We start from the raw sequence: 71239 nt of genomic DNA, 5'->3' as shown, positions 1-71239 counted from the left end.
CACAGAACCTGGCTCCAGGAGCCACGACACACAACCCGGCTCCAGGAGCCATGACACAGAACCTGGCTCCAGGAGCCACGACACTGAACCCGGCTCCAGGAGCCACGACACAGAACCTGGCTCCAGGAGCCACGACACAGAACCTGGCTCCAGGAGCCACGACACAGAACCGGGCTCCAGGAGCCACGACACTGAACCCGGCTCCAGGAGCCACGACACAGAACCCGGATCCAGGAGCCACGACACAGAACCTGGCTTCAAGAGCTACGACACAGAACCTGGCTCCACGAGCCACGACACAGAACCTGGCTCCAGGAGCCACGACACAGAACCCGGCTCCAGGAGCCACGACACAGAACCCGGCTCCAGGAGCCATGACTCAGAACCTGGCTCCAGGAGCCAAGACACAGAACCCGGCTCCAGGAGCCACGACACAGAACCCGGCTCCAGGAGCCACGACACAGAACCTGGCTCCAGGAGCCACAACACAGAACCTGGCTCCAGGAGCCACGACACAGAACCTGGCTCCAGGAGCCACGACACAGAACCCGGCTCCAGGAGCCACGACACAGAACCTGGCTCCAGGAGCCACGACACAGAACCCGGCTCCAGGAGCCACGACTCAGAACCCGGCTCCAGGAGCCACGACACAGAACCTGGCTCCAGGAGCCACGACACAGAACCTGGCTCCAGGAGCCACGACACAGAACCTGGCTCCAAGAGCTACGACACAGAACCTGGCTCCACGAGCCACGACACAGAACCTGGCTCCAGGAGCCACGACACAGAACCCGGCTCCAGGAGCCACGACACAGAACCCGGCTCCAGGAGCCATGACTCAGAACCTGGCTCCAGGAGCCAAGACACAGAACCCGGCTCCAGGAGCCACGACACAGAACCCGGCTCCAGGAGCCACGACACAGAACCTGGCTCCAGGAGCCACAAAACAGAACCTGGCTCCAGGAGCCACGACACAGAACCTGGCTCCAGGAGCCACGACACAGAACCTGGCTCCAGGAGCCATGACACTGAACCCGGCTCCAGGAGCCATGACACAGAACCTCGCTCCAGGAGCCACGACACAGAACCCGGCTCCAGGAGCCACGACACAGAACCTGGCTCCAGGAGCCACGCCACAGAACCTGGCTCCAGGAGCCACGACACAGAACCTGGCTCCAGGAGCCACGACACAGAACCTGGCTCCAGGAGCCACGACACTGAACCTGGCTCCAGGAGCCATGACACAGAACCCGGCTCCAGGAGCCACGACTCAGAACCTGGCTCCAGGAGCCACGACACAGAACCTGGCTCCAGGAGCCACAACACAGAACCTGGCTCCAGGAGCCACGACACAGATCCTGGCTCCAGGAGCCATGACACAGAACCCGGCTCCAGAAGCCACGACTCAGAACCTGGCTCCAGGAGCCACGACACAGAACCTGGCTCCAGGAGCCACGACACAGAACCTGGCTCCAGGAGCCACGACACAGAACCTGGCTCCAGGAGCCACGACTCAGAACCTGGCTCCAGGAGCCACGACACAGAACCTGGCTCCAGGAGCCACGACACAGAACCTGGCTCCAGGAGCCACGACACAGAACCTGGCTCCAGGAGCCACGACTCAGAACCTGGCTCCAGGAGCCACGACACAGAACCTGGCTCCAGGAGCCACGACACAGAACCTGGCTCCAGGAGCCACGACACAGAACCTGGCTCCAGGAGCCACGACACAGAACCTGGCTCCAGGAGCCACGACACAGAACCTGGCTCCAGGAGCCACGACACAGAACCTGGCTCCAGGAGCCATGACACTGAACCCGGCTCCAGGAGCCATGACACAAAACCTGGCTCCAGGAGCCACGACACTGAACCCGGCTCCAGGAGCCACGACACAGAACCTGGCTCCAGGAGCCACGACACAGAACCTGGCTCCAGGAGCCACGACACAGAACCTGGCTCCAGGAGCCACGACACAGAACCCGGCTCCAGGAGCCACGACACATAACCTGGCTCCAGGAGCCACGACACAGAACCCGGCTCTAGGAGCCACGACACAGAACCTGGCTCCAGGAGCCACGACACTGAATCTGGCTCCAGGAGCCACGACACAGAACCTGGCTCCAGGTGCATTGTCTTTGTGTAGTGGTGATACGCGCTGGGGTAGCGATCAGGTGCCAGCGCGTCGTGATTGGATGTGTGTGTTTTGACGCGAGCTGACGGTGAGGGATCAGGGGTCAGCGCGGGATCGTGGGTTGTGTGGTGCTGATTGGCTGGGTGCCGGTGACGCGCTGGTGTGGGAGTGATCGGGTGGCAGCGCGGCGTGATTGGTTGGTGAGTGGAAACACGCGCTGGGGGAAAGAGGATCGTAGAGATAGCGCGTTGTGATTGGTTCACTAAGGAGCGATGCTCACATCGAGGTCCGCATCCGCTCTGTCTCCCGGGAGGAGGGACTATATAAGGTGATGCGCACAGGCGCACGAGGAGGGTGTAACCAGCGAAGACTGAAGACGGAGAAGAAGAGATAGGGCCCTGCGGTACCTAGTCCCGCAGTCCTGTGAGGACCGGGACTCTGTGTAACCCAGAGGCGGAGTGTAGGGTGAGCATGCAGTGTCAGCATGCAGAGTGTGTAGCCAGAGGCATAGGGTCTACACGAGACGAGTCTACACGAGACGAGTGATGTGTGTGTAGCCGGAGGCATAGGGTCTACACGAGACGAGTCTACACGAGACGAGTGATGTGTGTGTAGCCGGAGGCATAGGGTCTACACGAGACGAGTCTACACGAGACGAGTGATGTGTGTGTAGCCGGAGGCATAGGGTCTACACGAGACGAGTCTACACGAGACGAGTGATGTGTGTGTAGCCAGAGGCCTAGAGTCTACACGAGACGAGTGAAGAGTGTAGACGGAGGCAGAGGGTCTACACGAGTCAAGTACAGTGTGCTATAAGAAGAATAGAGGTTACGAGTTGTACCGGTGTATGGTGACCATACTCGGAAGAATAGAGACCACACGTTGTATCGAGATAAGTGAAGATTTAATAAAAGAAGTGTGTTACCCGTCAAGGAGTTTCCTGCCGTCATTTCCAATACTTCAACTGGCGTCAGAAGTGAAACTGTCTTCCAAGCATGGATACAAGGAAGACCAATCGGACCCACGGGATTGACCGCGAGGACAACCTTGACGACCCGGGCCAGCTGCCGTCGGGGGGTGAGGACGAAGAATGGCCCACGCTGCAGGATCCGCCGGCGGCGCCGGAGGAGCGACGGGGTACCGAGGCCGTGCTCCGTGAGGCGCACTCTCGTCTGGCGGAGCTGCTGCTCGCCGCCGCGTCCATCCTGGCGGAAATCAGCTCGTCGGCTGGAGCGGAGACGGCGGCGGACATTCTGCAGGGTCGCCCCGCAGATTCCCGCCAAAATGACTTGGCGATTCCCGCCATTTCATCGGCGTCGACTTTTGGCGGGAACGGCGACCGCCACGTGGCGGCGGTTCTCCAAGCGCGCCCTCTTACGTCATCAACGCGCGCTGCGGACCGCCATCAGTCATCCGCCATTGGGGCCGCCATCTTACACACCGACGGGGCGGCGGGAAGGAACCACGATGCGGAGGACGACTTCATTTTTCAACAGCGCCTCCCCGCATTGTCAGCCTTCAAGGCGGAAGGCGGGGACTGGGGCCAATTTCAGCGCAGGTTTTTGGCGCATCAGGAGATGTCTGCCTGGTCCGATGCTACGGCGCTGCGGGCACTGCCTGCCATGTTGGACGACAACGCGCTCGCGGCCTTCATGTCAGCTCGGAGGTCGGACCGCTCCACGCTTAAGGCAGCGCTGGGTCTCATGGCCAAGGTCTACGGACCTCCCTCGGCGTGCCGCCATCATTTTTATGCAAGGCGGAAGGCGGACACGGAGACCGCGCTCGCCTATCGCACGGCGTTGCTGGCTCTCGCCGATGCTGCATTCCCTCGGATGGACGAGGAGGGCCAGGATGCGATGGTTTTGGAGCAGCTGCTTAAGTTGGCGCAGGACCTGGGGGTCCCCATCAACACGGCCGACGAGATCGACATTTCTTCCTTACGGGTCGCTACGAGTATACAAGCGCACGAGGCCCTTCAACGCAAACAGGGGATCGTCTGCAACGCTGCCGTGGCCTCAGCTCCGGGTCCGGTGATCACCGAACCCCAAGTCGTCAGTCCGCGAGAGGAGGCGTTCACCGCGGGACGACCAGGGGACTGGAGGTCGGGGGGTCGGTCGCCTCTGCGATCGGCTCGCAAGCTGGAGCAACCGAGATCACCGACGACCCTCATCACGTGCTATAACTGCGGCCTCCGGGGCCACGTGGCGTCCGGTTGCCGCGCTCCCCGTCAGCGCGCCATGGGATCTCGGCTGGACGACGACCAAGGCCCCAAGGCATCCCTACAAACCCCGGCAAGTCGCGGCACCTCACATGCTCGGCCCACACACTCGACACGCATGGGCCGTCGCGGGGCGACGGAAGAGGGCCGGTTAGGGTTCGGGGATTCGGTTCGGCGAGGGGGTTTCGGCCGGGACCGGAGAGACATTGAATGGTCGGAGTTGGGGCATAGAATTGTGGCTGCTTCAGCGGGTTCATCCGTCGTTGCGGGTTCTATTGATGGGGTCGAGGTCAGGGTATTTGTGGACACGGGGGCGTCGGCGACTATTTTATATCGGACCTCATTTATAACATTCTCCCCGTCCAATGCCGTCCGCTGCTCCCAGTGGATGTGCCATTTTTCGCCGCAAATGGGGGATCGTTAGGCATTATCGGTCAGATTAGGGCGTCCATTTGCATTGGGGATATCAAATTGTCGGGACCCGTTTTCGTTTCGTCTTCTTTGGCGGTTCCTTGTCTATTGGGCACTGATTTTTTGGCTAAGATGCCCATTACATTTCTAATCGATCAGCGTTGCATTGAACTACCTTCGGGTCGCCGTATTTCATTTTTGACGAGCCCTACTGAGATTCGGACGGCGTGCGCCACGATACAAGCATTGGCGACGCAGACCGTGCACGTGCCCCCGGGTTCACAGATGTTAATTCCCCTCCGGTTGCGGAAACCATGGGTGGAGGGGACTTCGGAACAAGGCATGCTTTTGGGTCCTTCTAACAGGGCTGTCGGGGGGGTCGATTTGTCGGTGGCTCACACTTTGGTTCGGGCGGACAAGGATCCGTTTGTGATGGTTTTAAACGCTGGGTCGCGGCCAGCCGTCATTCAGCAGGGTACCGTGCTGGCTCACGCGGCGCGGGTTCCTGCGGAGGAGCGGCTGGTTGCGCACGTTGATCCGAGCCCCACGCAGAACATTGAACCGAGGGACGACCTTGAATGGGTCCATTCGCTGTGCGCGGGCTCGGACGATTTGTCAGGGGTGCAGTTGGATGCGCTGCGCGAGTTACTAATGGAATTTTCTGATGTGTTCAGTAAACATAAATATGACATTGGGTGTACGGATTTGTTACGCCACCACATTGACACGGGCGATGCGGCACCGGTCAGGCTAAATCCCTTCCGACTGAGTCCTGCTGAAAAGGAACATGTTCAGTCGGCCGTTAACGATATGCTTGAAGCCGACATTATTTCGCCTTCCTCCAGTCCTTGGGGAGCACCTATTGTGCTGGTTAAGAAGCAAGACGGGTCCTTGCGATTTTGCGTAGATTTCCGTCGCCTGAATAAGATCTCTGTGGCTGACGCGTATCCGCTCCCCAGGATGGACGAGTCGCTCGATGCATTGTCTGGTGCGCGATATTTTTCGACTCTTGATTTGTTATCGGGGTTCTGGCAGTTGCCACTCGACGAAGAGTCTAAACCTAAGACAGCATTTCGGACTCCAGGGGGCCTGTTCCAGTTTAACCGGTTACCCATGGGACTTCACTCCTCTCCAGCGACGTTTCAGCGCCTTATGGAGTTGGTTTTGTCGGGCTTGCAATGGGAGACGTGCTTGATTTACCTTGACGATGTCATTGTTTTCAGTAAAACATTTGAGGAACACCTCCAGCGATTGAGAGGGGTGTTCTTGCGAATGCGATCGGCTAAATTGAAATTTAAACCGGCCAAATGCCACCTTTTTTGTAAGTCCGTTAGATACTTGGGTCACATTGTCGACTCTTCGGGGATCTCTACCGATCCCGCGAAGACGGACTGTGTCAGTTCATGGCCGACACCCACGTCAGTTGCAGACGTGCGCAGTTTCATCGGTTTTGCTTCGTATTACCGCCGATTCGTTGAGCACTTCGCCACTATTGCAAAACCCTTGCACGCTCTGACGGCGAAGGGTGTGAAGTTCCAATGGGGACCGGAAGAGGAGGCCGCGTTCTGCGCCCTCCGGGACGCCTTGGTGGGTGCCCCACCCTTGCGTTATCCGGATTTTGCGAGTCCCTTCTTGCTAGATACGGATGCTAGCAACACGGGCATTGGGGGGGTACTGTCCCAGGTCGTTGGGGGAGTCAAAAGGGTGGTCGCTTATGGTAGCAGGGTGTTGTCTCCGGCGGAGCAGCGCTACTGCGTCACCCGTCGTGAACTGCTCGCCATTGTTTTTTTTGTACAACAGTTCAGACCGTATCTCTATGGTCGTCACTTTACGGTCCGGACGGACCATGCGGCGCTACAGTATTCATTGAGGGTCGCCCAACCCTCGGGCCAATTGTCACGGTGGTTGGAAGTCCTCCAAGACTATCAGTTCACGACCACATACCGTAAGGGGTTGCGACACACAAATGCCGATGCCCTGTCGCGATTGTTGCCTTGTCAGAAATGTGCGTGTCTATCGGGATCGGCGCGCTGTAAACCGCCGGTTGTGGAAGATAAAGGGGCATTGGCTGCGACCGCGTGCGCGCCAATCGGGGATGTCCCCGCTACCTGTCAGGATCGGGACTCGCTGCTCTCACTGTCGCTGAGTGAGTGGGGCCGCCTCCAAATGGCGGACAGCTCCCTGCTAGCATTGCGCCGCAGGGTGGGAGGTCCTAAAGAGGACCAGGAGCGAACTGGCTCCTATGTACTTAAACAGGGCATGTTGATGAGATGGGACAGTTTGTCCCGGCGGCATGCACTGGTGGTGCCTTCTGCTGTAAGGGGGAAAGTTGTTTTGGCCGCACACGAACGCCTCTTGCATTTGGGAGTAAACAAAACGCTTGCCCTGCTTCAGCGTGACTATTATTGGCCGGGAATGGGGAGTGACGTGGTAAATATTCTGAAGGGGTGCGTTGAGTGCGCCAGACGGAAACCACCGCCCGTGCCAGCTAATCCACCGCTGCAATCTATTCAGGTCTCGCGCACTAACGAGCTCGTTGCACTCGATATTTTGGGGCCTTTTCCAGTCACGCCTAGAGGGAATAAATACCTGTTGGTGGGGGTCGAATAATTCACCTGGTGGCCTATGGCGTGGCCTCTCGCCAACCAGTCGGCAGCGGCTGTGACGGACGCCTTTGTCCAGGGCCTGGACAAGGGGGCTCCCGAACGCTTGCTGACCGACCAAGGGAAAAATTTTTCGAGTAAATTGTTGCAAGAGGTGTGCGATCTGTTGGGTACCAAGAAGGTGCGTACCTCCCCGTACCACCCGCAGACGGACGGGATGGTGGAGAGACTTCACAAGACTTTGACTTCTATGCTGTGCCACCAGGTGTGTGAGGCACATGTAGATTGGGACCTGCAGGTCCCGGGGGTCCTTGCCGCGTATAGGATGGCCCCCCATGCAGCGACGGGTTTTTCCCCATTCTATTTGATGTACGGTCGGGAAGCCGACCCGCCCATGGAAACGCAGCTTGGCCTGTCCGCTCCACGAACTAATTCGAAATTGGCAGAACACATTAAATTCAATATTCACAAGCTGACAGAGGCAAGGGAGGCTGCACGGCTTAATTCGCGGGCTCGCCAAATTGCTAATGAACGGTTGCGGGCACGGAAGGTGTCCGTGCACGAATGGAAACCTGGTGACAGGGCCTGGCTGCATTGCCCTCAAGCACCCTTGGCTACGTCGCCTAAATTGTTGAGGCCATGGCGGGGGCCCGTGGAGGTCGTGCGCGTTGCACGGCCCCAGTGCGTTCAGATAAAATGGGGAAAACGACGGTGGTACGTCCACCCCTCCCGACTGAAACCGTTCTCGCCTCCATATGGCCTCCCATTGTGTCGTGAGGGCCGAGCATGTGACGTGACCGACGACCCAAAGGGGGAAATGTCTCTGCCTGATCCTCACATGTCTCCGCCTGATCTGCTCCCAGGTGTCTCGGAACTGACAGCTGCCGACCACCGGCGGCCGGATCTTCGCGGCGGGGAAGAGATAGGGCCCTGCGGTACCTAGTCCCGCAGTCCTGTGAGGACCGGGACTCTGTGTAACCCAGAGGCGGAGTGTAGGGTGAGCATGCAGTGTCAGCATGCAGAGTGTGTAGCCAGAGGCATAGGGTCTACACGAGACGAGTCTACACGAGACGAGTGATGTGTGTGTAGCCAGAGGCATAGGGTCTACACGAGACAAGTCTACACGAGACGAGTGATGTGTGTGTAGCCAGAGGCATAGGGTCTACACGAGACGAGTCTACAAAAGACGAGTGATGTGTGTGTAGCCGGAGGCATAGGGTCTACACGAGACGAGTCTACACGAGACGAGTGATGTGTGTGTAGCCAGAGGCCTAGAGTCTACACGAGACGAGTGAAGAGTGTAGACGGAGGCAGAGGGTCTACACGAGTCAAGTACAGTGTGCTATAAGAAGAATAGAGGTTACGAGTTGTACCGGTGTATGGTGACCGTACTCGGAAGAATAGAGACCACACGTTGTATCGAGATAAGTGAAGATTTAATAAAAGAAGTGTGTTACCCGTCAAGGAGTTTCCTGCCGTCATTTCCAATACTTCATTTGTACTGGTCGCCTTTTGGCATTCTATGGTCTGACACTGATGAGACGAGGCCACAAAGAAGGCCCTCGAATATCGCACTCCGCCCCCCACTTCCCGTGCCCCCCTCCACTTCCCTGTGCCCCCCCTCCACTTTCCCGTGCCCCCCTCCACTTTCCCGTGCCCCCCCCCCACTTCCCTGTGCCCCCCCTCCACTTCCCGTGCCCCTCCTCCACTTCCCCGTGCCCCCCCTCCACTTCCCTGTGCCCCCCCTCCACTTCCCCGTGCCCCCCTCCACTTCCCCGTGCCCCCCCTCCACTTCCTCGTGCTCCCCCTCCACTTCCCCGTGCCCCCCCCACTTCCCGTGCCCCCCCCACTTCCCGTGCCCCCCCTCCACTTCCTCGTGCTCCCCCTCCACTTCCCTGTTCCCCCCTCCACTTCCCGTGCCCCCCCTCCACTTCCCGTGCCCCCCTCCACTTCCCCGTGCCCCCCCTCCACTTCCCCGTGCCCCCCTCCACTTCCCCGTGCCCCCCCCCACTTCCCCGTGCCCCCCTCCACTTCCCTGTGCCCCCCCTCCACTTCCCCGTGCCCCCCTCCACTTCCCTGTGCCCCCCCTCCACTTCCCCGTGCCCCCCTCCACTTCCCTGTGCCCCCCCTCCACTTCCCTGTGCCCCCCCTCCACTTCCCCGTGCCCCCCCTCCACTTCCCCGTGCCCCCCCTCCACTTCCCTGTGCCCCCCTCCACTTCCCCGTGCCCCCCCTCCACTTCACCGTGCCCCCCTCCACTTCCCCGTGCCCCCCCCCCCACTTCCCCGTGCCCCCCTCCACTTCCCCGTGCCCCCCTCCACTTCCCTGTGCCCCCCCTCCACTTCCCCGTGCCCCCCTCCACTTCCCCGTGCCCCCCCTCCACTTCCCTGTGCCCCCCCTCCACTTCCCCGTGCCATCACTACCACCATCACTACCATCACTACCACCATTACTACCACCATCACCACCATCACTACCACCATCACTACCACCATCGCTACCATCACTACCACCACCATCGCTACCACCATCACTACCACCATCACTACCATCACTACCACCATCACTACCACCATCACCACCATCACTACCACCATCGCTACCACCATCACTACCACCATCATCACTACCACCACCATCACTACCATCACTACCACCATCACTACCATCACTACCATCACTACCACCATTACTACCACCATCACTACCATCACTACCACCACCATCACTACTCTCCCCTACTCACCCCTATATCCTCTTCACCCGCCGTCTTTCCCCTCCTGATCTCCGTCTCTCTTCTTCTGACCTCCCGTCTCTCACCCCCGTGACCCCTGCGACCCAGTGCCCCCCCACCCCCCCGCCCCCAGCCTGGCTTAACGGCTCGGTGTCGGGCCACGTGCGGGAGCGGCCCGACTCGTGCGTGCTGTGGGTGGACGCTCACGCGGACGTCAACGTGCCGCTCACCACCCCCACGGGGAACCTGCACGGGCAGCCCGTGGCCTTCCTGCTGCGCGAGCTGCATGACAAGCGAAGTGCCGGTGCCCACCCCCCCACGTCCCCGCGGCCCACGGTGTGGGCGAGGTGCCCGCGTCCCCCCACCCGCGCCCCACCACCCTCCCCAACACCACCGCTGCCCTCTCTGTGCTGCCCCCCGCAGGTGCCGGCGCTGCCCGGGTTCTCGTGGCTGTCGCCCTGCCTGCTGGCGAAGGACATCGCCTACATTGGGCTCAGGGACGTGGACCCTGCTGAGAGGTGACCCCCTGTCCGCTACGTGCACCCCGCAGGGGCGGGAGGACGGTGGGGGATGGGGAGGAGAGGGGGAGACGGGGGGACCAGTTGTGCGGAAAGGGCAGCACCCCGCTCCAGCTGACCCCGGACCACGCACGTGTGAGCAAGGTTCATGAGGGGTTCAGGGGCGTCCATGAGGTTAAAGGGAGCTCAGCGGAGATCAGGGAGTCCCACGGGGGGTAGCGGCCTCGCCTTGCACCTGCTCCGTGTCCGCGTCGAGCCGAGGTCGCGTGTCGCGCAGCTTCATCCTCAAGTCGGGCGGGATGAGACACTTCTCCATGCGCGACGTGGACCTGCTGGTCATCCAGAAGGTGGTGGAGATGGCGCTGGATCATCTCATGCCCAGGCGCTTCCATCTCTAACCCAATCCCAGTCCTAACCTTAACCCAGTTCTAAGCCTGACCTACTTCTAACCCTAACTCAGTTCTAACCCTGACCCAGTTTTAACTCTAATCATAATAATAGCACCAATCTTAACCCTAGCTATAACTAGCCACATAGCCCTAAAAACTGCCTTCAACATAACCCACGACCTAACTTTAAACCCAACTGCTAACCCCTAATTAAATATCAAAAGATACATTTAGCCAATGCATTAACCCGAGCCTAACCCGAACACAATCGGGAGCAATTAAGTCCTCAACTGTTACCCTATCCATAACTGTAACATGACCCCGATTTTTTACCTTTTCCCTGACCCTGTGGATGGGACCCCGCGTGACCCCGCGTGACCCCGCGTGACCCCAGATGCCGCAGGCCGCTCCACCTCAGCTTTGACATGGACGCACTCGACCCGAGCGTGGCCCCCGCCGCCACGGGGACCCCGGTGAGGGGAGGGGGCTCACGCACAGGGAGGGGTGTTCATCGCCGAGGAGGTGCACGCCACGGGTGAGCGGGGAGAGCGTCCACCTCGACCACCCTCCATCACCTCCATCACCTCCACCACCTCCACCACCTCGATCACCCTCCATCACCTCCACCACCTCCACCATCTCGACGACCTCCACCATCTCGACCACCTTCACCACCTCCATCACCTCCACCACCTCCATCACCTCCACCACCTCGACCACCCTCTACCACCTCCACCACCCCCACCACCTCGACCATATCGATCACCCTCTATCGCCTCCACCACCTCTACTACCTCCACCATCTCGACCACCCTCCATCACCTCCATCACCTCCACCACCTCGACCACCTCCACCACCCTCCATCACCTCCACCACCTCCACCACCTCGACCACCTCCACCACCTCCACCACCTCGACCACCTCCACCATCTCCACCATCTCGACCACCTCCACCACCTCCATCACCTCCACCACCTCCACCACCTCGACCACCCTCTACCACCTCCACCACCTCCACCACCTCGACCATTTCGACCACCCTCCATCACCTCCACCACCTCCACCACCTCGACCATTTAGACCACCTCCACCACCTCCACCACCTCCACCACCTCGACCACCTCCACCACCTCGACCACCTCCACCACCTCCATCACCTCCACCACCTTGACCACCTCCACCACATCCATCACCTCCACCACCTCCACCACCTCGACCACCTCCACCACATCCACCACATCCACCATCTCGACCACCTCGACCACCTCGACCATCTTCACCATCTCGACCACCTCCACCACCTCGACCACCTCCATCACCTCCACCACCTCCATCACCTCCACCACCACCTCCACCACCCTCTACCACCTGCACCACCTCAACCACCTCCACCACCTCCATCACCTCCACCACCTCCACCACCTCCATCACCTCCACCACCTGCACCATCTCGACCACCTCCACCACCTCGACCACCTCCACCACCTCCACCACCTCGACCACCTCCACCACCTCCACCACCTCGACCACCTCCACCACCTCCACCACCCTCTACCACCTCCACCACCTCGACCATCTCGACCACCCTCCATCACCTCCACCACCTCGACCACCTCCATCACCTCCACCACCTCTACCACCTCCACCACCTCGACCACCTCCACCACCTCCACCACCTCCACCACCTGCATCACCTCCACCACCTCCACCACCCTCTACCACCTCCACCACCTTGACCACCTCCACCACCTCGACCACCCTCCTCCACCACCTCGACCACCCTCCTCCACCACCTCCACCACCTCCACCACCTCGACCACCTCCACCACCCTCCAACACCTCCACCACCTCCACCACCTCGACCACCTCCACCACCTCCACCACCTCGACCACCTCCACCATCTCCACCATCTCGACTACCTCCACCACCTCCATCACCTCCACCACCTCCACCACCTCCACCACCTCGACCACCCTCTACCACCTCCACCACCTCCACCACCTCGACCATTTCGACCACCCTCCATCACCTCCACCACCTCCACCACCTCGACCATTTCGACCACCTCTACCACCTCCATCACCTCCACCACCTCCACCACCTCGACCACCTCCACCACCTCGACCACCCTCCTCCACCACCTCCACCACTTCCATCACCTCCACCACCTTGACCACCTCCACCACCTCCACCACCTCTACCACCTCCACCATCTCGACCACCCTCCATCACCTCCATCACCTCCACCACCTTGACCACCTCCACCACCTCCACCACCTCTACCACCTCCACCACCTCGACCACCTCCACCATCTCCACCATCTCGACTACCTCCACCACCTCCATCACCTCCACCACCTCCACCACCTCCACCACCTCGACCACCCTCTACCACCTCCACCACCTCCACCACCTCGACCATTTCGACCACCCTCCATCACCTCCACCACCTCCACCACCTCGACCATTTCGACCACCTCTACCACCTCCATCACCTCCACCACCTCCACCACCTCGACCACCTCCACCACCTCGACCACCCTCCTCCACCACCTCCACCACTTCCATCACCTCCACCACCTTGACCACCTCCACCACCTCCACCACCTCTACCACCTCCACCATCTCGACCACCCTCCATCACCTCCATCACCTCCACCACCTCGACCACCTCGACCACCCTCCTCCACCACCTCCACCATCTCCACCACCTCGACCACCTCCACCACCCTCCATCACCTCCACCACCTCCACCACCTCGACCACCTCCACCACCTCCACCATCTCGACCACCTCGACCACCTCGACCACCTCGACCATCTCCACCATCTCGACGACCTTCACCACCTCGACCACCTCCATCACCTCCATCACCTCCACTACCTCCACCACCTCCACCACCCTCTACCATCTCCATCACCTCCACCACCTGCATCACCTCGACCACCTCCACCACCTCGACCACCTCGACCACCTCGACCACCTCCACCACCTCCTCCACCACCTCCACCACCTCCTCCACCACCTCCACGACCTCGACCACCTCCACCACCTCCACCACCACCTTCACCACCTCCTCCATCACCTCCACCACCTCCATCACCTCCATCACCTCGACCACCTCCACCACCTCCACCACCTCGACCCCCTCCACCACCACCTTCACCACCTCCTCCATCACCTCCACCACCTCCATCACCTCCATCACCTCCACCACCTCGACCACCTCCACCACCTCCACCACCTCGACCACCTCCACCACCTCCACCACCTCGACCACCTCCACCACCTCGACCACTCTCTACCACCTCCACCACTCTCCACCACCTCCACCACTCTCCACCACCTCCACCACCTCCACCTCCTCCACCACCTCCACCACCTCAACCACCTCAACCACCTCCACCACCTCGACCACCTCCACCACCTCGACCACCTTCCATTACCTCCACCACTCTTCACCACCTCCACCACCTCCTTCACCACCTCTACCACCTCCACCACCTCCACCACCTCCATCACCTCCACCACCTCCATCACCTCCACCACCTCCACCACCTCCATCACCTCGACCATCTCGACCACCCTCCATCACCTCCACCACCTCGACCACCTCCACCTCCACCACCTCGACCACCTCACCACCTCCACCACTTCCTCCATCACCTCCACCACCTCCATTACCTCGACCACCTCTATCACCTCGACCACCTCGACTATCCTCCATCACCTCCTCCTGCAAAACTTCCACTCCTCCCTCGACAAAGTCCTCCCTCCACCCTCGTGCTCCTCAATCTCCACCCTCCACCCCTCCCACGACCTCCGCTCCTGCATCCCCCTCCCTCCTCTTCCTCCACCGCCACTCTCCGCACCACCTTCTCACTTCTCCATCCCTCCGCTATCCCCACTCCGCCGCCGCCGCCGCCACTTCATCGCTCTCCCCTCCCCATCCGTCACCTCCACCTTGCCATGGTCTCCCCGCGTGTCCCACCCCAGGCTCGCTGAGTGCCCTCGACCTGGTGGAGGTGAACCCGCGCGTGACAGGCGGCGAGGGGGGCGACGCGGTGGTGGCCACGGTGGACCTGGGAGTCGAGGTGGTGCTCTCCTGCCTGGGCCGCGCGCGCGGGTGGGGGGTCCCACGCCCCCTCGTACTCCCTGCCGGTCCCGGCGGGGCCCCCCCACTCGGAGGAAGAGAAGCGTGGGCACCAGGCGCACGCATGACCCCCCCCCCCACCGCTAGAAATCCCTGCGACCCAAGCTGCACGTGGCCCAGGCGTGGGAGCCTGGTCCGTACCGCCCGCACCAGGCCCGGCAACCTGCGGCTCTTTGGCTGCCGCTTTGTGGGCAGCCGTTTTATGAAAACAAAATTTACTTTATTCGGTTCTTCGCACTCTGGAATGTAGCACAGGCGGTCCCCGCTTTTACGACACAATGTCTTCTTGGAAACCCCGTCGTGAATAGGAACCTATTTTCCCACAGATGCAGTGTTAGCGTCTTTGTGACAACAAAAGTCAAACTGCATTGTTAAAGAGTAACTCGGGGGGGGGGGGGGGGTACCTAGACGCAATTGACTCCATCACCTATTTAGTTCATTTTAGTCAGAATGTCTGTTGTCATCTTCTGCGTGCCTGCGGCTGTGTACAAGTGGCTCTCTCTGCGTGTGATGTGGCTCTCGAAATGTTTTGTTCAAAGACACGAACAAGGTAAATGGCTCTCCCTCTCCTCCTCCTTCTTCGAAAGGTTGCCGACCCCTGGCCAAAGCGGACAGAGCAGCCAGTCAAGTAGAGTTCGGGATGTTGTGCGTGTGGAGTGTGGAGCGGTTGTGGAGCGGTTTTTGCACTGCGCTACGAACCCGGCGACCCGAGTTCGATTCCCGCTCACGGCCAACACCAGTGACGATTATCTGAACCGGTCCTGGGCCTCCCCGCCGCACCAGGTACTCATTTGATTAAGTTTCAAACGAGTACCTGGTGCGGTGTGTAAACTTCGCCAATGGGGAGACAAAGGCGGTCGGGCGTGGTTCTGGCCACCCTATCCCCTCGTGTGCCGTGCCGGCCTTCACAGGTGCTCAATAACAAACACCACTAGCCTGAAAACGCCTGTTAAGGCTACACGGGGGAATCTATGTGTTGTCGTGTACGTGTGTGGACGTGCGGTGTCGTGGACGTGCGGTGTCGTGGTCGTGGTAATTGAAGGCGGAGGGGGTCCCCAGCCCCTCGCACCCGTCCAGAGCTCCCGGCGGCCGCTGCGAGTGGCGCCGTGTGGGAGGCAGCCGATGGGTATCGGCGGCATCGCCCCCCGGCCACCGCACCGAGCGGCAACCGCCGGGCGCCGTGTTTTCTTGTTTTGCCAACAATCAGTTGGCGCAGTAGTAGTGAGCACGCGGGTGGCGCCAGTCCGCGCTCTAACTTGGGTTGACTCAGTCTCGAATGAGTGCCCGGTGCGATGGGTAAAAACATCGCGACAGGGATAGACGAAGGCAGCCGCGTGTGGTGCTGGCCACCCACTCAAACATGTGCCGTGCCGGCACTTGTCCCAACAGTCTGTTAAAGCTATACGGGGGACCTTTATATTTGTATGTATGGGTATCGCGTCCAACGCTGGTTAAACTGAATGCGCGCTTTCAGCATCCACGTCACGCTGCCTGGCTCTTGTTTAGCAATCATCTGGTGCGCGCAGCGCGTAACGGCGATTTACAGCGATGCTGTTCCCCTCAATCCGACTTCATTTCAAGCGGGGCGTGAGCTCGAGAAAACATTCCCCGAGACCGTCTCTGGCCCACGGGGACACGGGGAGCCACTCGGGGCGCACCTGCAGCGCGCACTGCTTTCCCCTCAAGCTGTGCGGTCTCCACGACGCCCCCTCGCGCGTATGGACCCCCAGGGTAGGGGGGGGGGCAGATCCCGATCCCGCCGGGGAGGGGGCCGGGGTCCCAGGACCCTAACCCTGGTACCCCCTGAGCAGGGTTCTGCACCCACACTAGCCCCCCTACCCCACCCCCGCTCCGTGTCCTCCACACGCCGCGGTCACGAACTTCGCGTGTAGCTACAGGGAACACCACGGCTGGGAGGATGCTGTAGCATCGTTAAGGGGCCATCCATAAATTACGTCACGCACCTAGGGGGGGGGGGGTCAGACATTTGTGACGAGGGGGGGGGGGATAAATGTGACGTCACATCAAAATTCGCAATTTTAAATAAATATAGACAACACGTTCTACTTAATTAAATAGACTTTTAAATAAATGTTTTCTCTTACAACATCAGAGTACAGCGTCACATTAAATATGCACTACAATGTCAATAGTTTAAAGCGAATTGAAGCATGTTTTTTTTGGGGGGGGGCAGAGCTTTGTGACGTCATATTTGAGGGGGGGGTCTAACGTTTTGTGACGCCGTGTGACGATGGGGGAGGGGTCAAAAATCGTCCAAAATCGCGTGACGGCCCCTAACATGTTCGTGACAATCCACTGCTTGATGAGGGCGCCTCCCAACGCCTTGCGGGTCGTGAGTTGTTCGATCATACTTCACCGCGCTGGTGACCGCAGGATGGTGAAGGTGAGAGAGCATGGACGTAGAAGCATAGAAGTATGGTACAACAATGTATTTTTTTTTCTGCACCGAGTTCCACTGGCGTGAGTGGCGAGTGACAGCTCCAGGCTCCAGCATGCTTGGCTTGCGAGATCTCACGAGGCGAGGCACTCACCCATCAGCGCAGAATCCGAGGACTGTATTTATTTAGACTGGAGGAACCCGATGAGCTGCAACAAATCTTGTTCACAGATGTCCAACACGGGCAGGGGGTGAGAACGTCACAACAACAAACAGGACACAAACACGATAGGAATGCAAAGTGTAGGAAAGGTAAACACATAACTTGAACTATTTTAAATTTTCCAAGTAAGGCCCACTGAGCTATGTAGCTATTCTTCAAAATCGACCTGGCCACGAATGATAGCTCAACAAAGTGGCTTATCGTGTGGAAATTTACAGCAGCAAAAATAATCTAAGAAATAATTTCAAAGCGTGTTGGTAAATGTGGAGGGGAAAACCGGAAAAACCGAAGGACACGGAGAAAATATCCACGCGAACAGGGGGAGAAGATGCAAACTCCAAATCGACAGGCATCAGGGTCGGGATCGAACCGCCGACCTCCTGCATACCAGGCGAGGAAGATAACATCTCCTAGCCACCGCGGTGCCACTTACATAAATAAAGTGTGTAAGTTCGAACTGCATAATCAATTCCCAAGGTTGGGAAAGGCAGTAAACCAACAGTAAAACCAGTCCCAGGCCACACCAACGCAACACACAGTCCCTCAATGAAATTGTACGTAAAAATTTCACTCTCAAGTTCAAGTTTTCAAGCTTCATTTATTAGGTATAGCCCTGTGAGCCATGCGGCTCTTGAGTCGGATGCAACCGCGAATTTACAAATCACGTTGGGAAATATGGCTGTATCTCCCATCACCACTCTCCCAACACCCCACTCCACCATCATCACATTCACTCTCCGATCACCACACTCACTCTCCCATCATCACATTCACTCCCCCATTACCCCACTCACTCTCTCCCATCACACTCATTCCCCCATCACCATACTCACTATCCCATCACCACATTCTCTCCCCCATCACCACCATCACTGCCCCATCACCCCACTCCCTCTCTCCTGTCTCCCCACTCACTCCCTCCCATCACCAAACTCCCTCCCTCCCATCGCCCCACTCACTCCCTCCCATCACCACACTCCCTCCCTCCCATCACCACACTCACGTCCTCCCATCGCCCCACTCCCTCCCTCCCATCACCACCCTCACTCCCTCCCATCTCCCCACTCCCTCCCTCCCATCGCCCCACTCACTCCCTCCCTCCCATCACCCCACTCCCTCCCTCCCATCACCACACTCACGTCCTCCCATCGCCCCACTCCCTCCCTCCCATCACCACGCCCACTCCCTCCCATCACCACACCCACTCCCATCACCACACCCACTCCCTCCCTCCCATCACCACGCCCACCCACTCCCTCCCATCACCCCCCTTCCTCCCTCCCATCGCCCCACTCACTCCCTCCCTCCCATCACCCCACTCACATCACCGGCACCGCACACGCCGCAGCCCGTCACCGCCCCTCACGCCACGTGCTCCTCCCCCTCCCCCTGCGCGCGTCACTGACCACGTGGCGCGGGTCACTCCGGGCTCGCCTCTCACCCCGCTCCGTCTCCCTCCGCTCGCTCTCGCCATGGCGCCGCTCGCCGCTCCGAGCTCCCTCCTGCTCCTCCTCTTCGTGCTCGGACTCGCGGGGCTCATCGCCTTCGCCTGGATGAGGCCGCGGCTCCGGTAACGCGGGGCGACGGGCGACTCGCGTTGCCATGGGCACGTTACGTTGTACGCGGTACCGTGGGGAGCTGACTCTGCACGCGTTGTCATGAGCGTTGCCACGCGTACATCGACCTGCACGCGTTACCAAGGACACGTTACCTTGCTTGCGTTGCCATGTATACCTTCACTTGCACGCGTTACCATGGACACGTTCTCTTGCACGCGTTACCATGGGTACGTTCCCTTGCACGCGTTACCATGGGTACGTGACCTTGCACGCGTTACCATGCATACCTTCACTTGCACACGTTACCATGGGTACGTGACCTTGCACGCGTTACCATGCATACCTTCACTTGCACGCGTTACCATGGACACGTTCACTTGCATGCGTTACCATGCATACCTTCACTTGCACACGTTACCATGGGTACGTGACCTTGCACACGTTACCATGGGTACGTGACCTTGCACGCGTTACCATGCATACCGTACCTAGCGCGAGTTAACAAGGATACGTTACCTCGGAGGCGTCACTAGATATACGTCACCTTGCACGCGTTAAATGAGCGTTACCAGGGTACCGCGCCTGGTAACGCGGTACCATGATGGTTACCCCAGTAACACGCCACACTGCGCCCGTCGCCTGGCTAATCGAGTTTGAATGGACAGGGCAGTGGAGCATAGACGCCGGAGAACAGTACCGTACAACAATGGCTTTTGCTGTACTGCCCTCTGCTGACAGTATAGCCACGTGGCAGGGTGGACCCTGGATGTCTACCAGGGGGATCCAGAGCCCCCCCCCCCCCACCAGGAGGTCACACGCCGTGAGGTCACGGAGCGCGTGGGGTCACGGAGCGCGTGGGGTCACGGGGAGCGTGGGGTCACGGAGCTCGTGGGGTCACGGGGAGCGTGGGGTCACGGGAAGCGCGGGGTCACGGGGAGCGCGGGGTCACGGAGAGCGCGGGGTCACGGGGAGCGCGGGGTCACGGGGAGCGCGGGGTCACGGGGAGCGCGGGGTCACGGGGAGCGCGGGGTCACGGGGAGCGTGGGGTCACGGAGCTCGCGGGGTCACGGGGAGCGCGGCTCCGCGATGGAGGCGAGCCGGCGTCCTTGTCATTTGGCAGCAGCGCAGCACGGGCCCAGTCGTCCAAAATCGTCAAGCAGCCCAGCAGCTGTCCCCTCTGCACAGGGGGTCACAGTGGGAGGGCACAGGCGGTGCATCTGCCAGCCATGTCGCTGTACACCGCAGCGTCGTTCACGCGGAGGTGAAGATGCCTCCAGCCTATGAGCCAGTGTTTATTATGCACGCGGGAGGAAATGGGAGCACCCGGGGAAACCCTACGCATGAGAGGGGGCGACACTTGGTCGCGGACAGATAGGACAGATTATATTAGCCCTGGCTGCTCCTCGATGCCCACAGGAAGGCAGTTTCACAAACTCTGTTTGTGAAACCGCCTCCATAGCGCAGGATTGCAGGCAGCCACGTGCACAGCCACCACCACCAGGAGATCGTGGGTTTGATCCCGTCCCTGACGCTTGTGTATTTTGGGTTTGCGTGTTCTCTCCGTGGTCCAGTGGAATTTTCTCCGGGTCCACCGGTTTTTCCCTCAACATTTAGAAACGTGTGTTTGGAGTATTTGCCTGCTGTGCATTTCTGCAAGAGAAGCCACTTTGTTGAGCTATCATCTGTGGGTAGGTCGCTTCTGATAAAGAGCTACATAGCTCAGTGGGCCTTACCTGGTCAAATATATTTTTTTAAATGTTGAGTTTAACCAAAAGCACCTGGGACTGTTCCGTAACCTCCTGCCGACAAGCCTTCAACACCGCACGTGATGGCCTCGAAGTGCACCTAGCCTGGCACAAGCCGCTGTGGTTGTTGTCCTGTCCCCGTGCGGCAGGCGGTACGTGGCGGGCAGGCGGTGCCCCTCGGCGGCGCGCGTGGACGGGAAGACGGTGGTGGTGACCGGGGCGAGCAGCGGCATCGGCAAGGAGACGGCGCTGGAGCTGGCGAGGAGAGGTGAGCGTGGGCGCCGCGGGACCCCGGTCCCTCATCACCAACAGGCCGAGACCCCGAGGCACTCATCTCGGTGGCCCTGACCTGGAGCCCCCAACCGTATAGGGCAAGGTTCAACTGTGGTGCCCAGTGGGGCTCATGACGAGGTGGCGTGGTGCCGACAGTACACGTGCAGTCACATGTCGCATGCACCGATGAGATGATGGGGCGTCTGTACACGTCTCCAGAGGGCTCTCGCCGATGTCGCGCGTTTATCTCGCATTTGCTGTCATTAATCTGTTTTTCTCATCTCCGGAACCTCACCAATCTGTATCCTCATCTCCCAGTGGGATATTTTTCTCGGGGCCACTCTACGAGCCTCGTAGTGGACCCCCCCCCCCGTCCTTGCACTCCCTGTGACGGCCCCGCCGTGATGGCACGATGTTGCCGGGCCCGCAGGTGCACGAGTCATCATGGCGTGCCGGGACACGCGCAAGGCCGAGGCGGTGGCAAGCGAGTTGCGCGCGCACTCGGGGAGCCACGAGGTGCACGTGCGGCACCTCGACCTCGCCAGCTCGGCCTCCATCCGTGACTTCGCACAGAAACTCCTGCAGGGTGCGCACGGGGAAGGGGGGCTGGGGGGGGGCAGTGGGGGAGAGAGCGGCACCCCCCTGTCACCAGCTGCTGCACCTCCGCCACCGTCACCAGCTGCTACATCTCTGCCACAGTCACCACGCAGCAACGACCACTTTCTTTGAACTCCACCGCCTCCTCTGCTGTCACCTCCACCACAACATCCTCTACCACCACTACTACCTCCACAAAGATACAAATATCCCCTGTATAGCCTTAACAGACTGTTGGGACAAGAGCCGTAAGTGAGCACTATGAAGACCGGCATAGCACAAGAGGGGGTGGGTGACCAGCACCACGCCCCTGGCCGCCTTAGTCTCCGTAGTGGGGATGTTTACACACCGCACCAGGTACTCATTTGAGGCTGAGTCGACTTAGGGGAGGCCCAGGACCGGTTCAGATAATCCTCACTGAGCGGGAATTGAACTCGGGTCGCCGGGTTCGCAGCGCAGTGCGCTAACCGCTACAGTACCGCTCCGCAACCATCTCTACGGCCACCTCTGCCACTACACGATTACTCAAGTCAAACCCCCTCCCCCTGCCAGAGTGGGAATACCCGTGCCACACAATCATTGTTGTACGGTATCTATATGCTCCCACAAGACTGCCTCCGTGTCTCCACCAACCAAAACAACGTGTGGGAGGCACTCGCCCAGCAGGGGAGTGACGAGGGGCTGTCCGTGTGTGTCCGTGGAATCTTTGCAGAGGAGCCTCGGGTGGACGTCCTCATCAACAACGCCGGCGTAATGATGTGCCCCTACCAGAAGACGGCCGACGGCTTTGAGATGCAGCTGGGAGTGAACTACCTGGGTGAGGAGCGCCTAGGCAGTGCCCGTCACACCAAAAACACAAAGATCGCCCCCGTGTAGCCCACACGGGCTGTTGGGGCAAGTGCAGTGAGCGAGCACAACCTGTGAAGGCCATCGCAACGCAAGAGTGGGTGCTGTGGTCTGCACCAAGCCCAGCCACCTTTGTCTCCCCAATGCCGAGTCGACCGACCTGAGGCCTAGGACTGCTTCAGATATTCGCCACCGGAGTTGGCCATGAGCAGGAATCAAACTCGGGTATACGCCACTGCTCCCCGCATGCAAAGACAAAGATCCCCCTTATAGCCTCAACAGACTGTAGGAGCAAGTGTTATTAGCGAGCACCTATGAAGGCCGACACCACGCCCGGCCGCCTTTGTTTCTCTTGTGACGATGTTTACACACCGCACCAAGTACTCATTTGAGGCGAATTCAACTTAGGCGAGGCCTGGGACCAGTTCAGATAATCGTCACTGTTGGCCATTAACGGGGATCGATCCCGGTTCGCTGGGCTCGTAGTGCAGCGCGCTAACCGCTGCACTACAACTCCCCCCCCCCCCATGCACAAACGGAGACACAGACACACCATTCAATCGCGCACTCCCTCAGCGTGGCAGCAGGAACACTAAACAAATTAGCAGCGGCAGCTTTCAAATACAACTTGAGCCAAGTCTTTTTCTATTCAACTCTTGGTCAATCCACAGCTGGATAAAGGCCGCCCCGTGCTATGTCAGCCTTTGGAGTTGTTTTGACCATACGGTACTTGGCTTCTTCGCTCGTCAGGGCAGATCGGGCAAAGGGGGGTGTGTGGGGCAGTGCCAGTTCAGATTTAACTGCTCACCACCGATGTCAACCACGCCAATTGCTGCGCCTCCACTGACCTGCTGAAAATAAACTAAACTATTTCAAGAGCTATGTTAATTTTTCCAGGTAAGGCCCACTGGCTATCACAAATGCTAGCTCAACGAAGTGGCTTATCACGTGGAAATTTAGAGCAGTCAAATACTCCAAATGCACGTCGATTCTAAATGTGGTGGGAAAACCCAGAGGTCCCGGAGAAAAATCCACATGACCACGGGGAGAGAGACGTGCAACCTCCAAATATGCAGGCATCAGGGTCGGGATCGAACCCACGTACCTCCTGCATACCAGGTGAGGGAGTTAACATCTCGCAACCGTTGCGCGTGCGTCGCGTCATCCCGCGACAGAGGAGAATCGAGCGGGGCGATCGTTGCCTAACAGCCTCTCCCGCACGCTCCCCCCTCGCCACGCTCCCCCCCCCCCTCAGGCCACTTCCTGCTCACCCACCTCCTGCTGGACGCGCTGCGGCGCGCCGGCGGGCGCGTGGTGTGCGTGGCGTCGCTCGGGCACATCTTCGGCCGCATCTCCTTCTCGGACCTCATGTCGGCGCGCTGGTACTCGCCAGGGCTCGCCTACTGCCAGAGCAAGCTGGCCCTGGTGATGTTCGTGCGGAGCCTGGCGAGCAGGCTGCAAGGCGAGGCACCGCGCGGCACGCACCGCTCGGCACGCACCGCTCCCAACGGGGGTGGTAGCTCAGTGGCAACACTCGTGCCTCAGAGCAACAGGGGCCTGGGTTTGATTCCTGATTCGGGCGTCTGCTGTGTGGAGTTTGCACGTTCCACCCCTCTTCTGCATTGGGTTTCCTCCCGCTTCTCTGGTTTCCACCCACAGATAAAAACAACTCGCACATGTACAATGTAACTGATATTGGCCAAAACATCCCAATGCTGAAAAATTACCTTGCAAATCACTCAGTCGGGTTTAAACACAGCAGCATCGCCCCCGACTAGCGTATGGCAAAGGATGTGCATGTTATGCGTGCAGGTTTAAAGCTTGTAGATGAGGCGTGCGTAGTTGAGAGCGGTCGTCGCTCTGCGGCGATTGATGATGGGGCCACCGCAGTTGTTCTTGGCAGATCAAGGCCGTGCGGAGTGGTGGTGGGGGCCCCGCGGTGAGGCTTCCGATGCGGAACCTCGGTGCAACGCCGCGGCGTTCGCCAGCGGTCTTCAGGGCCCTCCTGAAAATAGTCACGCGAGCCTTTCCTGGGTAAACACGCGGGAGGAGGCTCCATCGCGACAATAACAACAGCGATGAAGCTTGGGAGTGCGTCAATCGCTCACCTGCCGCCTATCCCCCCCATGGCCTCCAGGGTGCATCTCGTACCCGCCAAGCAGTGCGGTTCGGAGTCGGAATCTTTATCGTGAAGGAATTCGATGAGCTGTGAAGCCCTTTTCCCACAGATGTCCGGTATTGCAGGGCCAGCGAGTTCCCTCAGAAATCAGAGCGATCGATCTCCCGCTGCTGCTGCTGTTCACATGACCATCGAGGCATTGGTGCCCATCTCTTCACCGCCCTGCAGAGCCAGTGGTGGAAATTCCACACTCCTATAACGGGGGCCGGGTCTATCCGTACAACCACTGTTGACTTCCACGCAAATTGGTGCTCATTTTACCGACCCCTGGAGGGAGGTAGGGATGATAGGCCGAGTCAACCTCCCCCGACCAAGATTTGAACTCGCAGCTTGACGATTGCGAGCCACTCGCTCTCCCGCCGAGCCACGCGGCCGGTGGTTGGATGTAAGCGGCAGGGCGGCTGCTGCTGTGTGAAGCAGTGGTTCTCAACAAATAGAATGTATCGCCACAGTAGTGGATACATCACCGAGTTCATTAGTTCTGAAACGGGGGTATGCGGACCCCTGGGGGTACGTGAGGCGATTCATAAATGCGCGAAATTATATCACACAGGAGTCATTGGTGAATAATCACGTAAGAATCTGCCAATATAAATAACTACGATAAAATTGAAATCCATATCGTAACCTAGAACCATATAAAGACCTTTCTAAACTCGTTCATAGTAAACAATGTGGTTTCCAACAGTAACCAGCGAGTGCGAACACATTACGTCATTCGTGCAAATCGTCCGTTGAAATGTTTTTATTCGCTTGCAGTTACGAGCTAGTTGGGATACTGTACCTCACAAAATGGACAATTAGTTAAAATATTGATGTTCATTATTCATCCGCTTATTTCTCAGAACCATGTTGGGTCTGGCAAGGGGTAAAACGATGGTTGAGAACCACCGATTCAAACCACCGCGCACACTCACAAAGCTGCTACGTTGTACACAGCGGCCACGCATCGCCTTTGAATAGTGGCGTGCGGTAAAAGTGGTTTATACATTTGTAGCCTAGCGCTGACATGGGGGGGGGAGGTGGGGGGCTGGTAAGTGCAGTACCTGCAGACGTGGATACAGAAACCCCCCAAGTTGCGGGGGGGGGCGGTGGCGGGGGATGATTGCGGGGGGGGGGGTGATTGCCCCCCCCCATCCCCCCCATTCCCCCCCCCCCCCATCCCCCCCATTCCCCCCATCCTACCACTGGGCATATGCGTCTGTCCTTTAGCAGCAAGCGTAAAGGTCGCACTCATTGTACACAAAGTGTTTGTCACGGATGAACCACAATCCCTTGCTGATCTCGTCAAGGAGCATAAACCGTCACGCGAACTGTGGTCATCCTCGCAGTGGAGTTTTGGCGAACCATCGAGTAAAGACGGCGGCCACCGCATCGCGAGCTTTCAGATGCGCTTCTGCGGCCGTCTGGAACGCTCTTCCGGTATTAGGAAGCCACTGGAGCCGTGCCCTTTTAAATCTCATTTGGAAACTCATTTCTTCACAACAGATTTTTGTGTTTAGTTGTCCTTCTCCCGCACCTCTGATTAGCGCTGTTGGCCATGTACGGTGCGAAAGAAGTTCAACACATGTACATAACGCGACTGGAGCATGGCACGCGCACACCCCCCCCCTCCCAGTGTCTCACAGTGGGTGCCGTTTTTTTTTTATTCCACGCTTTCTTTTAACTCACTCTGTTGTTGTCGTTGTTGTATCCTCAAATCTTGTAACTCAATTTTAACCCACTTCCCAATGTGGTATCGACTGCAAACTTGGTATACTTATGCCATACTGATAACAATACTGTATTCTATCATAAAAAAAGTATATTTTTTAACAATATTATTTATATGTTATGTTTCGGCTTGGGTCTAATTGTCCACGGTCCCTTACGTTATGGCAAGCTTCGGGGCCACTTCCTGGAGTCGTGGAGTTCTGCCATTACGAGTACATTTCATAAAAGCGTGTACATTTTTTTTTTATGACTTTTTCCCTCGCGCGTAGGCACCGGCGTGTCGGCGTTCGCGGTGCACCCCGGCACGGTGCACTCGGAGCTCCCGCGTCACTCGAAGCTCATGACGCTGGCCTGGTGGCTCTTCTCCCCGTTCATCCGCACGGCCGAGCAGGGAGCGCAGACCTCGGTGTTCTGCGCCGTGGCCCCTGAGATATCGGCGCTGTCCGGGGGATACTTCAGGTGCGTCCGTCCGTCCGGAGCGGGGGGCTCGGGGTTTCGACCGCGACGCTGGAGTCGGCACCGGCGCAGGCTCGAGCGAGCTGGCTCAGAACCGTGCTGAACTTGAGCGTGAAGTCAGAATCAGTGCCACATTGAGCCACTGGAGGTCGGCAGAGCTGCGTGTGCGACGGCCTGCCATGGCGGTGTTCACGTGGTCCGGGCCACACCACCCCCTCGTCCGTCATAGGTGCTACTCGCTAACGGCACTTGCCCCAACAGTCTGTGGAGGCGACAGACACAGTGGGATCTTTGTCTTGTCTTTAAGGTGTGAATGTAGAGAACGTGGGGAGCTGTGGTGCAATACCCGTCCACGAATAACAGTGGTGACGAGCGATATCCGAACCGGTCTAAAACTCTGCCTTAAACGAGTGGCTGTGTGGCGTGTCAACATCAGTTCATCGGAGAAGAGGGCGGCCGGGCGAGGTGCCACCCATTTTCACCGTCTCGTGCGTCGCCGACGCCTCAATCGGCACTCGCGCAGCCTGCCGGCAGCACGAGTGCGGCTAATCCTGACTGTTGTCGTCGAGCAGAGAGAGGCTCCTGCAGGGCGGGAGGGGGAGGCTGATGATGATGATGATGGAGGCGCTGCGGGACCTGACCGGGCCGGTCTCGTCTCGTTACAGCGACTGCGCCGAGGCGGCGGTGGCGTGGCAGGCGCGCCGCGACCCCACGGCGCGGAGACTCTGGGCCGAGAGCTGCCGGCTGCTGGGCGTTCGCTGGGAGTGAGCGGCGTCGCGCTTCTGGGGACCCGTCTCAAGGACCCTCCCTCCCCACAACTGGAGCACCAGCGGCGCGGCTGGAACTGCGTCGTGCGCCACGCAAACGCAGCCAGACGCACGCACGGACGTCGCGCGCGCACACACACAGGCAGACACGTACAGGCATGTACAGATGCACGCAATCACACAGGCAAACGCTCGCAGACGCTTACAGGCAGCTATTCATCACAGATGGTGGCTGCGAGCATAAATCAAACTCTGGCAGCCAGGTTCGTTACGCGGGGCGCCAAGCACTGTGCCGCCACTCCACCCAAAGACAAAGATCCCCTGTATAGTCTTTCCAGACTATTGGGGCAAGTGCTACAAGCGGCACACGAGAGAGTGGGTGGCCAGCACCACGCCCCGCCGCCTTTGTCTCCCTTAGTGGCAATGTGTACACACTGCACCAGGTACTCGTTTGAGGCCAAGTCGACCTCGAAGAAGCCCTGGACCGGTTCGCCACTGTTAATGGTCGCAAGCGGGAATCGAACTCCGGTCGCCGGGTTCGTAGCGCGGCACACTAACCGTTACACTGCCGCTGCACGCACGCACACGCACACACCCAGACAGACGCACACGCACACACCCAGACAGACGCACACGCACACACCCAGACAGACGCACACGCACATTGTTAACATGGGTGGAGGCGGTGTCCGGCAAGGGCCTCGTGTCGGCTCCACGCGGCGCGTGCTCCTCCTTTCAGAGGGCCTCCCGCAGGCCGCGTGACTCGGCGAGAAACAGTCGCGTGCCATTAAACGCCGCGTCAAGGACACGAAGCTCGCGGGTGTGATGATTACGGACAGAGGCGCGCACACCGGCCACCTCGTCGCTCGCCTCCCGTAGGCCCCGCCCCCCCCCGTCACTCATGACGAAGCCCAGGGAGCATGGGGCAGTGGAGGGCACGGGTCCCCTTGGCTACTACCCCACACAGACCGGCAATGCTACGTACAATGAGGAGGCAAGAGGCTCTACGGCCAGGGATGCCATCCCGGACCCCCGCCCCCTGCTTGAGCGCGAGGGTCGGAAGGGGGTAGAGTAGAAAGGTGAGCGGGTCCCATACACACGAACGCCTCGCCGAGTACCAGGACTCTTGTCAGGAGGGTGCTGCTGGGTCGGGATGCTTGGTCATGAATTCTGCTAGAAGTGAGAGTTTGTCCTCGGATAGATTCTACAATAATACATTGCCGTGCGTACATCTCCTGGCATACATTGCTGTGCGTACATCTGTCTGCAATGCTCTTCCCAAGTGTCTCCGAGCACAAGCACGACCCTGAAGCCTGCGGAGCATTCGACATCCGACGAGCGGGGTGAACTATAAACTAAACTATGTTTAACTTACCAGGTAAAGCGCCACTCAGCTAGACAGCTATTCTTTCAGACGCGACCTGGCCACAAGTGATAGCTCAACGAAGTGGCTTAAGCGGCAATGCATAACAGCCAAATACTCTAAATGTGGAGGGGTAAATCGGAAAATCCACGCGACCACGGGGAGAAACTCCAAATATACAGACATCGTTAGGGTCGGTATCGAACCCACGATCTTCTGTATACCATGCTAGTCGGTTAACATCTCGCCACCGTGAGGGAGGATTGCTGAGAGTAGAGGAAGAGAGAGAGAGACAGCGGGGCGAGGACCGGGGCTGGTACCCCGTTTTAATCTTCGCTCCGTCTCCTCGCCGTGGGCAAGGGGAGACCTGGGCCCGTTCACTCCCTCACTGCAGATCTAACTCGGAGTAACCCCGCGTCCCAGGTCCAACCCAACCGTTCCGGGCTGGGGCCGAGCTGAGCCCCCTCCGGGACCCCCTCTCCATATCGATATAAATCTGTTCCACTCATCGCTCCATTCACCACTTGCATCACACCAAGCGGTGTGCAGTAGCTATCGAGTGTGCAGGCGGTGCAACTGCGATTTTGTCTTCTAGTGCAAGGAGCAGGTGGTACTGCACGTGTACTGTAAACTGCATGTGCAGGGTTGAGTTTACGAGGGGGCTGGCCGGCCGAGAGCAGACCGCGTGGGACACCGCAACGCGCTGCGCTGTGGGGTTCGGGCGGCCGCAGTCCCTGCACTGTGTGGGGAGAGGCGGGGGGGGAGGTCATCTTTAATTTTCCAAATTTTCCACTGCACTTGTGCCCACCGGACTGAGGGGCGTGGGTGGGTGGGAGGCGGGAGGAGGAGAAGTGGGTAAGGGGGTGGTGGGGACGGGAAGACGTGGGCGGGCGAGCGGATGGAGGGAGTGGGGTTGGGAATTAAGTTCACGCGCGACTTTTGGACGTGACCGTGAATCGCGTAACCGGCCGCACAGTTTCCACCCGCGCGAAATAAGGGCAAGAACGACGACTCCGATTCACGTACATTCTTGATCTCCACGATACATGCAGAGGCGATGTCTGTCCATCCGTATACGATGCACGAATTCATCCCGCCCCGAGTGGGAGATGAAGAGAGAGGGAGAGAGAGGGAAAGAATACACCGCGGGGAATGAGTGACGAGAGAGGCTGTCATGCCGCACCACGTCTCGTTGGAAGTCACGAAGTCAGGGGTCAAGTTCAAGGTCAGGGGTAGTGTTTGGGATATGTCAAGGTCTGGGGTAGGGTTAGTGATTGGAATGTGACAGGGTCAGTGTCAGAGTTAGTGCTTGGAACGGGTCAGGGTGAAGGGATTAAAAGGGATTAAAAGGGATTAAAAGGGCTCCCCCCCCCCCCCCCAGCTGTCCAGTGCACGGAGCAGTTGCACCGCCTGCACACTTGACCGCCACGCCGCTGTGGTAGCCGCTACGACGCCAGGGTCGGGCCTCCGTGTCGGGCGGAGGAGTCCGGGGCACGCGGCTCCGGGGGCCACATCCTCCACCTCGCCCAACCCACGTTCAGAGTTCGTCATAAACCGGTGCACAGGAGTATGTGCATCTAGAGTAGACTCGCGTAGATTGTGGACATTCAGACAGTGGTGAAGGTGGCCCTGTATTCCACGGTGTGCCATACGTCAACACCGCTTTGTACAAGAGTCGAGTGCACACCAGGACTTGTACACATTTACATTTTGACACCTTGGATAGCCATACTCTAGTGGTAGTGCCTTATGCCAATATTCCCTATGCCAAGCCAGACTTGCAGCGTTGTGTAAAATACTGAGAAAGTGAGCGCCTTGTTGTGGTCCTGGCCAGGGCTGGGTTCTCTGTGAGACGCGCCGAGATAAACGCAGTGCGTGGACAAACGGAGACCCGGGGTCAGACTCGATGGGGTCAGGGTCACCACCTGACCTGTCTGACATCGTGGTCCTTCGCAGACCCTTCTGCGTCATCGCGAGCAGCAGTGGTTGCACGATAAATGGTTAACATAATCGTTAGCAGTGGCAAAGAGTTAACATGAGTTCTAGATTTGAAGCTTTCGTGACTGCAAGGATTCATACTCTTAGTTTTTTCGGTGAAGTCACGTAGGAAAAAAAAATGAAATTAAAATTAATAAAAGTAATAATAGAAATAAAATAATAAAAAATCACGGCGTTTCGGAGGCAACACAAGTCTCCGTCATCAGGTGGGACCGTCACAGCCAGATTTGCTGTATCAAGTGAGGCAGGGATTCGAAGATGCATCTTGGAATCCCTACCTACGTGACTTTACCGAAAAAACTAAGAGTATAGTTAACATGAGGTTTAACAGTGTCAACACAACCGTGAACTGTGGTAACACGAGTGTGAGCAGTGGTAACTTCAGCGTGAGCTGACTCCCCCCCCCCCCCCCCCCCCCCAAGTCCTTTAAGGACCCCTCCTATCCAACAAGCCATTGTTGAGCGTGGCCCCGAAGGGTCGAGTCGTCACTTTTCCACCGAAGAACAAACCCGCGCACACCTCTCAAAGTTCCGTGTAACGCCGGTATCCAGATGTCGGCGGCACACATCAACTCCTGGCACCCGGACGCGCTTCACCACCACCCCCCGGGGTCGCCCCGGACGGGGCGGCGCCATAGGCGCTCAGTAGAGGCCCATGGTGTTGCGCTCACGGCCCGCCTCGGGCACGGCGCTGGACACGCGCTTGCGCTGCCTCTTGACCTTGAGGAGGTCCTTGTCGAAGACGTCGCCGGAGCGCAGCGCCGACACGAGCTCGTCGAACTCGCCCTGGTCCCCGTCGGGGCCCGCGGCCGCCCGGCGCGCGCTCCGCTCCCGCTCGCGTTGCTCCTTCATCTGCGGTAGCCGGCGGGGGAGGCAGAATCAGAATCTTTATTTAGACTGGCGGAAAATCCGATGAGCTACGAAGCTTATTTTTGTTATCTCGCAGATGTCGCAGTTAGGGGGCACAGGGTCAGAAAGTTACAACAAAGGAGAGAAAATCACTAAAGATAAATACGTAAAATAGAGTATATAAGTTCTAGTTGTATAAGTATACCAATTCCCAAGGCAGTAAAACAACAGCAAGAACAGTCCCAGACCAGTTATTGCATCTGTCAAATATAATGGATTGGCAACCTACCCATCAACCAAAGCCTCAACAATGTACCACGTCACCGACTCAACTCCCGATCCTCCTCCTGGGATGGCACCGTCACCACCCGAGAATCTCGCCCAGAGACGCAGAGACTCGTCCACTCCCTCCGAAAACCGGCTCCCCTGATGGTCTCTCTCTATCTCTCTCCGAGAACCAGGAGCTTCGGCCCTCGTTGTCGCTCTTTGCAGTGAAGCTGTCAGATTTCTTTGTACCTTCATTCTGGCCACATTGTGGCCGATGTGCCACGAGATGGAGGTGATGCCATTGCCGTGTGGCTGCGGAGGACAACGCCTGGCTGAACCAGCGCTACTAAAATCTGGATTTCGTCCGCCCGCGGTTAAACCGGGGTGCCCCCCCGGGGTGGCCAGTTTACGGCCTCGGCCTGTAAACATCATTCGCCACGGTGGCGAGATGTTATCTCCCTCGCCCGGTATGCAGGAGGTCGTTGGTTCTATCCTGACCCTGACGCCTGCTGTATATGCAGAGTTTGCATGTTCTTCCCGCAGTTGCGTGGGTTATTCTCCAAGTCCTCCAGTTTTCCCCTGCACATTTATAAACATGAGTTTAGATTACTTGGCTGCTATAAATTTACACGTGATGAACCACTTCGTTGAGCTATGATTTGTGGCCAGGTCGCTTCTGAAGAATAGTTATATAACTCAGTGGCTTGTACCTCCAACACACCGGTGTGCTGCACTAGTGACGAATTGGCACGTTCTGTTTACGTGACAACCCTTACTAGTTGGCTGTGTCAGTGGTGGCGGGTTTTAACGACACATTTATATATTTACGCGATCTAACCCAAAAACCTCTATTATGGATAAAATTAAATATTTAACACGCTAGATTCAGGTTTTGACTCAAACTGCCTCGATTCCACCTTTCAGGTCCTCAACGTTCACAAACACCAAGCCATCCGCGGCCTCTCACTCTTGATCCGAGCCCTGAGTTGACCTCCGACCCGACCCCTTTACGCGTGTGCGACCCACCTGTGCGTCGAGGCGTGCCCTCTTCTCCTCCTCCTCCCTCTTCTTCCTCGAGTCCTCCAGCTCGTGCTGGGCCTCGGCGAAGGCCTGCAGGAACGTGTCCAGGATCCCGAAAAACTCCTCGGGCTGCGAGCGGCTCGCATCCTCCCCAAAGTGGCCCACGGCCCAGCTGAACTGAGCCCGTGGGGGTAGGGGGGGGAGGAGAGAGGGGGGGAGTAACAGGGAGGGATACGAACAGCAGAGCGATAGGGGGAGAGAGAAGGGAGAGCGAGAGAGGCGGCAGGGGGGATATAGGGGACGAAAGCAAGAGGGAGATGGGGAGAGAGGGGAAAAGGAAGTGGGCAGGGGAAGGGAGCAGGGGGGGGGGGAAGGGAGGGGGAATGGTGGGGGAGGGAGGTGGGAGTGCGAGGGGGAGAGCAAGTGACAAACGGGAAGGGGGGAGACAAAGGGGGACGAGAGAGGGGTGGCGGTTACTTGAGGAAAGACACTGTACAGGTTCCTGCATACACCTGTTGCTGCGGTAGTTGTGTGACAGTGGTAGCTCTTATAGCTGCAGTAATGTAGTTGTGGTCGTGTAGCTTTAGTAGCTCTGCGGAAGTGTAGCTGTAGCTGTGATAGCGTTAGCTGTATTTGCGAAAGCTGTATCTATGGTAGCTGCAGTCGCTGTAGCAGCTGTGGTAGCTGTGGTAGCTGCAGTAGCTGTATCAGCTGTGGTAGCTGCAGTAGCTGTAGCACCTTCTGCTTGGCGTCGCACAGTGCCTCCTCGAGCTCGGAGAAGCGGTAGCTGCCCACGTTGATGAAGCTCGTCATCACAGGGACGAACCTATCCCCCTGGCCCGACGGGTTGGCGCGCTGGTACACCAGCTCCTGGGGTGGGGCGAGGGGCACCGAGTCAGGATGGGGGGGCGGGGGGGGGCTCATCGCTGGGGGGCCCTTGCCACATCAATAAGGGCTGTTCCTGGTGGTGCCGGAGTGGGGGGGGGGTCCCCCACGGTATGGGGTCAAGGGGTCTCAGGGGTCGTGCTGGGCAGGACCAGTGCTCACGGCACCACCTGGGCTGGGTGTGGGCAGCTGTCAACTAGGTCCTGGGTGCTGTGCACTGGTGACACCAGTGGTGTCACCACTGGTGTCACCACTACTGTCACCACTACTGTCACCACTACTGTCACCACTGGTGTCACCACTGGTGTCACCACTGGTGTCACCACTGGTGTCACCACTGGTGTCACCCCTGCTGTGCACTGGTGTCACCACTGGTGTCACCACTGCTGTGCACTGGTGTCACCACTGGTGTCACCACTGCTGTGCACTGGTGTCACCACTGGTGTCACCACTGGTGTCACCACTGGTGTCACCACTGCTGTGCACTGGTGTCACCACTGGTGTCACCACTTCTGTGCACTGGTGTCACCACTGGTGTCACCACTGGTGTCACCACTGCTGTGCACTGGTGTCACCACTGGTGTCACCACTGGTGTCATCACTGCTGTGCACTGGTGTCACCACTGGTGTCACCACTGGTGTCATCACTGCTTTGCACTGGTGTCACCACTGGTGTCACCACTGGTGTCACCACTGGTGTCACCACTGGTGTCACCACTGGTGTCATCACTGCTGTGCACTGGTGTCACCACTGGTGTCACCACTGGTGTCATCACTGCTTTGCACTGGTGTCACCACTGGTGTCACCACTGGTGTCACCACTGGTGTCATCACTGCTGTGCACTGGTGTCACCACTGGTGTCACCACTGGTGTCACGACTGGTGTCACGACTGGTGTCATCACTGCTGTGCACTGGTGTCACCACTGGTGTCACCACTGGTGTCACCACTGGTGTCACCACTGGTGTCACCACTGGTGTCACCACTGGTGTCACCACTGGTGTCATCACTGGTGTCATCACTGGTGTCACCACTGGTGTCACCACTGGTGTCACCACTGGTGTCACCACTGGTGTCACCACTGGTGTCACCACTGGTGTCACCACAGGTGTCACCACTGGTGTCACCACTGCTGTGCACTGGTGTCACCACTGGTGTCACCACTGGTGTCACCACTGGTGTCACCACTGGTGTTATCGCTGCTGTGCACTGGTGTCACCACTGGTGTCACCACTGGTGTCACCACTGGTGTCACCACTGGTGTCATCACTGCTGTGCACTGGTGTCACCACTGGTGTCACCACTGGTGTCACCACTGGTGTCACCACTGGTGTGACCACTGGTGTCACGACTGGTGTCATCACTGCTGTGCACTGGTGTCACCACTGGTGTCATCACTGCTGTGCACTGGTGTCACCACTGGTGTCACCACTGGTGTCACCACTGGTGTCACCACTGGTGTTATCGCTGCTGTGCACTGGTGTCACCACTGGTGTTTTCACTGCTGTCACCACTGGTGTCATCACTGGTGTTATCACTGCTGTGCACTGGTGTCACGACTCACGTCCTCGACGCTCTTGAGCTCCTTCTTGATGTTGTTTATTTCCTTTTCCAGCTCCAGAAAACTGTGGGGGGAGGGGGGGGTGAGTGGGGAGGAGTGGGGGGGGGGGTTACGAATGCGACTGAAGATAATAGGCAAAGCAGATATCCGTCTCGAGGAGTCTGCATGTGTCCGACCACGTGACCATCCACGTGACCGTCCGTGTGGCTATCTGTGTGTCCGTCCGGGTGTCTGTCCGCTTGACCCTCCATGTGTCGGTCTCTGGTGGAGTGTGCAGGACGTACTTGACCCTGGCGGCATCCGGTATGTGCTGGAGGTCAGAACGCAGGGCCAGCACTCCGCGGAAGTGTCGCTCCAGCACTGTGATGAGGTAGTGCAGCAGGGTGATGTTCCTGCACGAGCACGAGACATGGTGAGGGGGGTGGGGGGTGCACGGTGAGGGGGAGGGAGGGGGGGGTGCCCACGTCCCCACCGATTGCGAGATCCGTGTGTGTGTAGATAGAGGCAACGCGGCACGCCGGGAGTGATGAGGATGGCATGGAGGTTTATATTGCTGCCAGTGGTGGTGGTTACTGTGGTGGTGGTGATTGCTGCTCACTCAGAGGAGGAGTTAGAGGCGCTGCTGCTGAACCTGGAGCGTGCCACGAAGAGGTGGGGTCATCAGCCCCACCAAAGCTCAGCAACCTGCCTGGGTATTTTGTGCTATAGGACATTCTACCCCCAAAACTCCCATGTGGTAATGGGGCAGTTGTGAAGAGAGTTGAAAGTTTTCCATACTTGGACAGTGTGCTCATGACCAGCTCCGATTTGACAGCAGAGGCATCACTCTGAATCAGTCGAGCGGCATATTTTTATCAGCTGCGTAACGCTGTGTGAAAGCTACCTGGGGTCTCTCGCTCCACATAAAGCTTTGGGTTTTCTCAGCCACGGTCATCCCTTCCCTTCTTTATGCTTGCGAAGCGTGGGCCCCTCTAATGGAACATCTTTGCCGGTTAGAAACATTTAGGCTGGTCTGCCTATGATCTGTCCCATCAGTGAGCTCCTCTGCCAGGCAAGGCTGCGTTGGCTGGGTCATGTAGCCTGCATGCCCAGGCACCGCATGCCTAAACAGCTTTTGTTCGGCCGGATCGAGGGGGCTAAACGGGCGCGGCACGGGCTAGAGAAGAGATGGAGTGATGTGGTACAGGAGGACGTGGAGCTGAGTGGACTTGCCGATGACTGGTACCAGCGGTGTCAAGATCGGCCTCTGGAGGAGGCTGATGAAGGACGCTACTGGGCAGTTGGAGGCAGTCGCCCTCCAGCAATAACGGAGGGCAGAGGAGCGATGCTCACAACAATGAGCAGAGCGTCGGGTGGCTAAAACACAGCAAGTTGGCACAGTAGGGGGAACAGGTGGTGCATCGGCCAGTCATCTCAGTCGACCCATGGCACCTGGGTCTGTGCCGTGACCTGCCAGCGGGCGTTCGACACTTCACGTGGCCTTGATGTGCATATAGACTGGCACAAGCCCTTTGGTGACGTCACCGTCACTTAGTGGCGATTGGCGGTGGTTGTTGTTGTTGGCGGTTGTGGTTACTGTGGTGGTGGTGGTTACTGTGGTGGTGGTGACTGTGGTGGTGGTGACTGTGGTGGTGGTGACTGTGGTGGTGGTGGTTACTGTGGTGGTGGTTACTGTGGTGGTGGTGGTTACTGTGGTGGTGGTGGTGACTGTGGTGACTGTGGTGGTGGTTACTGTGGTGGTGGTTGTGGTGGTGGTTACTGTGGTGGTGGTTACTGTGGTGGTGGTTACTGTGGTGGTGGTTGCTGTGGTGGTGGTTGCTGTGGTGGTGGTTACTGTGGTGGTGGTTACTGTGGTGGTGGTGGTTACTGTGGTGGTGGTTGCTGTGGTGGTGGTTGCTGTGGTGGTGGTTGCTGTGGTGGTGGTTACTGTGGTGGTGGTGATTACTGTGGTGGTGGTGACTGTGGTGGTGGTGACTGTAGTGGTGGTGACTGTGGTGGTGGTGGTTACTGTGGTGGTGGTTGTGGTGGTGGTTACTGTGGTGGTGGTGACTGTGGTGGTGGTGACTGTGGTGGTGGTGACTGTGGTGGTGGTGACTGTGGTGGTGGTGGTTACTGTGGTGGTGGTTACTGTGGTGGTGGTGGTTACTGTGGTGGTGGTGACTGTGGTGACTGTGGTGGTGGTTACTGTGGTGGTGGTTGTGGTGGTAGTTACTGTGGTGGTGGTTACTGTGGTGGTGGTTACTGTGGTGGTGGTTACTGTGGTGGTGGTTGCTGTGGTGGTGGTTACTGTGGTGGTGGTTACTGTGGTGGTGGTTACTGTGGTGGTGGTGGTTACTGTAGTGATGGTGGTTACTGTGGTGGTGGTGGTTACTGTGGTGGTGGTTACTGTGGTGGTGGTGGTTACTGTGGTGGTGGTTACTGTAGTGGTGGTGGTTACTGTGGTGGTGGTTACTGTGGTGGTGGTTACTGTGGTGGTGGTTACTGTAGTGGTGGTTACTGTGGTGGTGGTTACTGTGGTGGTGGTTACTGTAGTGGTGGTGGTTACTGTGGTGGTGGTTACTGTGGTGGTGGTTACTGTGGTGGTGGTTACTGTAGTGGTGGTGGTTACTGTGGTGGTGGTTACTGTGGTGGTGGTTACTGTGGTGGTGGTTACTGTAGTGGTGGTTACTGTGGTGGTGGTTACTGTGGTGGTGGTTACTGTGGTGGTGGTTACTGTAGTGGTGGTGGTTACTGTGGTGGTGGTTACTGTAGTGGTGGTGGTTACTGTGGTGGTGGTTGTGGTGGTGGTTACTGTAGTGGTGGTTGCTGTGGTGGTGTTTGCTGTGGTGGTGGTGGTTACTGTGGTGGTGGTGGTTACTGTGGTGGTGGTGGTTACTGTAGTGGTGGTGGTGGTGGCGGCACCTGTCTGTGCTGGACTTGGTGTCGGCGATCTTGTTGAGGCTGCCGATGCGGAAGCCGAACGCGTTCCCCCGCTGCCCTTTGTTCATGAAGTTGCCGAACGCGAGGACGACCTCCAGGAGCTGGCGCAGACTCTCGCAGCTCAGCGCCTCGCGCGACGCCTCCAACACCGCTACCCAGACACACAGAGACGACGACAAAGAGACCCCCCCCCTCAGTGTAGCTTTTACACGCTCCAGGGGCAAGCGCTGCTCTTAGCGCCGGGCGCCATCGAAGTCCGGCACGGCACGCGAGGGGGTGAATTGCAGGCAGCTCACGCCCCGCACAGCCAAGCACGTTCACTCACTCACTTGTTCACCCACCCACCCACCCACCTACTCACATCTTCACTCACTCACAGACTCACTCACTCGTTCACTCACCCACCCACCCACCCACGTCTTCACTCACTCAGGGTGAGGAGAGCAAGGAGGTTTGGAGGAGGGTGAGGAGAACGGTGGGCGAGGAAGGTGAGCAGGGTGGGCGAGGAGGTGGGTGAGGAAGGTGAGAAGGGTGGGTGAGTTGGGTGAAGAGGGTGGGTGAGGGAGGTAGGTGAGGGAGGTAGGTGAGGGAGGTGGGTGAGGGAGGTGAGTGAGGAAGGCGAGAAAGGTGGGTGAGGAGGGTGAAGAGCGTGGGTGAGGGTGAGGAGAGTGGGTCAGAGGGTGGGTGAGGAGGGTGAGGAGGGTGGTGAGGAAGGTGGGTGAGGAAGGTGAAGAGGGTGGGTGAGGGAGGTGAAGAGGGTGGGTGAGGGAGGTGAGGGTGAGGAGAGTGGGTCAGAGGGTGGGTGAGGAGGGTGAGGAGGGTGATGAGGAAGGTGGGCGACTACCTTCCACCTTGGGCTTGCACTCCTCCACGCGCTCCGCAAACTTCTTCTTGAAGTAGAGCGCCTGCAGCCGCTGCTGGTAGTGGGGGATTCTGGGGGGGGGGGGGGGGGGTGTCAACTCTCACCGTGCCAGTGGAGCGGTGTGATGTCCGTTGTGTGGCGTTGTGTGGCATGGTGTGAGTGGTGTGGCATGGTGTGTGTGGTGTGCATGGTTTGTGCGTTGTGGTGTGCGTGGGGTGATTTGCGTGTTGTGCGTGGTGCGAGTGGTGTAGAGCGAGTGGTATGGTGTGCTTGGTGTAGTTGACGTGGTGTGAGTGGCGTGAGTGGGGTGTGTGGTGTGGTTTCCGTGGTGTACTTGGTCTGCGTGGTGTGGTGGGACCCGCACCGGCTCATGTCGAACAGGAAGCGGTCTGCGCGCGCCATGCGCTCCGTCTCGTTCTTGTGCTCCTCCAGCAGGTCCACGTCGCTCTTCTCCGGCACGAATTTCAGCAGCTGGGGGCAGATATGGGTGACCCGGTGACCCCGTGACCCCACAACCTCATGATCCCACTACCCCAAGTGAGTCAGACTTCCACACCTGACCACGAGGTAAAGGGGTGCACATGTGTGTGTGCGTGTACGTTTAACATCCATTTTGACCGTGTAGTTTGTGAAGCTTTCGATGGCTGTACCAGAGGAATTTCCATCTGGTACAGATATAATGGGTGGCTAATCAATGCAGGGGTGCGGTCTAGGAATGGCTCCTTATTGGTCAACCATGTTATGTATGCTGATGATCTGGTGATTGCTGCTCACTTAGAGGAGGAATTGGAGGCACTGCTACCGAACCAGGAGTGTGCCACGAAGAGGTGGGGACTTACCATCATCCCCACCAGAACGAAACACCTGCCTGGGCATTTTGTACCATTGGACACTCCACCCCCACAACTCACAATTGGTGATGGGGCAATTGTGGGGCAATTGTGGAGAAAGTGGAGAGTTTTCCATACTTGGGCAGTGTGCTCATGACCGGCTCCGGTTTGACAGCAGAGGTCTCACTCCGAATCAGTCCAGTGGCATCTGTTCACCGGCTGTGTAATGCTATGTAGAAGCTACCTGGTCTGTTGCTCCACATGAAGCTTTGGGTCTTCTTGGCTATGGTAATCCCCTCCCTTTTCTATGCTAGCAAAACGTGGACTCCCTGAATGGAACATCTTCTCCGGTTAGAAACATTTAGGCTGGCCTGCCTATGATCCATCCTGGGTTTAACCAGGCTGGATTGTGTGAGGAGCTCACAAATCCTTGAAAGTTCTGGACAAAGTCCCATCGGTGAGCTCCTCCGGCAGGCAAGGCTGCGTTGGCTGGGTCATGTAGCCTGCATACCCAGCCCATGCATTCCTAAACAGTGTTTGTTTGACCAGATAGAGGGGGCTAAATGGGTGAAGCACGGGCTAGAGAAGAGATGGATCGATGTGGTACAGGAGGACGTGGAGCTGCGTGGAATTGCCGATGACTGGTACCAGCGGTGTCAAGATCGGCCTCTGTGGCCATTTGGAGGCAGTCGCCCTCCAGCAACAACGGAGGGCAGAGGAGTGACGCTCACAATAACGAGCGGAGCGCTGGGTGGCTAAAAGCAGCAAGTTGGCACAGTAGGGTGTTACAGCTGGTGGTGCATCTACCGGTCATCTCAGTCAGCCAACCCGTGGCACCTGGGTCTGTGCAGAGACCTCCTGTGAGCGAGCCTTCGACACTTCACGTGACCTCAAAGTGCACCTGACACAGACGCCGTGGCGACGTCACCGTCACCTCGTGGCGAATGGCGGTTGTATTGGTATTGGTGTGAGAGTGAGAGAGTGAGTGAGTGTGAGTGAGAGCCCCACCTGCTCCAGCATGTCTTTGGGGAGGTCTTCGTGCTCGTCCATCTGCATGACCGCGCGCTTGATCTCCTCGTTGGTCAACTTCAACCTGAGGTGTCAACAACATCAACGACATCAGCAACGTCAACAATATCACCACTACCACCAACAATCACATCAACACCACCAACACCACCAACACCACCAACACCACCAACACCACCAACACCACCAACACCACCAACACCACCGCTAACCATCAACGGTGCTGCAGTGGAGAGGGTGAGATGCACCAAGTTCCTGGGTGTGCACATCTCTGAAGACCTGTCGTGGAGTCACAACACTGCATCACTGGCCAAAAAAGCCCAACAGCGCCTGTACTTTCTCCGCAAACTGAGAAGAGCAGGAGCCCCGCCCCCCATCATGCACACCTTCTACAGAGGCACCGTTGAGAGCATCTTGACGAGCTGCATCACCGTGTGGTACGGCACCTGCACCGTGTCCTGCCGCAAGACTCTGCAGCGCATAGTGAGAGCAGCTGAGAGGATCATTGGTGTCTCTCTCCCTCCTCTTCTGGACATTTATAACACCCGCATCACCAGCAAAGCAATCAAGATTGCAGGTGATCCCACCCACCCATCTCAGCCTCTTCAGCCTGCTGCCGTCAGGGAGGAGATTGCGGAGTCTTCGGGCCAAGACCAGCAGGCTCAAAGACAATTTCTTTCACCAGGCTGTCAGGAGACTCAACTCCCTCCCTGCTCTACCATCACTCCCCCCCTCTGCCCACCCTCCCCCCTTTGCCCCCTGACCCCCACCCCCACACACACATTCACTCGTACATCCTGATCTCTGGACTGCACATTGCACTACATCGCACTACCACACCGGTTTAAATATCTTATTTCTTTAAATATTTTATTTAAATAATATTTTACATTTTATAATTCTTGACTGTTGTTTATTTTAAGTCTATTACATTTTGGATTATTTATCTTGTGTTGATCGCCGATTGTTTATTGTTTATTTATGTCTGTTAATTGTGATTCATTTTTTAATTGCTTGGTTGCACCGTGGGACCAAGAGAGAGGACTGTAATTTCATCTGTGTTGTATGTCATGCATGTAACACACTTGACAATAAAGTGACTTTTGACTTTTGACTTTGACTTGAACATTAACACCACCAACACCACCAACACCACCGGTGACATCAACACCACCATCACCACCAGTAACATCAACACCACCAACACCACCAACACCACCGGTGACATCAACACCACCATCACCACCAGTAACATCAACACCCCATCACCACCAACACCACCAACACCACCATCACCACCATCACCAACACCACCAGTAGCATCAACACCACCGCCATCGGTAGCAAGGCCCCAGGCGACCTCCCCCCCCCCCCCACGCACTTGGAAAGGAGGATGACGCAGTTCTGGGCCCTGCGCCCGTCAATGACGCTCAGCTCCTTGGCCTTCCGGCTTGCGTTCAAGATGTCCTCTGTCGAGCCCACGTTATCCCTCTGGTGGGGGGAGGGGGGGTCACTGCTCAACCTCTGCGGTGACGGAGGCGATGGTGGTGATGATGACGTTGCTTGTGGTTCAGACGATAGTGGGGATGGTAATGTCGATGATGACGCTGATGATGACAGTGGCGTTCATGTTGACGGTTGCTGATGATGATCCCGGCAGCTGATAGGATGGTCACGATGATGATGATGGTCCTGGTTGGTGACGAAGACAACAATGAAAACGATGATGGTGGTGCTCGTGCTCGAGATGCCGATCGTGGTCAAACAACGTGCGTGAGCGTCACGGGTGCAGGGAGGCTTTAATCCAGCAGCGGAGTGACGCAGAACTCTGCGTTATCGAGTACAGTCGATCATCGATTATATTATCCGGGGGATTCGGGGAGGAGGGGTCGCTGGATTTTCAAAAACGCCGGATAATCAATCATCATCATGATTTAAAATAGCTTATTTTTGCACATTGTTGCGCAACATTATGTTTGTAGGTGTTGTGTACATGTTTTTCTAGTGTTTTAAATTAGTTTACACTGAAATTGGCATAAACATACAAACTGACAAAACTAAAAATCCTACTTTAAAAAGTTACTTTATTTACTGTACCATACCTTACCACTCCAATCTCGATGGCTCTCCATGGGGCGATGTATTTCCATCCAGTATTTTGATTGTTTAAGTTGAATGTAGTGTATAATGTACCATGTATAATATGTAACACTGAAATAAAGCATTGCTACTTTTTTTGTCACGTACACTGTGCTGATCGCCGGACTGATTATAGCCTTTGGAGTGGTTTTGCCGGCTTCGCCAGATCGGCCCGGGACCTCTGTGTAATGTTGGAAGCCGGATAATCGATGATCAACTTGTATATTCATATTGATGAAAACGGCGGTGATGGTGGTGAAATGATGGTGGCGATGATGATTGTGATGACATTGGCGAGTGTGCACCTGAGGCTTCTGGTAGGCCGAGAAGGTCTTTTCCAGGTCCTCCAGATCCAGGACCTTGAAGACTTTGAGGTCGTCGATCTCGTTCCACACCGTGTCGCCGAGCTTATTCTGCGGCCCGGAGGGATTCACAACTCGGAGGCGTTCATTCACGAACTCGTCACCAATCAACCAATCACGAATCGACATCGTTTCCCTGCACCTGCAGCTGACCTCTGATGACCCCTGCGACCCCCCCACCCCGCAACCCCGCGTAACCCCGCAACCCCCTCACCTCGGGCAGCTTGGTCCAGTTGAAGGACTTGAGGGGTTGCGACGGCTGTGGGAGGTTCTTCCTCTTGGCGGTGCCCTGGGCGCTCATCCCCGGCAGGGGAGGAGCCCCGGGTGGGCCCCCCGGGGGAGGGGGAGGCGGGGGGGGGAGGGGGTGGCCCCCCGCCGGGGGGCGGTGGTGGCCCCGCGGGGCCCCCCAGGGCGGAAGAGGCGAGGGAGCCGTCCTGCCCGGGGCTGCCGGGGGCCAGGCCACCGGGCACCGCTCCCTGCGGGCACACGGGCCGCACGCACGGGTTTATCATCACGGCCTCCACGGGGGGGGGGGGGGGGGTCACAATACCTTCAATCACCCCGCCCACCCCACGCCCCACCTCCGCCCCCCTCCCCCCCACCCCCATGCATCCCTAAAGGTTAACGAGGTCAGGGTCCCAGGGATCAGATCGGGGTCACTGCGCCTGGCCAGATTCCCTAGTCCAGGTTCAGGGTATTGTGTTGTGTTACTGTCCTTGATGTCATTGCAGGATTTCTGAGGCTCGCGTCCCAGTCAGGATTGCTTATGGTCAAGGTTAGGGTTACTAGGGGTCAGGGTTGTTAAGGGTCAAGGTTAGGGTTACTAGGGGTCAGGGTTGTTAAGGGTCAAGGTTAGGGTTACTAGGGGTCAGGGTTGTTAAGGGTCAAGGTTAGGGTTACTAGGGGTCAGGGTTGTTAAGGGTCAAGGTTAGGGTTACTAGGGGTCAGGGTTGTTAAGGGTCAAGGTTAGGGTTACTAGGGGTCAGGGTTGTTAAGGGTCAAGGTTATGGTTACTAGGGGTCAGGGTTGTTAAGGGTCAAGGTTAGGGTTACTAGGGGTCAGGGTTGTTAAGGGTCAAGGTTAGGGTTTCTGGGGGTCAGGGTTTCTCAGGGTCGGCCTTACTCGGGGTCAAGGTTATGATTGTTTGGGGGGTCAGGGTTCAGGGTTGCCGGGGGGTCAGGAGGTCACCGTGCGGGCCAGCTGTGCGGCGAGCGCGGCGGCCTGCTCACGGGCGCGGCCCAGCTCCAGGCTCTCGCGCTCGAGGCGCTCCTTCATGCGGCCCAGCAGCCCCTCCAGCTCCTCCTTCTCCTGCGTCTTGGCGTCGCACTCACGCTCCTTGCGCTCCAGGCGGCCCTGCACCTCCCCGTGCTCTACCCGTGGTGGGGTCGCGGGGTCGCGGGGTCGCGGGGTCGCGGGGTCGCGGGGTCGCGGGGTCGCGGGGTCACGGGGTCACGTCGATCACGGGTCACAAGACAGCGTCATGACGCGTGGGGGTCGCGTGGGGGTCGCGTGGGGGTCGCGTGGGGGTCGCGTGGGGGTCGCGTGGGGGTTACAACGTGTGGGAGGGATCAAACGGGCCTTAGTAAATATGGGGTCACGTGGGGTCAAATACGATCAGAACTCACAGGGGTTGGATAGGGTCACAACACCCGGAGGTCACGGGCCCCTCCGCTACCCACGTCCCCCCTCCTCACCTTTCCTCATCTTCTCCGCTTGCTCTTTCCACTGCTTCACTTCACCTTCATTCACCAACCTGGGAGAACAGCGGACGTGCGGGTGAGGAGTGCGGTGAGATCGGAGAGGAGATTGGTGAGGAGAGCGGAGGTTTGCATGCGATGTATAATGCTGTTCTGGGTGTGGTGTGCGTGGCACGGTTTGCTCTGCATTGTGTTGTCTGTTGTGCTGTATGCTGCGCAGTGTGCCATGTGTTTATCTTATAATAATTTATATAATGCCTTATCGAAGGCACATTACACAGAATTAATAATAGTACATATTAATGTAATGGTGGAGATGAGGTTAATAAAATATATGAGGGGAAGCAATGGGAATTTCTGTGATTCGTGAAATCAGTGAACGTGTGCTGTGCTGCGCAATGTGCTGTGTGGTGGTGTATGCTGTGTTGCGTGGTGTACTGCGTGGTGTGCTGTGCAGTGCTGTGCACTGTACAGTATGCTGCGTGCTGTGCACCACGTGGTGTGCTGTGCACCACGTGGTGTGCTGTGCGATGTTCTGCGTTGCGAGGCAGTCCCCACATGCGCACGATGTTCTTGACGTTGAAGTTGTCGAGGGGCGCGATGTCCGGGTCCTCCCCACGTGGGCCCTGCAGCACCATCTGCTGCACCAGGCGGTCGAGCAGCTGCCAGTGCTGCACCGTAGTGCCCACCTTCTTGTCTGCACCACCACCACCATCATCATCAACATCACCGGTACCATCATCACCACCACCACCGTCGTCGTCGTCATGATCATCAATAACATCACCACCACTAGCATCAACATCACCATCACCGGCAACATCATCGACATCACGAGCCATCGTTCGTCAGCCTCGCACGATGCCTGCCCCACTCACAGGGCATCTGCAGGCAGTGGAAGAGGATGGACATGAGGTGGGGGTACGCGTCCGTGAAGCTCAGCTTCTTCCGGATCGCCTCGAACATCTGCCCCGCACTCCGCGTGTCGATGTGCGTCTGAGACACGGGGGGGCGGGGGGCAGTGGGGGGGGGGGGGGGTGTTAGATTGAAGCCCGGGCTCCACGCTGGGGCACGCTGCTCGAGGCCGGTGGGGGGAGGGGCCAGTGAGCGCCGGTCCTCACCGTCTCGAACCTCCGCGCGATCTCCGCCTCGTCCTCGTTCCGCGACATCTCAAAGAAGTCCAAGTGCCTGCGTGGGCGCACGCAGACGCACGGACACACACGCTTACAAAGATCCCCTGTGTAGCCTGCACAGACTGTTGGGGCAAGTGCTGTTCGCGAGCACCTATGAAGGCCGGCACGGCGCATGACGGGGTGGGTGGCCAGCACCATGCTCGGCCACCTTTCTCTCCCTAGAGGCAATGTTTACACACCGCACAGTACTCATTTGAGGCTGACTCGACCTAGGGGAGGCCCGTGACTGATTCAGATAATTGTCACTGGTGTTGGCCGTGAGCGGGAATCGAACTCGGATAGCCGGGTTCATAGCTCAGTGCGTTAACCACTGACTATCGCTCCCCAAGTCAAAGACAAAGATCCCCCGTATAGCCTCTTTAATAGACTGTTAGGTCAAGTGCTGTTCGCGAGCACCTATGAAGGCCGGCACGACACGCGAGGGGGTGGGTGGCCAGCACCACGCCCAGCCACCTTTCTCTCTCGAGAGGCGAAGTTTACACACTGCACCACGTACTCATTTAAGGTTGAGTCGACCTAGGAGAGGACCATGACCAATTCAGATAATCGTCACTGGTGTTGGCCGTGAACTGTTATTGAACTCGGGTCGCCGGGTTCGTAGCGCAGCGTAGCGCTAACCACTACCGCTCCCCATACACACGCATGGACACAGACAGACACAGACACACGCAAAGGGGGCTGAACGTCGATGTGCACACATCGCTCACCCGGCCAGAGACACCCGGCACCCGGCCGCCGTTTCTCTCTGGGATTCCAGTTGGAACTGGAGAGAGCCGGGAGGCGGCAGGCGACCAGCAGCCACAGCGAGAATCATACTGGATGGGATGCGGTGTGCCGTGTGTACGGTGGGCCTGGGGCTGGAGGCGGGTGGGGGAGGGGTCACCTGTCGAGAGTGGTGTTCTCGAGCTCGCGCAGCGCGTCGATGAGCGGCTGCAGGCCCAGCATGAGGAGCTCATAGCGCAGGTGCAGCCGGAACTCCAGCTTCTCCTGGCTCGCACAGCGGGGGTCGCGGTGGGGTCACGGTGGGGTCACGGAGTTATGGGGTCAAGTTCATGTGTCACAGGGTCAGGGTAGTGGGTTTAGAGTTGACGTTCTGGTTGGTGCGAGGGTTGGAGTGAGAGAGGGATGGGGGGGGGGCTCACCTTCCCGGGCCCCGCGTTGAGCACGGCGTTGAAGAAGGACATGATGGCCGTCTTGAGGCCGAGCTCCTGGCGGTAACGTCCCGTGTTGCGTGCGAGGTCACTCATCAGCGTCTGCGGGAGAGTGAGGAGAGTCGTGCACCACAAGAGCCTCGCTGATTTTGCGAAGCCTTTGGTCATCGAGTTGCAGCAGAATTATACGAAACACAAAACGCCTTCTGTAAGTAATACGATGATGACGATGACGACGATGAGAATGACGGTGAGTGGTGCCCATCACAGAGGAGCCACGAGTCGACTTAAGAGAGCCGGGGGACACGTCGCGAGACGGGAGGAGAGGCACGCGGGAAGAAGAATGGTGACGAAGGTGGAAGCACCGAGAGTGCCGGTGACGGCAGTGGCAGTCATGACGACGGTGACAATGCCGGCGAGGACCGTGGCGACGCGGAGTGCGGCGTCGAGCGTGGCGTCACCTGGAAGCGCGTGCGCTCGCTGGCGAACTGCTGGAAGTTGACCATGGCCTGCAGCACCTTGCGGTGGCCTCCCGGCACGAGGCAGAGCGCGCCCAGGATCTCGAGCGCGGCCACCTTGGTGCGCGGCGCATCCACGGCGAGGCTGCGCGCGATGGCGTCTACGGCCGTGGGGTGGGCCAGGACGTGCGCGCGGCCCTGCGCGTTGTTCATCAGCGCCTTGACGCAGCCGATGGCGGCGGCGTGCGCGGGCCCCGACGCCGTGTCCTCGTCCATGCGCTCCAGGAAGTGCAGCAGCGCCGAGAGGCCGTCCAGCTCCATGAAGCGCGTCACGAAGCTGCGCGTGTGTGCGCGTGCGTGTACGTGCGTGTGAGCCCATGCGTGTGTGTACGTGCGTGTATGTGCGTGTGAGCCCATGCGTGTGTGTACGTGTGTGTATGTGTGTGCACGTGTGCGTACGGAGCAGTGCAGGGGTGCAGAAGAGCAGTGGTTAGCCCCCTGGTGACGCAAGTTCGACCGATAATGGTGGCGAATATATTTGAACTGGTCTTGAACCTCCCCTAGGTCGACTGGGCCTTAAATTAGCACCTGGCAGGGTGTAAGGTGCCAGCGTGTGAAGTGTAAGCAAAGATGTGATGCGAGACAAAGGCGGCAGGGTGTGGTGCTGGCGACCCACCCCCTCGTGTGTCGTGCCGGCCTTAACAGGCGTTCACTTACGGCACTCGTCCCACCCAACAGCCTGTGTAGGCCGCACGGGGGAGCTTGTGTGTGTGAGACCCAAGCAGGAGATGTGAGGTGAGGTGAGGGTGAGCTGAGAGTGAGGTGAGGTGAGGGCTAGGTCAGGGTGAGGTGAGGGTGAGCTGAGGGTGAGGTGAGGGTGAGGTGAGGTTGAGGTGAGGGTGAGGTGAGGTGAGGGCGAGGTGAGGGTGAGCTGAGGGTGAGGTGAGGGCGAGGTCAGGGTGAGATATCAGGTGAGCAGAGACACGGTGAGGAGTATTCAGAACATGGGCGCAGGGTGTCACTGTGCAGGGTGCCGGGGTGTCGGGGTGCAGGGTGTCATTGCGCAGGGTGTCATTGTGCAGGGTGCCGGGGTGTCATTGTGCAGGGTGTCGGGGTGTCGGGGTGTCGGGCTGCAGGGTGTTATTGTGCAGGGCGTCATTGTGCAGGGTGTCATTGTGCAGGGTGTCGGGGTGTCGGGGTGTCATTGTGCAGGGTGTCGGGGTGTCATTGTGCAGGGTGTCATTGTGCAGGGTGTCGGGGTGTCAGGGTGTCATTGTGCAGGGTGTCGGGGTGTCGGGGTGTCATTGTGCAGGGTGTCGGGGTGTCAGGCTGCAGGGTGTTATTGTGCAGGGTGTCATTGTGCAGGGTGTCATTGTGCAGGGTGTCGGGGTGTCGGGGTGTCATTGTGCAGGGTGTCATTGTGCAGGGTGTCGGGGTGTCGGGGTGTCATTGTGCAGGGTGTCGGGGTGTCGGGGTGTCGGGGTGTCATTGTGCAGGGTGTCATTGTGCAGGGTGCCGGGGTGCAGGGTGTCATTGTGCAGCGTGTCATTGTGCAGGGTGCCGGGTGTTATTGTGCAGGGTGTCATTGTGCAGGGTGTCATTGTGCAGGGTGTCATTGTGCAGGGTGTCATTGTGCAGGGTGTCGGGCTGCAGGGTGTCATTGTGCAGGGTGTCATTGCGCAGGGTGTCGGGGTGCAGGGTGTCGGGGTGCAGGGTGTCGGGGTGTAGGGATGCACCGGATGGGCTGGGTGCGCAGCGCCGTCTTGAGTCCCTCCACCACCTGCGCGCGCTCCGCCTGCTCCTCGGGGCTGTAGCCACTCACCGAGGTCATCTGCAGCACCGGGCCAGACACTCACCACTCAGCTCACTCATCACGTCACTCACCACTCAACTCACCACTAAAATCACCACCCAACTCAGCACTCAACTTACCCTGTCACTCACTTACCCTGTCACCACTCAACTCACCATCACCATGTCACTCACCCACGCACCCATTCACTCACCCACTGACCCACCCATGCACCTGCTTGCTCGCTCACCCATTCACTCACCCACTGACCCACCCATTCACTCACCCACTGACCCACCCACTCGCTCACCCACCCATTCACTCACCCCACCGACACACCCATCACAGGTCGCTGCGTCACCTCGCCGCCACTCACCGAAGACATCTGGTTGATGCTATCGATGTAGTAGTCGGGCCAACTCGTGGCCGAGCGGTTCGGATCCTCCTCCTGAAACAACAGCACCACCAGCATCATCATCAGCACCAGCAACATCGTCAACATCACCGTCATCATCGGCAGCACCGTCATTAGCGTCATATCAGCATCATCATCAGCACCAGCAACATCGTCAGCATCACCGTCATCATCGGCAGCACCGTCATTAGCGTCATATCAGCAACATCATCAGCACCAGCAACATCGTCAGCATCAAAATTTGTATCGTGTGTGTATCTGTGTGTATGCGTGGGGAGCAGCAGCGAAATGGTTATCGCGCTGCGCTACGAACTCGGCGACCAGAGTTCGATTCCCGCTTACGGCTAACACCAGTGACGATTATCCGAGCCGTTTGTGCGTCTCCCCTCGGATGCCGACTACACACCGCCCCAGGTACTCAAATGGTTACCTGGTGCGGTGTGTCGTAAACATCATCACTGGGGATACAAAGGCGGCTGGGCACGCGTGGTGCTGGCCACCCACCCCCTCTGTGCCGCGGCGGCGGCCTTCAGAGGGTGCTTTCTCACACGTGGACTTTCTGCGACCAATGTTATCCATCAACATTTTTGTTGGTTAGATACAAACGTGTCATTACACCCACCACCCAGCATAGCGAGCCAGGGTTCTCAAGTAAACACAAACATGCCAATTAGTCACTCGTTCAGGACACTAGTATGTTGTAGACTAAACCCACGACATTTTTCAGTTTCAGTTGCATTTATTAGCTATAACCCTGTGAGCCATGCGGCTCTTGACTCGGGTGCAACCGCAACAAACAAAAACATGAACAAGAAACATCTTAAAGGTGACTACACGCAACAGGAAATCCAGGAAAAAACAGCAGAGTCTTCCAGAAAAAACACCGTATTTCAAAACACCGTACAATTCGTGTACGACGTTTCGCCGGTAATTATAAGCAGCCTCATCATAGGCGCTACTCGCTAACAGCCACTTGCCTCTGCAGTCTGTTAAATCTACACGGGGGATCTGTGCGTATGTGTGTGTGTGTTTGTGTGTGCGTGTGTGTTTGTGTGTGCGTGTGTGTTTGTGTGTGCGTGTGTGTTTGTGTTTGCGTGTGTGTTTGTGTGTCTGTGTGTCTGTGTGTGTTTGTGTGTGTGTGTTTGTGTGTGTGTGCGTGTGTGCGTTTGTGTGCGTGTGTGTTTGTATGTCTGTGTTTGTGTGTGTGTGTTTTGTGTGTGTGTATGTCTGTGTTTGTGTGTGTTTGTGTGTTTGTGTGTGTCTGTGTGTGTGTTTGTGTGTGTGTGTGTTTGTGTGTGTTTGTGTGTGTGTGTTTGTGTGTGTGTTTGTTTGTGTGTGTGTTTGTTTGTCTGTCGCTCCGCACGAAGCTTCAGGTCTTCTCGGCCACGGTCATTCCCTCCCTTCTCTACGCTTGCGAAACGTGGACCCCCCTAATGGAGCATCTTCGTCGATTGGAAACATTTAGGCTGGCCTGCCTACGATCCATCCTGGGTTTAACCAGGCTGGATTGTGTGAGGAGCTCACAAATCCTTGAAAGATCTGGGCAAAGTCCCATCGGTGAGCTCCTCCGGCAGGCAAGGCTGGGTTGGCTGGGTAATGTAGCCTGCATGCCCAGCTACCGCATGCCTAAACAGCTTTTGTTCGGCCGGATCGAGGGGGCTAAACGGGCGCGGCACGGGCTAGATAAGAGATGGAGTGATGTGGTACAGGAGGACGTGGAGCTGAGTGGACTTGCCGACGACTGGTACCAGCGGTGTCAAGATCGGCCTCAGTGGAGGAGGCTCGTGAAGGACGCTACTGGGCAGTTGGAGGCAGTCGCCCTCCAACAACAACGGAGGGCGGAGGAGCGACGCTCACAACAACGAGCGGAGCGCCGGGTGGCTAAAGCACAGCGAGTTGGCACAGTAGGGGGCACAGGTGGTGCATCAGCCAGTCATCTCGGTCAGTCGACCCGTGGCACCTGCTGGGTCTGCCCCGTGACCTCCTGCCAGCGGGCGTTCGACACTTCACGTGGCCTCAAGGTGCACATGGCCTGGCACAAGCGTCGTGGTGACGTCACCGCCACTTCGTGGCGAATGGCGGTTGTTGTTGTTGTTTGTGTGTGTGTGTGTGTTTGTGTGTGTTTGTGTATGTGTGTGTTTGTGTGTGTGTTTGTGTGTGTATATGTGTGTGTGTTTGTGTGTGTGTGTGTCTGTGTTTGTGTCTGTGTGTGTGTGTGTTTGTGTGTGTGCACCTGTTTTCATCGGTTGCGTAACGCTGTCTGGAAGCTACCTGGTCTGTCGCTCCGCACGAAGCTTCAGGTCTTCTCGGCCACGGTCATTCCCTCCCTTCTATACGCTTGCTAAACGTGGACCCCCCTAATGGAGCTACTTCGTCGGTTGGAAACATTTAGGCTGGCCTGCCTACGATCCATCCTGGGTTTAACCAGGCTGGATTGTGTGAGGAGCTCACAAATCCTTGAAAGATCTGGGCAAAGTCCCATCGGTGAGCTCCTCTGGCAGGCAAGGCTGCGTTGGCTGGGTCATGTAGCCCGCATGCCCAGCTACCGCATGCCTAAACAGCTTTTGTTTGGTCGGATCGAGGGGGCTAAACGGGCGCGGCACGGGCTGGAGAAGAGATGGAGTGATGTGGTACAGGAGGACGTGGAGCTGAGTGGACTTGCCGATGACTGGTACCAGCGGTGTCAAGATCGGCCTCAGTGGAGGAGGCTCGTGAAGGACGCTACTGGGCAGTTGGAGGCAGTCGCCCTCCAACAACAACGGAGGGCGGAGGAGCGACGCTCACAACAACGAGCGGAGCGCCGGGTGGCTAAAGCACAGCAAGTTGGTACAGTAGGGGGCACAGGTGGTGCATCAGCCAGTCATCTCGATCATCTCGGTCAGTCGACCCGTGGCACCTGCTGGGTCTGCCCCGTGACCTCCTGCCAGCGGGCGTTCGACACTTCACGTGACAGCCTCAAAGTGCACTTGGCCTGGCACAAGCGTCGTGGTGACGTCACCGCCACTTAGTGGCGAATGGCGGTTGTTGTTGTTGTTGCACCTGTCCAGCTGGTGTGGCTGCTCGTGTGACAATGTGGATTGACCGGACACGCAACTCGTTGTTATTGTTCTGTGATTTACCTCCTTTAACTCGCAGGGTGGCGTCCGGCAACAATGTGCTCATCCTCACAACAACTTCCCACACACGCCTACCACCACATATCTACACCGCGTCACACGTCCCAGACACCAAAGCGCACGCACGCACACAACGTCACCGTCCTACACCTACCACACCCAACCCGCGCCGGGTGTGGTAGGTGTACCTGCGATTAGCACGGTCGGCAACGTACGGTGCAAAAGAAGTTCACCGTACATACGTACGCACGTTGTCGTCTCTCCCCCGCTGGGTTCAACAACCACACTGCAGGTCACAACAACAACAACAGATATAAAGACAAAGACGCCCCCGTGTAGCCTTAACAGACTGTTGGGGCAAGTGCTGTTGGCGAGCAACTATGAAGGCTGGCACGGCACATGCGGGGCTGGGTGGCCAACACCACGCCCGGCCGCCTTTGTCTCCCCAGTGGCGATGTTTATACACCGCACCGGGTACTCAATTGAGGCGACCTCGGGGAGGCACAGGCTGAAAATAATCGTCACTGATGTTGGCCGTGAGCGGGAATCGAACTCGGGTTCGCCAGGTTCGTAGCGTAAACCAATACACTCCCCACAAAACAACAACACTCACACACACCCACTCGCTCAGTCACCTACACCTCACTACACTGCAAGGCACCCCACTTCCTCCACTGCTCCACTCTGGAAACCCCTCTCCCATCATCATCATCGTCGTCGTCGTCGTCATCTCTTCTTCCCAAGCTCTCACAACAACAGTTAACCTCGCTCAATTCAAGAAACACGTCACACTCTCCGTGTCTATTCCAACGTTGCTAACAGTGCTGATTGTTGCTGGCTGCTCTGATGCGCCGGGGCCGCGATTTAAACAAAAATGTAATTTGCTAACACGTCGCACGTCAGAACCTACCGCATACCACGTCACTGCCCCCCCCCATCCGCATACCACGTCACTGCCCCCCCCCCATCCGCATGCCACGTCACGCACCAATTCCAGGCAGGAACCCCACGTCCACCTGTGTGCTCGTCCCGCCAGCCAGTCGATACCTAAGTAGCCCCCACCCCCTACCCACCAGGTGCTGCTGCAGCACGCAGGCCCCAATCGCACCGCGTGGGTCACGGGGAGCTCGTTTGACCATACTTCACCGTTCCGGTCGGCGCAAGCTTCGTGACGCGGGTGGGGCCACTCGCCGACGTTAGCCGTGGCCGGGAACGGAATTTGAGAAAACCGGGTTCACGGAGCAATGCGCTAACCACCGCACCACCGCTCCACATTCCTGGGTTTAATCCCAGATTAATCCCAATGGATCTTCGACCACACCCGTCTATCCCCCCTCGCCCCCCACCGCACCCTCACCCTCCTCCCCCAGCGGACACCAACTCAAAACAATTATGAAGTTGGGCCGGACGTCGCTAATCACCCTAATAGCCATAATTAACAACTGGTTAGCTCCGCAGCGTCCCGGAAAGGCCCCGGCGAGCCTCAAGGCTCCTCGCGGGAGGGTTCTGCGCCGCGACGTTGGGCACGAGCTCCCCGAGCGCTCCCCGCCAGGACCCCGTGGAGTGCCCGGAGAGAAGCGGCACTCGCGAGGAGCTGGCGCCCTCGTAGAGTAGCAGCCTCCCGGCTGTGCGCCGCCAGTCACCGCAACGCACCTGCGAGGGAGACCCTGACAACTGCGACTGCCCCGTGTGTGTGCCTACTCCTGCGTGTGGCTGCCCCCCGCTGCCCCCCCTCCCCCACAATGTGGTTGCCCCCCACCTCTCTACGTGTGACTGCCATCCCAGTGAGGCTGCCCACTATGTGGATGTTCCCCCCCCACCCACCTTCTTGCTGCAGTAGAGCTGCCACTTCTTCTCGTCGGGCAGAGCGAACATGTCCGCGCGGTTCTTCTCGGGGAGATCCAACTCGTCCTGCAGAGGCGGGGCAGAGCTCGCGTGAGACTCACGCAGACGCACTCGCAGGCATGCGCACGCAGACACGCGCACGTGCATAGGCACCCGCACACACAGACATGCACAGAGACACACGCACACACAGACATGCACAGAGACACACTCATGCATAACACACGTATATAGACAAAACAAACAAAGACAAAGATCCCCCGTATAGTCTTAACCGATTTTTGGGGCAAGTGCTATTAGCAAACACGTATAAAGGCCGGAACGGCACACGAGGTGGCGGATGGGCAACACCACGCCCGGCCGCCTTTGTCTCCCTAGTGGCGATGTTTACAGAATGCACCGGGTACTCATTTGAGGCTGAATCAACTGAGAGGAGTCCGTGGACCGGTTCTGATAATCGTCACCGGTGTTGGCCATGAGCGGGAATCGAACTCGGGTCACCGGGTTCACAGCGCAGCATAGCGCTAACCGCTACACGACCGCTCCACACCTGCACGGGAACACGCAGCAACACACACACAAAGATGCACGAACACAGACACGCACCTACACGTAGACACGCAGGCACGCACACGGTTGAGTCAAGGACCACACACACACCGACTTGGGGGGCGGGGTGGGGGGCACGCACCACGAGCTCCGCGAAGAGGGCCTGCAGCTCCTCGTGGGGCGGCATGGGCGCCTGGGGCCACTGCGGGGGGGCGGCGGCCCCCCCCGGGCCCTGCACGGCGTGCGTGATCTGCTGCGAGCCGTGGTGGCCCAGACCCAGCGTGCGCAGCAGCCGGCTCTGCCTCTTCTTCTTGCCCGCCATCCTCCTCCTCCTCCTCGCTCTCCTCCTCCTCCTCGCTCTCCTCCTCCTCCTCCTCGCTCTCCTCCTCCTCCTCCGCGCTCTGCTGCTGCTGCTGCTGCCGCCGCTCTCTCCTCCTCACGAGCCGCGCCCGCCGCTCATGGCCCCCCTGGCGGAGTGGAGAAACGGAGAGGAAGGGGGGGGGCTCAGGGGGCAGTGGAGAGGGAGGGAGCGAGGACCCTGGAGGGGTTCGTGACGGGAAACGCGAACCCCGCTCTCTGTCTTCTGCACGGGGACTCGGGGACGTGGGGGGCGGGGGCAGAGGGGGGGGGGCCCTCCCCCCGCAATTTCCGCGGGGGATGGAGGCGACGGGAAATGGCTTCGGCTCTTCCTGCTCACGGTGTCATGCACTGTGTCACTACACACTGTGTCACTACTGACTGTGTCACTACTGACTGTGTCACTACACACTGTGTCACTACACACTGTGTCACTACTGACTGTGTCACTACACACTGTGTCACTACTGACTGTGTCACTACTGACTGTGTCACTACTGACTGTGTCACTACACACTGTGTCACTACTGACTGTGTCACTACTGACTGTGTCACTACTGACTGTGTCACTACACACTGTGTCACTACACACTGTGTCACTACTGACTGTGTCACTACACACTGTGTCACTACTGACTGTGTCACTACTGACTGTGTAACTACACACTGTGTCACTACTGACTGTGTCACTACTGACTGTGTCACTACACACTGTGTCACTACACACTGTGTCACTACACACTGTGTCACTACTGACTGTGTCACTACACACTGTGTCACTACACACTGTGTCACTACTGACTGTGTCACTACACACTGTGTCACTACACACTGTGTCACTACTGACTGTGTCACTACTGACTGTGTCACTACACACTGCGTCACTACTGACTGTGTCACTACTGACTGTGTCACTACACATTGTGTCACTACTGACTGTGTCACTACTGACTGTGTCACTACACACTGTGTCACTACTGACTGTGTCACTACACACTGTGTCACTACACACTGTGTCACTACTGACTGTGTCACTACACACTGTGTCACTACACACTGTGTCACTACTGACTGTGTCACTACACACTGTGTCACTACTGACTGTGTCACTACACACTGTGTCACTACTGACTGTGTCACTACACACTGTGTCACTACTGACTGTGTCACTACACACTGTGTCACTACCGTGTCAACTACCGTGTCACTCCTCGCCGTGTCAGCTACCGTGTTACTACTCAGCGTGTCAACCACCGTGTCAACACTCACTGTGTCAACCACCGCGTCACCGCTCACTGTGACAATTACCGTGTCATCACTCACTGTGTGAATCACTGTGGTGTCACTCCTCAATGCGCACTGTGTTACCGCCTTGCTCCATTGCCACTCGCCGCTTGGTACAGGCGACTCGACTCTTGTGCCAAACGTCAACCCCCTGGCGCTTGCCGCAGCAGAGCCACTGCAGTTTGCAGCGGCTCCACTTCCTGCCGTGCGACCCCCCCTCCCCTCCCCCCCCCCACGGTCTCAGCTCGCGCATCGTCAACGTCCTCCCACCGCCCGTTAGCGCGCATCAGGAGCCGAGCGGGGTGGCCTCCGTCAGTGGTTCTCAACCGGGGGCACGCGGACCCCTGGGGGGTAGTGGGGGGGGGGTAACGTGGCAATGTCCCCCAGGGGGTAACGCGAGGTGCTTTTTAAATGTGTGAAATGTTCTCATACGTGAATAGTCACGTATGAATCTGTCAACATAAAATGACTACGATAACGTTTAAATCCATGTGGTAGCCTAGAGCCACATCAAGTCAATGTTTCACTCGCTGATGGCAAGCAACGCGGCTTCCAAGAGGAGCGGGCGAGTGCGCACAGATGGCGTCACGCACGCGGAGCGCCCGTTGATTTTGTATCCGCTTCGAGTTACGAGCTCGTGAGGATACCTCACAAAATGGACAATTGGTTCAAATATCGATTTAGCACGTCCATTATTCATGCATGTATTTATCAGAACCAGGCCGGAGAGGGGTGGGGGGGGTACTCGGTTGAAACAAAATACAACAAGGAGGGGTAGAGTAGCAGCCAAACAAGGTTGAGAACCACTGGCCGCCTACTCAATGACCTGTAAACTTGCCAACCTGGGCACAACTGCATGTCCACGTTGCACGTTGCTGGTGCCTCGATGTAGACTGATGGCGGGTGAGGGAGACGGGGGAGACGGGGGAGAAAGCGAGAATTAGAATGTCGTCTCTTGCTATCGCCAAGCTGTGTTTGTGGGGGGCATCTCCATCCCTCTACGCGCATCACCACCATCACCATCATCACCATCATCACCACCAACCCCACCACCAACACCACCACCATCATCAGCACCACCATCACCACCAACCCCACCACCAACCCCACCACCAACCCCACCACCACCATCAGCACCACCATCATCACTACCACCATCATCAAAAACCATCACTCGTCACCACGGTGCTTGTGTCCGGCTATGTGCACGTTAAGGCCACGTAAAGCGTCGAACACCCGCTGGTAAGTCACGGGACAGAATCAGGTGGTGGCATGGATCGACTGACTGAGATGACTGACCGATGAACCACCTGTGCCCCCTACTGTGCCACTTTGCTGTGTTTTAGCTATCCGGTGCTCCGCTCGTTGTTGTGAGCGTTGCTCCTCTGCATTCCGTTGTTGTTGGAGTGCGACTGCCTCCAACTGCCCAGTGGCAGCGTCCTTCACGAGGCTCATTCACAGAAGCCGATCTTGACACCGCTGATACCAATCATCGGCAAGTCCACTCAGCTCCACATCCTCCTGTACCACATCAGTCTTCTCTAGCCCGCGGCCGCGCCTGTTAAGTCCCCTCTATCTGGCCGAACAAAAGCTGTTTATGCAAGCGGTGGCTGGGCATGCGGGCGACATGACCCAGCCAACGCAGCCTTGCCTGCCGGAGAAGTTCACCGATGGGACCGTCTCCAGATCTTTCAAGGATTTGCAAGCTCCTCACACATTCCAGCCTGCAGGTTAAACCCAGGAAGGATCGTAGGCAGGCAGCCATAAATGTTTCTAACCGGCGAAGATGTTCCATTCAGGGGGTCCACGTTTGGCAAGCGTAGAGAAGGGAGGGAATGACCGTGGCCGAGAAGACCTGAATCTTCGTGCGGAGCGACAGACCAGGTAGCTTCCACACAGCGTTACGCAACCGAAGTAAAGATAATGCCACTCGACCGATTCGGAGTGAGACCTCTGCTGTTAAACCGGAGCCAGTCATGAGCACACTGCCCAGGTATGGAGAACTCTCAAAACTGTTACCACCATCACCACCAACAACCAACAACCAACATCACCACCCTGAGCGTCCCGTCTCTAGGCGCACGCCCTTGCAGATAATCTACACCGACACCGCACGTCCCCAGACAGAAATACCATACACGCATACCTGCTGTGATCTATACATAGACACAGGTGCCCCCGTGTAGCCTTTAACACGCTGCTGGGCCAACTGCTGCCACCGGGTACCTGTGAAGGTCAGAATGGCGCACAAGGGGGGACGTTGTGGCAAGCGCCACGCCCGGCTGTCTTTATCTCCCCACCCGGGTATTCATTCAAGGCTGAGTGGACGTAGAAGAGGTCCAGCACCGATTGTGATATCTCTCACCATGACCGGGACTCGAACCCAGGTTGCCGGGGTTCATAACGCTGTGCTCGAACCACTGCGCCACCGCTCCCAAATTTGTAAGGCCCCTTCCACTAATGGTCGCTGCTGTGCGTGTGATCTCAATTGAGCCATTCGCGATGTCATTCTGAAATGTTGGGACCCTGACTCCGGCACACGACGGCCTCCTCTTGCGAATTACGCCACGGGATCTCCTAACCTCCTCCGCGAGTGGAAGCAGACGGCGCGGCCAACTCCCTTTTGGTTATCCCACGCCGCAGCAGCAGCAATACACGCGGCGGCCGTTGGATTCCAGCTGCGAACCTCTGCAACAAGAAGTGGCCAACGGCTCTACCGCTCGGCCGCGTCGCTGGGGAGACAAAAGCGGCCGGGCGTGATCCTGGTCACAACCACCCATTTCGTGTGCAGTTCCGACCTTGAGAGGCGCTCGCTAACAACACTCGCCACTCAGCGCGACGGAGTGCGCTGGCGTGAGTCTAATCGCAAGCCACTGCCAAGCGCAAGATTACGGCGGCCGGCTTGGGGAGGGCCTTCATCCAGCAGTGGAGAGACCACGTGTGATGATGATTCTCGGGCGGACGTGATGCTCTCTCCCGAGTGGGTGTGCGTTCTTCCCCGCGGCACTGCGGATCTCGCCCCCCCCCCCGCCGCCTGCCGTCATTCGCATTTTGAACGTCAAATATTGCACGCGGCTGGGCAAGTCGTGCCCAGGTCCCCCTCACATCCCGGCAGCCAAGCGGGTCGCGCCTGCACAGTGCCCTGGCTTGTGGCCATGCGACCCAAAGCACGGAGCGTGGATGCAACAGCGGACCGCTGGAGTCCTCGCGCTCATTCAACGGAGGAGGAACAGCAAAAAAAACCTGACACGAAACCTCTCCTCCCCCTGCGCTGGAGTCCTCTCGTCGCGGCCAGGAGGCGACCTCGACATCGTCTCGCGCAAGAATCTTGCCTGGATCGGCAACCACCACGAACACGCCGCTCGCCATGGCGCTGCGAGATTGCGTTGCTCGCGGAACATCCACGCTTGCAACATTGCACTATCACTCCAACCCCGCGCCTTCACCAACTAGCATTGACCAGCGCGGTGAAGTATGATCATGTAACACCCACGACCTGCAAGGCGTGGGGAGGCCCTCATCCAGCAGTGGATTGAGACACCTGTGCCTGTGCGTTTACACGAGTGAGTGAAGAGGGGTTTGCAGCGGTTCACGCGACGCTGCACTACGAACCCGGCAGAGACCCGAGTTTGATTCCCGCTCATGGCCAACACCAGTCACGATCATCTGAACCGGTCACGGGCCTCCCCTAGGTCGACTCAGCCTCAAATGAGTACCTGGTGCGGTGTGTAAACATCGCCACTGAGGAGACAAAGGCGGCCGGGCGTGGTGTTGGCCACCCACCCCCTCGTGTGCCGTTCCAGCCTACGTAGGTGCTCGCTAACAGCACTTGCCCCTACAGTCTGTTAAGGCTATACGGGGGATCTTTGTGTGTAGGTGTGTGTAGGCGAGTGTGAGTGTAGGTGAGTGTGAGTGTAGCTGAGTGTGAGTGTAGGTGAGTGTGGGTGTAGGTGAGTTTGGGTGTAGTTGAGCGTGAGTGTAGGCGAGTGTGAGTGTAGGTGAGTGTGTGTGTAGGTGAGTGTGTGTGTGTAGGTGAGTGTGTGTGTAGGTGAGTGTGTGTGTAGGTGAGTGTGTGTGTAGGTGAGTGTGTGTGTAGGTGAGTGTGTGTGTGTAGGTGAGTGTGTGTAGTTGAGTGTGTAGGTGAGTGTGTGTGTGTAGGTGAGTGTGTGTAGGTGAGTGTGTGTGTGTAGGTGAGTGTGTGTGTGTAGGTGAGTGTGTGTGTGTAGGTGAGTGTGTGTGTAGGTGAGTGTGTGTAGGTGAGTGTGAGTGTGTGTGTAGGTGAGTGTGTGTGTAGGTGAGTGTGAGTGTGTGTGTAGGTGAGTGTGTGTAGGTGAGTGTGTGTGTAGGTGAGTGTGTGTGTGTAGGTGAGTGTGTGTATGTAGGTGAGTGTGTGTGTAGGTGAGTGTGTGTAGGTGAGTGTGTGTAGGTGAGTGTGTGTGTAGGTGAGTGTGTGTGTAGGTGAATGTGTGTGTAGGTGAGTGTGTGTGTAGGTGAGTGTGTGTGTAGGTGAGTGTGTGTAGGTGAGTGTGTGTGTAGGTCAGTGTGTGTAGGTGAGTGTGTGTAGGTGAGTGTGTGTAGGTGAGTGTGTGTGTAGGCGAGTGTGTGTAGGTGAGTGTTTGTAGGTGAGTGTGTGTAGGTGAGTGTGTGTGTAGGTGAATGTGTGTAGGTGAGTGTGTGTGTAGGTGAGTGTGTGTAGGTGAGTGTGTGTGTAGGTGAGTGTGTGTGTATGTGAGTGTGTGTGTAGGTGAGTGTGTGTGTATGTGAGTGTGTGTGTAGGTGAGTGTGTGTAGGTGAGTGTGTGTAGGTGAGTGTGTGTAGGTGAGTGTGTGTAGGTGAGTGTGTGTAGGTGAGTGTGTGTGTGTGTGTGTAGGTGAATGTGTGTGTGTGTAGGTGTGTGTGTGTAGGTGAGTGTGTGTAGGTGAGTGTGTGTAGGTGAGTGTGTGTAGGTGAGTGTGTGTAGGTGAGTGTGTGTAGGTGAGTGTGTGTGTAGGTGAGTGTGTGTAGGTGAGTGTGTGTAGGTGAGTGTGTGTAGGTGAGTGTGTGTGTAGGTGAATGTGTGTGTAGGTGAGTGTGTGTGTAGGTGAGTGTGTGTAGGTGAGTGTGTGTAGGTGAGTGTGTGTGTAGGTGAGTGTGTGTAGGTGAGTGTGTGTAGGTGTGTGTGTGTAGGTGAGTGTGTGTAGGTGAGTGTGTGTGTGTGTAGGTGTGTGTGTGTAGGTGTGTGTGTGTAGGTGAGTGTGTGTAGGTGAGTGTGTGTAGGTGAGTGTGTGTAGGTGAGTGTGTGTAGGTGAGTGTGTGTGTAGGTGAGTGTGTGCGCCTTCTGTCGGGCCTCAGGGCGCCTGGTCGTGTACAGTCGTAGCTAAGGAACGAGAAAATCCGGTCCCGTGTCTCCCTCCACAAAAACACACGTGTCTCCCCGTGTCCCCCTCCACACACACACACGTGTCTCCCCGTGTCCCCCTCCACACACACGTGTCTCCCCGTGTCCCCCTCCACACACACACACACACGTGTCTCCCCGTGTCCCCCTCCACACACAAACACACGTGTCTCCCCGTGTCTCCCTCCACAAAAACACACGTGTCTCCCCCGTGTCCCCCTCCACACACACACACACACGTGTCTCCCCGTGTCCCCCCTCCACACACAAACACACGTGTCTCCCCGTGTCCCCCTCCACAAAACACACGTGTCTCCCTCCACACAAACACACACACACACGTGTCATCCCCGTGTCTCCCTCCACACAAACACACGTGTCTCCCCGTGTCCCCCTCCACACGCACACGTGTCTCCCCGTGTCCCCCCTCCACACACACACACACGTGTCTCCCCGTGTCCCGCTCCACACAAAAACACACGTGTCTCTCCGTGTCCCCCTCCACACACACAAACACGTGTCTCCCCGTGTCCCCTTCTACACACACACACGTGTCTCCCCGTGTCCCACACACACACGTGTCATCCCCGTGTCACACACACGTCCCACACACACACACACACGTGTCTCCCCGTGTCCCCTTCCACACACACACGTGTCTCCCCGTGTCGCACACACACACACACGTGTCTCCCCGTGTCACACAAACACACACGTGTCTCCCCGTGTCACACACCACGTCCCCACACACACGTCCCACACACACACACGTGTCCCACACACACACACACGTGTCTCCCCGTGTCCTCTTCCACACACACACGTGTCTCCCCCGTGTCCCACACACACACGTGTCTCCCCGTGTCCCACACACACACACACGTGTCTCCCCGTGTCCCCTTCCACACACACACGTGTCTCCCCGTGTCCCACACACACACACGTGTCTCCCCGTGTCACACACACGTCCCACACACACACGTGTTAACTCGCACACCCTCCAACTCGAGCCAACAGCGACCCGCGCAAACTTCGGGGAATCCTCAGCGGTCGCGTAGTCCTTCAAGGAGTGTAAACAAAGGTTCCGTGACGCCCTTAACAGGTTATCGCAAACAGCACTTGTCCCAAGAGTCTATGAAGGCTATACGGTGGATTTTAGTCTCTGAATGAATAAGGTACGAATTCCTGTGCAGTGTCATAACCAGGTTTGGCAGCAGAGGTTTTACGTCGGATTAGTCGAGCGGCATTATATTGTCATCAGCTGCGTGACGCTGTGTGGAAGCTACTGGGTTATATCACTCTACACGAAGCTTCGGGTTTTCTCGGTCACTACTAAGCCCTCCCTTCTCGATGCTTGCGAAACGTGGACCCATTTGAAGGAATATCTGCGCCGGGGTAAACATTCAGACGGGCCTGCCTACTATCCATCCTGTGTAACCAGACTGGTTGCGTGGGGAGCTCAAACATCCTTGAAAGACCTGGACACAGTCACAGCGGAGAGCTCCTCCGGTAGGCGCGGCTGCGTTGGCTGGGTCATGTAGCTCGCATGTCCAGCCACCGCTTACCCAAGCCGCTTCTGTTTGGCCGGATCGAGGGGGCTAAAACGGACGCGGCACGGGCTAGAGAAGAGATGGAGTGATGTGGTACAGGAGGATGTGGAGCTGAGTGAACTTGCCGATGACTGGTACCAGCGGTGTCAAGATCGGCCTCTGTGGAAGAGGAGGTTCCTAAAGGGCGCTGCTGGGCAGTTGGAGGCCAGTCGCCCTCACAAACAACAACGGAGGGCAGAGGAGCAACGCTCACAACAACGAGCGGAGCTCCGGGCGACTAAAACGCAACAAGGTGGCACAGTAGGGAGCGCAGAAGGTGCATCTGCCCGTCATCTCAGTCAGTCGACCTGTAACGCCTGCACCCGTCCCGTGACCTTTGAGCGAGCCTCAAGGTGCACCGAGATTGACACAAACGCTGTGGTGACGTCACTGCCACTTGTTGCGTGTGAGAGCGTGGTGCGAGTGGAAAGTTGGATAAACCGTGGTGACAGTGATCACATCATTAACCACACCTATCGCCACACCCCGTGACCAACACGTTTGACCCAAAGCAGTGACCACACCTATAATCCATCCCATGCGACGCACGTCCAGAGACCGTTCAGGGTGACACACCAGCACGGGTGATACACCAGCACGGGTCACACACACCAGCACGGGTCACACACACCAGCACGGGTCACACACACCAGCACGGGTCACACACACCAGCACGGGTCACACACACCAGCACGGGTCACACACACCAGCACGGGTCACACACACCAGCACGGGTCACAACACACACCAGCACGGGTCACCACACACATCACCAGCACGGGTCACACACACCAGCACGGGTCACACACACCAGCACGGGTCACACACACCAGCACGGGTCACACACACCAGCACGGGTGATACACCAGCACGGTGATACACCAGCACGGGTGATACACCAGCACGGGTGATACACCAGCACGGGTCACACACCCACCAGCACGGGTCACACACACCAGCACGGGTGACACACACCAGCACGGGTGACACACACCAGCACGGTGACACACACCAGCACGGGTCACACACACCAGCACGGGTCACACACACCAGCACGGGCCAACACACACCAGCACGGGCCACACACACCAGCACGGGTCACACTCCCCAGCACGGGTGATACACACCAGCACGGGTCACACACCAGCACGGGTCACACACACCAGCACGGGTCACACTCCCCAGCACGGGTCACACACACCAGCACGGGTCACACACACCAGCACGGGTCACACTCCCCAGCACGGGCCACACACACCAGCACGGGTCACACTCCCCAGCACGGGTGATACACACCAGCACGGGTCACACACCAGCACGGGTCACACACACCAGCACGGGTCACACACACCAGCACGGGTCACACACCGACCAGCACGGGTCACACACACCAGCACGGGTCACACACACCAGCACGGGTCACACACACCAGCACGGGTCACACACACCAGCACGGGTCACACACACCAGGCACGGGTCACACACACCAGCACGGGTCACACACACCAGCACGGGTCACACACACCAGCACGGGTCACTCACACACACCAGCACGGGTCACACACACCAGCACGGGTCACACACACCAGCACGGGTCACACACACCAGCACGGGTCACACACACCAGCACGGGTCACACACACCAGCACGGGTCACACACACCAGCACGGGTCACACACACCAGCACGGGTCACACACACCAGCACGGGTCACACACACCAGCACGGGTCACACACACCAGCACGGGTCACACACACCAGCACGGGTGAGGGTGTAGAGGTCTCACCTGTACTGGTGAGCGAGGAGGCAGGTAAGGTAGGTGAGGCCTCACCTGTATTGGTAAGACAGGAGGCAGGTGAGCAAGATGGACAGGTAATAGGGTTTAGGCCTCACCTGTACTGGAGGGAGGGGGGACAGGTGAGCGAGGGGGACAGGTGAGCGAGGGGGACAGGTGAGCGAGGGGGACAGGTGAGCGAGGGGGACAGGTGAGCGAGGGGGGACAGGTGAGCGAGTTTTAGGCCTCACCTGCAGAGAGAGGAGCGGAGGCTGCGTCGCCGCCTCGGAGCGAAGTGGAGTTGGCGACGCGCAGGCGGCAGGGAGGGGGCAGGGACATGGGGGAGGGGGTGGGGGGGGGCTGTGGAAGGGGAACAGGAAGGCGGAACAGCATTCCGAGCTGCAGTCCTGAGACTGAAAGATACAGACACAGACAAAGATCCCCCGTATAGCCTTAACAGGCTGTAGGGTCAAGTGCTGTTAGCGAGCACCTATAAATAAAGGCCGGCACATGATGTTGGCCGTGAGCGGGAATCGAACCCTGGTCGCCAGGTTTGTAGCGCAGCGCGCTAACCGCTACACTACCGCTACCCACACACAGCCACACACACACACAGCCACACACACAGCCACACACACAGCCACACACACAGCCACACACACAGCCACACACACAGCCACACACACACACACAGCCACACACACAGACAGCCACACACACACACAGCCACACACACACACAGCCACACACACACACAACCACACACACACACAACCACACACACACACAGCCACACACACACACAGCCACACACACACACAGCCACACACACACACAACCACACACACACACAGCCACACACACAGACAGCCACACACACAGACAGCCACACACACACACAGCCACACACACACACAGCCACACACACACACAGCCACACACACACACAGCCACACACACACACAGCCACACACACACACAGCCACACACACACACAGCCACACACACAGACAGCCACACACACACACAGCCACACACACACACAGCCACACACACACACAGCCACACACACACACAGCCACACAACAACAACCGCCATTCGCAACTAAGTGGCGGTGACGTCACCACGACGCTTGTGCCAGGCCATGTGCACCCTGAGGCCACGTGAAGTGTCGAACGCCCGCTGGCAGGAGGTCACGGGGCAGACCCAGGTGCCACAGGTCGACTGACCGAGATGACCGAGATGACTGAGATGACTGGCTGATGCACCACCTGTGCCCCCTACTGTGCCAACTTGCTGTGCTTTAGCCACCCGGCGCTCCGCTCGTTGTTGTGAGCGTCGCTCCTCCGCCCTCCGTTGTTGTTGGAGGGCGACTGCCTCCAACTGCCCAGTAGCGTCCTTCACGAGCCTCCTCCACAGAGGCCGATCTTGACACCGCTGGTACCAGTCATCGGCAAGTCCACTCAGCTCCACGTCCTCCTGTACCACATCACTCAATTTCTTCTCCAGCCCGTGCCGCTCCCGTTTAGCCCCCTCGATCCGGCAAAACAGAAGCTACCTGGGCATGCGGTGGCTGGGCATGCGGGCTACGTGACCCAGCCAACGCAGCCTTGCCTGCCGGAGGAGCTCACCGATTGGACAGACAATGGGACGCGGACAGAGATAAACACACAGACATTCACAGATGCAGACACCACACAGGCTCACACAAACACACGGATGCACAGATTCCCACAGACAGACCCCACACTGCACACACAAAGATAGTCATGCACCGACTCACAGAGGCGCATAGGCCTGGCAGATAAGGACACCCAGAGATTGACGGATACAGCCAGCCACACACACACTGAGACAGGGACTAACTTACAAAAACAAATATTCCCCATATCTAACCTATATAGACTGCTGTTAGCGGGAACCTATTAAGGCTGGAATGGCACACGAGGGGGCAGTGAGGCCAGAACCACGCCCGGCCGCCTTTGTCTTCCCAGTGTTCATGTTTTCACACTGTTCCAAGTGTTACTTTAAGGCTGAGTCTACCTAGGTGAGGTTCAGGACCGGTGCAAATATTCTTCATTGATGTTGGCGGTGAGCGAGCATCGAATTCGGGTTGCTGCGTTCGTCGCGCAGTGCGCTAACCACTGCACCACCGCTCCCCATGGACATGGTACACACACACACGTGCTGTTAGCGACGACCTGCACACGAGGGGTGGGTGGCCAGCACCACGGGCGGCTGCCTTCGTTTTCCCTAGTGGCGATGTTTACACACCGCACCAGGTACTAACTTGAGGCTAAGTCGACCTAGGGGGAGACCAATGGACTGGTTCAAATAATCGTTCACGCAGTGGGCTAACCACTGCACCACCGCTCCCCACGTACATGGTACACACGCGCGCGCGTGTACACACACACACTCACGCGTGTACACCACACTCACACGCGCGTGCGTGTGTACACACACACACGGGTCTACACACGCACGCGCGTGTACACACACGCGTGTACACACACTCACACGCGCGTACACACACGCTCGCGCGTGTACACACACACGCGTGTACACACACACACGCGTATACACTCACACGGGCGTGTACACACACGCGCGTGTACACACACACGCGTGTACACACACGCGCGTGTACACACACGCGCGTGTACACACACACAGACTCGCAGACTGTCGTCCGCTCAAGTCGGGCTCCGCCTGCCTCGTCGCCGCCGCGGCTCTGTCTCCCTCTGCTGTCTGTAGCTCTGTCTCCCTCTGCTGTCTTCAGCTCTGTCTCCCTCTTCTGTCTGTAGCTCTGTCTCACTCTGCTGCTACAGCTTTGTCTCTCTCTGCTGTCTACAGCTCTGTCTCCCTCTGCTGTCTACAGCTCTGTCTCCCTCTGCTGTCTTCAGCTCTGTCTCCCTCTTCTGTCTGTAGCTCTGTCTCCCTTTGCTGTCTACAGCTCTGTCTCCCTCTGCTGTCTGTAGCTTTGTCTCCCTCTGCTGTCTTCAGCTCTGTCTCCCTTTGCTGTCTACAGCTCTGTCTCCCTCTGTTGTCTACAGCTCTGTCTCCCTCTGCTGTCTACAGCTTTGTCTCCCTCTGCTGTCTACAGCTCTGTCTCCCTCTTCTGTCTGTAGCTCTGTCTCCCTCTGCTGTCTACAGCTCTGTCTCCCTCTGCTGTCTGTAGCTTTGTCTATCTCTCTGCTGTCTACAGCTCTGTCTCTCTCTGCTGTCTACAGCTCTGTCTCCCTCTGCTGTCTGTAGCTCTGTATCCCTCTGCTGTCTACAGCTCTGTCTCCCTCTGCTGTCTGTAGCTCTGTCTCCATCTGCTGTCTGTAGCTCTGTCTCCCTCTGCTGTCTACAGCTCTGTCTCCCTCTGCTGTCTACAGCTCTGTCTCCCTCTGATGTCTGTAGCTCTGTCTCCCTCTGCTGTCTACAGCTCTGTCTCTCTCTGCTGTCTATAGCTCTGTCTCCCTCTGCTGTCTGTAGCTCTGTATCCCTCTGCTGTCTACAGCTCTGTCTCCCTCTGCTGTCTGTAGCTCTGTCTCCATCTGCTGTCTGTAGCTCTGTCTCCCTCTGCTGTCTACAGCTCTGTCTCCCTCTGCTGTCTACAGCTCTGTCTCGCTCTGCTGTCTGTAGCTCTGTCTCCCTCTGCTGTCTACAGCTCTGTCTCTCTCTGCTGTCTACAGCTCTGTCTCCCTCTGCTGTCTACAGCTTTGTCTCCCTCTGCTGTCTACAGCTCTGTCTCCCTCTGCTGTCTGTAGCTCTGTCTCCCTCTGCTGTCTGTAGCTCTGTCTCCCTCTGCTGTCTACAGCTCTGTCTCTCTCTGCTGTCTACAGCTCTGTCTCCCTCTGCTGTCTACAGCTCTGTCTCCCTCTGCTGTCTACAGCTCTGTCTCCCTCTGCTGTCTGTAGCTCTGTCTCCCTCTGCTGTCTGTAGCTCTGTCTCCCTCTGCTGTCTACAGCTGTCTCCCTCTGCTGTCTACAGCTCTGTCTCCCTCTGCTGTCTGTAGCTCTGTCTCCCTCTGCTGTCTGTAGCTCTGTCTCCCTCTGCTGTCTACAGCTCTGTCTCCCTCTGCTGTCTACAGCTCTGTCTCCCTCTGCTGTCTGTAGCTCTGTCTCCCTCTGCTGTCTGTAGCTCTGTCTCCCTCTGCTGTCTACAGCTCTGTCTCCCTCTGCTGTCTACAGCTCTGTCTCCCTCTGCTGTCTACAGCTGTCTCCCTCTGCTGTCTGTAGCTCTGTCTCCCTCTGCTGTCTGTAGCTCTGTCTCCCTCTGCTGACTACAGCTCTGTCTCCCTCTGCTGTCTGTAGCTCTGTCTCCCTCTGCTGTCTGTAGCTCTGTCTCCCTCTGCTGTCTACAGCTCTGTCTCCCTCTGCTGTCTACAGCTCTGTCTCCCTCTGCTGTCTGTAGCTCTGTCTCCCTCTGCTGTCTACAGCTCTGTCTCCCTCTGCTGTCTACAGCTCTGTCTCTCTCTGCTGTCTGTAGCTCTGTCTCCCTCTGCTGTCTACAGCTCTGTCTCCCTCTGCTGTCTACAGCTCTGTCTCTCTCTGCTGTCTGTAGCTCTGTCTCCATCTGCTGTCTGTAGCTCTGTCTCTCTCTGCTGTCTACAGCTCTGTCTCCCTCTGCAGTCTGTAGCTCTGTCTCCCTCTG

At 57.9% G+C, this 71239-nt stretch overlaps 3 protein-coding genes across 3 annotated transcripts; 2 read left to right on the top strand and 1 right to left on the bottom strand.

Annotated features, from left to right (window-relative positions):
- Window positions 1–3221: 3221 nt before the first annotated feature.
- LOC144943886 (arginase-2, mitochondrial-like) lies at window positions 3222–16377 on the top strand. Its single transcript, XM_078871724.1, is given in 9 exon segments — window positions 3222–3279; window positions 10230–10396; window positions 10520–10614; window positions 10892–10996; window positions 11398–11485; window positions 11487–11538; window positions 15002–15131; window positions 15279–15345; window positions 16201–16377. Coding segments are annotated over 9 exon segments (939 nt in total).
- Window positions 16378–19175: 2798 nt separating this feature from the next.
- On the top strand, window positions 19176–28842 carry LOC144944148 (retinol dehydrogenase 12-like). Its single transcript, XM_078872231.1, has 7 exons — window positions 19176–19349; window positions 21233–21351; window positions 21787–21942; window positions 22666–22770; window positions 24055–24261; window positions 26961–27150; window positions 27813–28842. Exons 1-7 carry the CDS (start codon window positions 19252–19254, stop codon window positions 27913–27915), a joined length of 978 nt encoding a protein of 325 aa, XP_078728357.1. The 5' UTR covers window positions 19176–19251; the 3' UTR covers window positions 27916–28842.
- Window positions 28843–31682: 2840 nt separating this feature from the next.
- On the bottom strand, window positions 31683–56544 carry LOC144944073 (disheveled-associated activator of morphogenesis 1-like). The gene is given in 25 exon segments (XM_078872130.1): window positions 31683–32126; window positions 33417–33587; window positions 34149–34280; window positions 35860–35920; window positions 36141–36248; window positions 38758–38926; window positions 39620–39708; window positions 40002–40108; window positions 41476–41560; window positions 42878–42987; window positions 43941–44048; window positions 44212–44355; window positions 44357–44473; window positions 45186–45367; window positions 45692–45750; window positions 46253–46391; window positions 46573–46690; window positions 46816–46882; window positions 47771–47874; window positions 48030–48140; window positions 48500–48833; window positions 50233–50327; window positions 50665–50736; window positions 55644–55730; window positions 56356–56544. Coding segments are annotated over 25 exon segments (3159 nt in total). The 5' UTR covers window positions 56536–56544; the 3' UTR covers window positions 31683–31916.
- Between the last annotated feature and the right edge of the window lie 14695 nt (window positions 56545–71239).

This window comes from Lampetra fluviatilis, chromosome 33 (genome assembly GCF_964198595.1).
Source record: "Lampetra fluviatilis chromosome 33, kcLamFluv1.1, whole genome shotgun sequence".
In the NCBI taxonomy this organism is placed as follows: domain Eukaryota; kingdom Metazoa; phylum Chordata; class Hyperoartia; order Petromyzontiformes; family Petromyzontidae; genus Lampetra; species Lampetra fluviatilis.
The sequence above is the reverse complement of the archived record's forward strand: the minus strand, read 5'-3'. Positions and strand labels throughout refer to the sequence as shown.

Coding starts and splice junctions, on each gene's coding strand:
- LOC144944148 (XM_078872231.1), top strand. CDS start 19,252: ATGGCGCCGCTCGCCGCTCCGAGCTCCCTCCTGCTCCTCCTCTTCGTG. Junction 19,350..21,232: donor TGGATGAGGCCGCGGCTCCG/GTAACGCGGGGC, acceptor CCCGTGCGGCAG/GCGGTACGTGGCGGGCAGGC. Junction 21,352..21,786: donor GCTGGAGCTGGCGAGGAGAG/GTGAGCGTGGGC, acceptor CCGGGCCCGCAG/GTGCACGAGTCATCATGGCG.